The sequence below is a fragment of the Capricornis sumatraensis genome, chromosome 4 (assembly GCF_032405125.1).
Source record: "Capricornis sumatraensis isolate serow.1 chromosome 4, serow.2, whole genome shotgun sequence".
NCBI classification, from domain to species: domain Eukaryota; kingdom Metazoa; phylum Chordata; class Mammalia; order Artiodactyla; family Bovidae; genus Capricornis; species Capricornis sumatraensis.
The window spans coordinates 19,036,090-19,106,511 of NC_091072.1; the positions used below are offsets into that span (position 1 = coordinate 19,036,090).

At 43.8% G+C, this 70,422-nt stretch overlaps 2 protein-coding genes across 2 annotated transcripts; one reads left to right on the plus strand and one right to left on the minus strand.

The window, feature by feature from the left end:
* Positions 1-22,303: 22,303 nt before the first annotated feature.
* Positions 22,304-44,316, minus strand: DCTN6 (dynactin subunit 6). The gene is made up of 7 exons (XM_068971136.1): positions 44,244-44,316; positions 39,309-39,373; positions 29,263-29,368; positions 27,833-27,921; positions 26,491-26,538; positions 24,826-24,968; positions 22,304-23,266 (listed from the first exon to the last, which is right to left on the minus strand). The coding sequence occupies exons 1-7, from the start codon at positions 44,264-44,266 to the stop codon at positions 23,168-23,170; spliced, it is 573 nt and encodes a 190-aa protein (XP_068827237.1). The 5' UTR covers positions 44,267-44,316; the 3' UTR covers positions 22,304-23,167.
* A 4,949-nt stretch (positions 44,317-49,265) lies between these two features.
* MBOAT4 (membrane bound O-acyltransferase domain containing 4) lies at positions 49,266-57,957 on the plus strand. The gene is made up of 3 exons (XM_068972222.1): positions 49,266-49,384; positions 53,006-53,230; positions 56,994-57,957. The coding sequence occupies exons 1-3, from the start codon at positions 49,266-49,268 to the stop codon at positions 57,955-57,957; spliced, it is 1,308 nt and encodes a 435-aa protein (XP_068828323.1).
* The last annotated feature ends 12,465 nt before the right edge of the window (positions 57,958-70,422 follow it).

Sequence of the window (70,422 nt, forward strand, 5' to 3'; positions counted from 1 at the left end):
TAATTTGTTGTTTGGCTCTAGAGATATTCATGTGTGATCTCTCCCAATACGCGCTCCAAATCGCCAAACTTCCACCAGTAATTGAATAGTGTCCTGCTCTAATTCAGAATGTCTGCTCTCATTTCAGATATACTGAGGACCTACATAATAATAACAATCACATAGTGACTGTTTCATTTCTATATTCAAAATGGATAACCAACAAGGACCTATTGGATAACACAGGGAACTCTACTCAACTATGTGTGCAGCCTGGATGGGAGAGGGGTCTGGGGACGAAGGGACACATGTCTATGTATGGCTGAGTCCCTTTGCTGTTCACTGGAAACTGCCACAACATTGTTAGTTGGTTATACTCCAATACAAAATGCAAAATCAAAAGTTTGAAGTTTGAAAGACAAATACTGGCTGTTGAAGAGCACATCCCACTGGTGACAGCGCCCCCTCCCTGTGAGGCGTGTCATCTTCTCTTTACAGGTGAGGACACTGAGCCCAGGAGGCTACCCCGGGGCGCACAGCTGGTGGGCGACAGAGTTGGGATGCCACCCAGAGCCGTCTGGTCCCAAAGCGCTGGTGGTGGCTGTGATGTGACCCAGATGAGCAGCTGATGCAGGTGTATAAACTGCCATGGGACAGACACAAACACAGCTGAGTTCCTGTGATGGACACAGGGGGTGACACGTACTTTTGAAGCGTGTGTTACATTTCCATGTTACGTGTTATTTTTCTCCTCTGGAAAACCCATGTCCACAGGTCCAAAGGGCCCATGTCCATCCTCTCCTGTCTTCTCTAGCAACACTTTGCCTTTTGTATCGAAAGCATCCCGCGAGGAGCTGTGGGAAACTGAAAGAACAGTCAGATGCAGTTTCTGTCTTCAAAAGGTCTTAATAAATGAGATAAATGGGAAATTAAGTGAGTGCTGAATGAAACTTTAAGCTAGTCTCTTTTCTGTTTCCTTTTGGCTGCCTAGAAATGGCACTGACTCCATTTATTCTGCGGAATATCTCAAATTGGAGAAAGGCTTTGAATTCAACAGCCAATGGCTGGGTTTTAGGAGTACAATTTTTGTGTGTGATTTAAAGGGCAAGGATAAGACTTGAAGGGTGGGGGGAAGGGTGTGATACTGTCTGTTGCCGAAAGGTAGTTGCAGTCTGCCCGGGGACTCAGAGAGGGTAATCAGTTTTACATTTGGTCACCCTGGAAGCCATTCTATTTCCCAGTTCCTGCAGCCTGCCTTAGAATTATTGTTGGGTTCAGTTCAGTTCAGTTCAGTTGCTCAGTCGTATCCGACTCTTTGCGACCCCATGAATCACAGCACGCCAGGCCTCCCTGTCCATCATCATCTCCCGGAGTTCAATCAGACTCACGTCCATCGAGTCCGTGATGCCATCCAGCCATCTCATCCTCTGTCATCCCCTTCTCCTCCTGCCCCCAATCCCTCCCAGCATCAGAGTCTTTTCCAGTGAGTCAACTCTTCGCATGAGGTGGCCAAAGTACTGGAGTTTCAGCTTCAGCATCATTCCCTCCAAAGAAATCCCAGGGCTGATCTCCTTCAGAATGGACTGGTTGGATCTCCTTGCAGTCCAAGGGACTCTCAAGAGTCTTCTCCAACACCACAGTTCAAAAGCATCAATTCTTCGGCGCTCAACCTTCTTCACACTCCAACTCTCACATCCATACATGACCACAGGGAAAACCATAGCCTTGACTAGACAGACCTTAGTCGGCAAAGCAATGTCTCTGCTTTTGAATATACTATCTAGAGTAAGCGTCTTTTAATTTCATGGCTGCAATCACCATCTGCAGTGATTTTGGAGCAAAGCTTTATTGATGGCCCACTATGAAGCGGATAGAGTGTGGGGGAAAGCAGGGTGTTAAATTGAGAGGGGCACGGTCTCCGACCTAGAGGGGTTTATCACTGAGATTGGACAGATTTGTAGGTAAGAGCTGGTTGGTTCAGTGCAGAGGTCAGGATGAGGTGCTAGGAGAGTCCAGGGAAGCGATCTAGCCCAGTGTCGACGTGTGGTGTAGTATGCTGCGTGCACGTGTGTGTGTATGAACATATGTGTCTATCTCTGTGTTTGTCTATATGTATATCTATATGTGTTGTAAAAATTAAGTAGAAACCTCAATTTCTTTTCTTTTTTTTTTCCAACTTTTTTTTTGGCGTGCTACACAGCATGTGGGATTTTACTTCCCTGACCAGGGCAAACTAGTGCCCTCTGCAGCAAAAAGTGGAGTTATAACCGCTGGACTGTCAAGGACGTCCCCCTTGATTTATTTTAAATGGAGCTGGGAAAACAGAAGGGGGAGCTCTCAGGCCCTGTGATGAATGACCGCAGGGCCCACCAGGAAGCAGGAAGACTCCTTTCCTGGCAAGCACTCAGCCAATGGAAAGCCACAGACTCTGTTTACTACAGCTTTCCCCTTTCTCTGCCCCCACGCTCCCTTCCCACCCCCGCCACCAGGAAAGGGATCTTTTTCCCCTGACTTACCATGGCTCAGACCCCTAATTGGAATTGTAGGGGAGCAAGAATTTCTCGTCTACCCTGCCAGGTTCTTCTGGCTGGTCTAAGAATAAAATGCACATGAGACAGATTAACAAGAGACAATCAAACAAAATTTCAATAATATGTATTCATGGGAGAGACCCAGGAAAACTCAGCAAGTCATGAAAATGGGGCCAAGCCCTCACCTTGAACAGCCAAAGGCAAAAGAGGCTGTTGGGGGGTGTGGTTTAGGACTTCAAAGAGGAGGACGGCAATTCACGAGGAGATGGAAATGCAAATATCTGGTAAATAAACGTCTGTCTGATGGGCCTGCAGAGACAATGGGTCCCAGATTGGACCCTGATCTCTAGGGGTTTTCTCTACCACCCTGGTCCATACTTTCTGCTGAAGTCTCGGGGGCAGCTCTATTCCGGGAACAGACATCTCTGCGAAAATTCTTTTAGGCAGTTAGTGGGAAGGTCAAAGTTTCTGAGTTTTTGAGGCCTTGATTGTTCGAGCTTGAAATAATCCCCAAGACTGAGAGGCATGTTGTCTTTGATAGTCGCTCGCTCATGTCCAATTCTTTGAGACCCCGTGGACTGTAGCCCACCAGGCTCCTCTGTCCATGGAATTCTCCAGACAAGGATACTAGAGTGGGTAGCCATCCCCTTCTTCAGGGGATCTTCCCAACCCAGGGATTGAACCCGGGTCTCCTGCATTGCAGGTGGATTCTTTGCCATCTGAGCCACCAGGGAAGCCCTAGGGTGGCAAGTTTTGCTCCCCTCCACAATTCTCTGCTGATCCATCTTTGTTGGAGAAATGACTGGCACTCGGTTTGTTTCAGGTCAACAAGGTATACACCTTCCTGAAGACAAGACACCTGACCTAAATCTTGAAAGGAGATTCCAAGCAAAGAGAAGGGCAGAGCCAGTACAGAGGTGATGGACGACAAGTTGAGACCCCATCAACTGGAATGGGAGGTGAGAGGGGACAGGGGTTAGGACTGGGGGGCCCATAGTTGTTGGCTGAAGTAGACGGGTGAATCCTGTAATACAGTGGGCCCCGGGAAGCAGAGGAAAGACAAGGTTAGATTAGCCCCTTGGAGCATTGCTCTGGTGGCCGCCTGGGGACCAGAGAAATGAGGGAGGAGGTGGGACACAGAGCTTAGTCATCAAAGGAAACTGTCCAGGAGAGAGGCGACCAGCGCCCGAATTCCAGCAGGGGACAAAGCAGTGGACAGAAGGTCCCACACTACCCTGCTGTCCCACAACCCAAGTGACACTCCTGTCTCCTCCTCACCACCCTCCGTCCTCCATGCCCCGTGCCAGCCTTTCCCCAGCAGCTCCCCAACCTTCTGATGAGTCAGCCTCTGCAAGGCTCCCCTTAAACAGCAGGGAAGCCAGAAGTAGGAGAGAGGAAGAGACGGGTCAGAGATGGAGCAGTGCCCCCCAGGCCTTCCTACTCCGAGTTCACATCTGATCACCACGTAATGTCATTTGCTCTTTGCAGTTGATTAAGACCATTACTTCGCTATTGGCTGAATTGAATTGCTCATCTAGACACATATGAGGGGTTGTTGTACTGTTAGCGGTTCTAGTTTTTCTTCTCCCTCCTTTCCTTGCCCTCCTCTTGCCAGGCTCCGAGTTTTCCAGGTAAAGACTGACCACTCCCCGGGGCGAGGGGGTGGGGGGTGTCCGATGGCTCCCAAACTGGCTTCCACTGTGAGAGTTTCCGCATTAAGAGCTTCTTCTTTGCTTCTAGAAATCACTTCAGTAAGTACCCACCAGAGTAGATTCTTATGTAGACAGTATCTTTTGGGGGGATGGAAGAGAATACAAACATAACAAGACTGTTTGGAAACGGATCTGTGGCTTTCCAGCTTTCTTACTCTTGTGGAATCAAAAGCACAGGCACAGTTGAGCACCTGGCCTGTTGAAAGCACCGCCCTTGGGAGTGGGGTTGGTGGTGGGTGAGGGGACAGCCCAGCCATGAGTCCCGGGAGGTTAGGTCCGCAGGCCCATGGAGCACGGGGAGCTGCGGTGGACGCTGCCCAAGGGACCGGGGCTTCTCGCGTCTGAACTGAGTTTTTAAATGGTGAATGGGTGTTTGGCAGGCAGAGCCAAGCTCATTTTGAGCCGAGGAGACAGCGTGACCAGTGGGGATGGGGGGATTGGGAAGTGACCAGAATGCAGCTGGTATAGTCGCCTGCAGAGGCGCTGGCGCACCACACACTGAGGTTGGGATTTACTAAAGTACAGGCAACTGGAACTCATTGAATGTGTGCAGAAGTGGTGGGTTGTGTGTTTTCGGAACGATAACTAGAGGAACATGAAGAGAGGGGAGTGATGAAAAGCAATCTGGAAGCTTTTAGAGGAGGCAGGTGATGAAGCCTGCTTCAGGAGGTGGGATGGAGAGAAAGGGACAGTATCTTGAAATATTTAGGATGTAGAATTGAGCTCTGTTGGCTGCTGACGGTGTAAGAAGGAGTAAGGCATGACAGAAAGTTTGCTGGTTTGGGGGAATAGGTCCCTACCATGCATTTGGATACCTGAGGAGAGGTTGAGGCTTTTATAAACTGGTCATGTCAGGTGAATCGAAGGATACTTCTCTGGTGACTTCGAGAGTAAAGAATCTGCCTGCAATGGGGACACCAGGGTCCAATCCCTGGATTGGGAAGGTCCCCTGGAGAAGGAAATGGCAACCCACTCCAGTATTCTCGCCTGGAGAATCCCATGGATGGAGGAGCCTGGGGGGCTACAGTCTGTGAGGTCGCAAAGAGTCGGACACAGCTGAGCGAATAACGCTTTGTTGTGTCGGGTGAATCTCAGGATGGAATTGCCTACGGATTTGGCAGAAGGGAAAAGGAAGAGCTCAAGGAGGACGTGCGGAGAGAGGCTTGTTCTTCGCGCCAGGTGGACTCTGCTGGGTCTCCTGACACCTGCAGTGCTGCCACAGGTGCCAACCACTGTATGAACTGGCACTGAGTCAAGTGGGACTCGCTCCAGACCCCTACACGTGAGGCACTTCTGGGAGGCTGGTCGGATGAGAGCACATGTTGAAGGCGGTTCTGGCGGGCCATTCAGTGGAACCTGCTAGAAGGCAGCTGGAGCTTAGACATCAGGAGAGGCCCAGGTTGGAAATCCAGGCTGCAAACAATTACCAAATGAGGCAGCTGAGGCCAGGGGTGTGGGTGAAATCACTCAAGTAGAACTCCCAGACAGAAACCCAAGGAACAGCAGCGTTTAGGGAGCGGCTGAGGAGGTGGTGGCCGTGGAAACTGGGGTGTGAAGAGGACAAGGGGAGAGCAGAGGCTGGGAATCAGCCGCAGGGTGGACCAGGCTGGTTAAAGGGCAGGTTTCACCGGTGATGCCAGTGAGGGGAGACCGGCAGAGTGGGAGCAAGCAGAACTGGGCAGGGCGGGGCGGAGAGGAGGGTGAGCGGTGGTGGTTAGCCCAAGTGACCAGGGCTCTTGTGCCCCTGCCTGTGTACTAATTTCTCTGAATCCAGGCCCAGCTTAGTTTGCTCTGGGCCCATCTTTCACAGCTCTTGAGCCTTGGGGCTCAAGCCTCTGGGATCAGAGGTAAAGCAAGGAGGGTCGTATAGCCTCCCTTCACTTGTCTCTGGAATAAGAGCTTCTGGACCACTGAGCCAATTCCACTCTTTCTTGTTTTGCACTGGAAAAAAAAAAAAAATCAGTGTAGATGCCACGCAGTGGTATTTCCAAGCATGGCTTTGATCTTGAGGTGGAAACATTCCAGGAGAAAAACAAGAAAAAAGCTTCTTAAGAATCTGCTGCTTGTTGGCTGAGAGACTGGGTGTTGGGCTGATTGGTGGAGGTCTCAACGCTCAGCAGTCAGGGAAAAAGGCTCTCCCGTGGCCATCAGAGGACCTGGGTGGCGCGTTCTGAACCCAGCCGCCTGCTACTGCCTTCTCTGCTAAGCACCTCTAACAACTACCATATGTTAGCTGGAAATTCTACTGAAACAACAATCCTGACAATGCCATAAAAGGCTTGTGTACCTAGGTTCACATCACAAGCAGAAACAGGTTTTGTTTCTTTTTTTAAAAGATTTCCTTCTTTGATGTGAACCATTTTTAAAAGTCTTTATGGAATTTTACAATACTGTTTCTGTCTTATGTTTTGTGGTTTTTTTTTGGCCCCGAGGCATGTGGGATCTTACCTCCCCGACTAGGGATCAAACCTGCACCCCCTGCATTGGAAGGAGAAGTCTTAGCCACTGGACCACCAGGGAAGACCCTTAAATCATGTTCTATATGTGCAAACAAATTTAAAATACATTTGTATGAAGTTTGAAATTCACTTCTGAAGATTTTGATGTGGGGTTGCAGTGGGGCAGGGTTAGAGAATTTAACAATGACGGAAAGACTCCACAAGCCCAATTACTCTCTTACATTTTCTGCTTTGCATAATCAATGTAAACAATGTATATGTTAGTATTAATGCTCATTTCTTTGGTTAAATAAAAATTCCAGTGGACAGGAGGTAGCTTTTTATAGGTTCTTAACTATGAATGAAGTGAGATAGGGTAGTTTTTAGCCTGAGATAAATCCAGGAAAATTACATTCATTTTGGTGCATTGGAAGCAAATACAGGTTTTTTTTGAGAAAAAGTAGAAAGGTATTGGGGTTTCTCTAGTGGCTCAGTGGTAAAGAATCCTCTGCCAATGCAGGAGACGTGGGTTGGATCTCTGGATGGGGAAGATTCGCTGGGGAAGGAAATGACAACCTATTCCAGTAGTCTTGCCTGGGAAATCCTGTGGACAGAGAAGCCTGGCAGTCCATGGGTTCTCAAAAGAGTCAGACACAACTTAGTGACTAAAACAACAAAGAAGCATTGAACCCACACACCTTCTTTTCAGGGAATGAGTATTTTCTAATTGATCAAACTGTCTGTGTCCACATTCCCTTCTTCATCTTATCAATTCAGAATATATTCCATCTGCTGTTCCTCCTTTCACCTCCAGTCTTGTTAATCTCATTAAGATAGAACTCCTAAATGATAATAGCCGATGATGGTTTCTGATCAGGTGAGGAGGCTCGAATGAACAGAGATGAAGGGACATCCAACCAGTGTGACTGAAGGAGGAGGACTCATATGGGAAAATCTAGAGGATCTCATTTTGACAGCATTATTTTGACAACTCATTCTCCCCTTTCAATGTCTTTTTTCCCTTCTGGACTGAACTTGAATCATTGGGGTCATTTTTTGTTCGGATGCGGTTCAGTTCTCGTTTACTTACTGAGCACGTATGTGTCATGCACTGTGCGAGACGCCTGGGGAGAGGGCAGGCTTTTATAAACCACCTTCTGGTATCATCTCAGGTGAATCTCAGGATGGATTCACCTAAGGATCTGGCAGAAGGCAAACGGAAGAGCTAAAAGAGGGCATATGAAGGGAGACTTGGCCTTCATGCCCAGGTGGAATCTGCTAGTTTTCCCATGGTGCTGGCGACACAGTCTGCTGTACAAAGTGGGACGCTCTCTCCAGGCCTCAGCACGAGACATTTCTGGGAGACCTGCAGGGACTGTGCTGGGGCCATCGGCTCTACAAGCTGGTGCTTGAGGGCAGCGTCTCAGATCCAGATGAAGGATAACAGAAAAATTCCGTTTGGTTCAATTCTGTGTCTCTCTGACCTGCACTGGAAATACTGTTTGAGAGTCTCCCAGTTGAAACCTCCCATTATATGTGATGGGGAAAATGGAAATTACTCTTTCCCCCCCGCCCCTTTTTTAAGGGCTTCCCAGGTCGTGCTAATGGTGAAGAACCTGCCTGCCAATGCAGGAGACACAAAAGATGAGGTTCGATCCCTGGGTCGGGAAGATCCCCTGGAATAGGAAAAGGCAGCCTGCTCCAGTATTTGTGCCTGGAAAGTCCCATGGACAGAGGAGCCTGGCGGACTACAGTCCATGGGGTCACAAAGAGTTGGACACGACTGAGCGCATGCATTTATCTGGTTGCTCTGGTCTCCGTTGCGGCACACAGGATCTTCGTTGCAGCTTGGGCATCTTTAGCTGTGGTGTGTGGGAACTAGTTCCCTGACTGCATGGAACATAGGCCCCTTGCCTTGGGAGCTCAGAGTCTTAGCCACTGGCTTACCAGGAAGTTCTTTTTTCTTATTTGTCATGGCTACCAAGAATCACGGAAATACTTTTCAAACCAAAATACTGGGGACCTTATTGCCTCCAAACTTTCTAGTCAGAGATGGAAGAGCTAAATGTATGGGAAAAGCACATTGCTAGTTTAATCATTCCTTTTTATTTGCTGAAATGCAAAATTCAGATGATCCCGATTCAGAAGAGGGAGCTTGGTGTGGGGCTGTACCAGAAGATTCCAACCCAGTGACATTTTCTTCCAGAATTATTTTAAAGCCTTAAAAATGAATGTAGCTGCAATTTCATGGGGTGAAACAAAATGGGTATTTGAGGGAATTCCCTGGAGATCCAGCGGTTAGGATCTGCACTTTCACTGCCAATGGTGCAGGTTCAATCCCTGGTCGGGGAACTGAGATTCTGCAAGCTGCACAACACAGCCAAAAGGAAAAAGAGGAAAATCTAAATTAAAAAAATAAACAAAATGGGAATTTGAGAACAGAAATGTAACATTGGTTATGAATTATGATAACACTGGCCACCATTTACTACCCCTTACCATGTTTCAGGTTTCCTAATAGCTGCTTTATAAACTTGCTCTCGAACCCCAGTCTGATCGTCACAGAGGTTAGCTAGTTCTTGAGGTCAGGTTTTCTGCTTCTCCTCATTTTCCCGCTTGTCCTGTTCACGTCTGCTTTGTTAATCTTAACGTGTACACATCTTTATCTTAACCCACTTCAAATTTCTTTCGGAAAAAGGCAACATCCTGACGAATGAAATACAGTTTTGGAATGATTTTTTTAGAGTGATCGATTGTTAAGGTTTCAGTTTGACTCAAATGCTAAAGAATTTATGGCTTTACCGAAAGACAACAGCCGTTTTTGTTCAATTATTCTGCTCATTTCTACTTTGTAAACAGTGCTCTTTTATGCAAACAAAGTTGGAAAGCCTTGATCTGGGCCCTGCAGGGGCAAAGGCCTTTCCTCTGTTACTAAATGTACACTAGGGTCCTTGGCTTAGTTCTACTTACAATCTTTTGACTTTAGGATGGTGTGAGAGTGATATTCAGCGAGTAGAAACCATACTTCGAATTCTGAATTTTCATTTTTTCCTGGACTAGCGGCATAGCCCCTGGTGATGCTGGGTCGGGGCAGCGAGCCTCTGCTCCTGGTCAGCCCTGCGATCGCATGGGTGAACAATTAGTACACTGACAGTCATTCTAGACCCACACGACCGCCCTGTTTTCCTCTTTCGGTACAGTGTTCAGTGAATGACATGAGAAGCTTTGTGTTACAGGATTTTGCCCAACTGTAAGCAAATGTAAGTGTTCTGAGCGTGTTTAATGTTTGGTTCTTTGAAACCCCATGGACTGTAGCCCGCCAGGCTCCTCTATCAATGGGAATTCTCCAGGCAAGAATACTGGAGTGGGTTGCCATGCCCTCCTCCAGGGGCTCTTCCCAACCCAGGGATGGAGCCCAGGACTCCCTCATTGCAGGCAGATTCTTGACCAACTGAGTCACCAGCGAAGCTCAACTAAGCACACAAGTTAAAGTATTCTGAGCATGTTTAAGGTGGGCTAGGCTAACATATGATGTTCTGTAGGTTACATGCATTTTCAACTTATGATGGGAGTATCAGGAAGTAACCCCACTGCAAGTTGAGGAAGACCTGTATTGTCTGGTGGGGCTTCAGAGGGAGGCTCTGGCATTTCCACACCTGCCTTGTGCATCATAAGCGACAGGTGGGGTGGATTGTGGCCTAGAATGAAGCTCACTCTCCTTTATAATATAAATAATGTGTCTTCACATATACATAATCTTTACACTTGTACTTTATGGACAATCTATATGTGTGTGCCTGTAAGTACAGTTATGTAGCTGATCACTTCTCTAAGCTGTTTCATTTCTCCCCGAGTCGCCCTCCATAATTATGCAAAATACTTGTGCACAGTAACCTAACTGAAATAGAAACTATTCAAAGAGAATTCAGATTTCCAGAGAGGGCAGCTGCCCAGTGACAAGGACTCTTAACGAGGACTCCAGGAGGATCGGCCACACCTTCACTCGAGGGCAGGAGGAGCCTTCTCTGGCTGGCAGCTCCCTCCCGTGACTCAGGCGGTGGTGAAGCGGGGACGGATGCTCCCTCTGGGGCTGGGGTCCCGTTGTCTGCCCCACGCATGCTGCCTTTGGGAGAGGCAGGGAAGGGACATCAGGTCAGATCATGGCTCAAAAATCCGTGCTGTTGAATTACAGACCCTCTCAGGAACTTCCAGGAACCTTAAAGGGGGCTGCACATCAAAGCAAGGGGCTCTTAGACTCTGAAGGGGAAGGCAGCTCAGTATCCCTAAATGGAGCTCTGTTATCAAAAGGGCCCTTACGGGGTGAGGTGCTGAGGTAAAACCAGTACGTTCTGGCTTGCTGTTGGCGTGTTTGTGTTTTAACATTGTACACTTTGGTGAATTCTTGTTTTGACCTGCTGAGGCTAGGAGTAGATAGGGGGATGGACCTTAAAGTGATGGAAGGATTTTCATTCATTTTCTGATAATCATACTGCCTGTCTTGCCTGGAAAAATGCTTCTTTGTAGTGTCTAGTAGTATAAAATAAAACCAAATAGTCTTTGTGTATTTATACTGGGGCCTCAGTTATTTAAAAATATGGATAGGAAAAAAATTAGTAGAAAATATAATTAAATAGTACCAGTGATTTCCTCATGTTGAAGTGGGTGTCTTTTTTTTCCAAGTTTCGTACTAAATGGGACATATTTATAATGAAACTGAAATATGGGGTGGGGGAGCTACCCTGTTTTGCAATTTATGCTACACATTTTGTCTGAAAATTCCATCAAATGTAGTATTTTCAAACTTGGGGGAAGTGTGTCACCTGGAAAGCTTTTAATTTTCAGAGACTGCGAGGTCTAGAATGGGGGTGCTGATGTACAGCCCAGATAGAAGACCCTTGAGCTTAAAACAGGTAGTTTAGGGGGTCCCTGGAGAAGGAGAACCAGGAATGGCTTTCTCAACATAGGAGAAGTCATTTTGGGCTCTAAGCCTAGCCACAATGTTTGCCTTAACGTGGCTCAGTAATTAATGATGCCAAGGGAACAAAGGAATCCAGGAACTGAGAAAAGGCAGTCAAACAATAGTGAAATGATGAAGCAGAGTCCTAGCTCTTTCTCAAGGGATATACATAATATTGATATATCTTTGAGTTCTGCAGGAACTAAGGCTCCTTTCCATGTGGAAGATAGAAAGTGCTGACTCGACCCTCCTGACTGCAATCAACTAAAGCTTGGCCTCTGTCGATCTTTGCCCCAATTCAATACTGAATTTTCTATTCTACGCTGAATTTCCCTCTTCTCAAAGACCTCCATGAGTATGTATGACCTTTAGCTTAAGACCTCCCCAGTTTTGCTCTTCAGAGAGACACTACTTTGGGAAAGATCCCTAGTGTTCTTACTTGCTGCATGTAATAATAAATCCCTCCTTCTACTGATCAATCTGAAAGAGGTGAATCCCAACTTGTAGAACGACATATATATTTTATTTCACAAATCCTCTCCCATTTCCAAGAATGCTATGAGTTCTGTGTGTATGAGTTCTGTGCTTGGTTTTGTCTTCTGGCCCGATGCCTGTCAAGAGAAAAACCCAGTTTTCAGGTAACAAGCTAATGGTTTCCAGAATTCCTCATTAATCTGGGTATGACCCTCCTGTGTAGGCCATGACAGCAAGACTGGCTGGAATCAGAAGCTGAAGGGTGTCAGCAGCCACCCACTACTGTGAATGGATAACAGGGCGTGGGTCCCCTGGGTGCCTTGGATTGAATAGATTCCCCATGGTGATTTTCACATCCTTTATTAACCTACCAGATACTGGAAAATAGTTAATTTTCAAAGCAATATTCATTTAAAAAAATACTCATACACACAGAACTCACAGCACTCTTGGAAATGGGAGAGGATTTGTGAAATAAAATATATATGTGATTCTACAGGTTGGGATTCACCTCTTTCAGATTGATAAAAATAAACAGGCCAACCATAACAACTTTTAAGCTAAATATTCAAGGAGGCAGTGGTAAAGAAGCCGCTTGCAATGCAGGAGACGTGAGTTTGATCCCTGGGTCAGTAAGATCCCCTGGAGAAAGAAATGGCAACTCACTCCAGCATTCTGGGAAATCCCATGGACAGAGGAGCCTGGTGGCTACAGTTCATGGGGTTGCAAAGAGTTGGCCACGAGCAAGTTCTGGGAGATGGTGAAGGACAGGGAAGTCTGGTGTGCTGTAGTCCATGAGGTCGCAAAGAGTCAGACACTGAGCAACTGAACAGAAACACTAGTGAGTAAACAACGTCTTTTCAGCCAGTGGGTGTGAGGTGGGTGTAGCAGTGATGGTGATGGTGCCCAGGATCTGAAACTATAATATGAGAAGTGACATAAATCACTCAAGGCTGGGTTTGCAATAAAGATAACATAAAGGAGATTTTGATCTAAAAGTAAAATCAGTGTTTTCTCTCTTAATTATCTTCTCCACAGGACATGAGGGTGTTTCATTTCAGATTCCAGAGGCTCGGATAAATGAAAAGTTCCTGAAAGTCAGGTAGACAGACAAGCAAATTGACTTTCAGTTGACTGGAGTATTAGACCAGATGTCCCGTGGCCTCTGCTCCCCTTTCCTGAGAGTTGTCTCTGCTCAGACCCAGGGGCAGAGACACTTGGTCCACAGGACCCGGCTAGAGTCGGATGGGACTAGCAGTGGGACTGAGTCTCAGTCCTGAGAGTTTTACACTGGGGCTGTGAGATGCTATTTAGTCATCTCTGCAGGGCAGTGAACGGAGGACCGGAAACTCTGGAGCGAGGGCAGGCACGCAGTCAGGGGCCCGCATCCGCAGTGGTGGTTGCTTCGCTCAGGGACCAGCCAAGCGGACAATTAGAGAGAGAACGCAAGCGAGAGGCGCCGGCTGCCGGCTTTCTGGACCAGTCCTCTGTGGGTCCCAAGGCAGGCTGGATGCCCTCGGATTCCATCAGCCACCTCGAGAGACTTCCATAAAGGCCTTGTTGCTTAAACTAGTTTGAAGTGATGTCTTTACTTTGTGACCCAAAAAGTCTTGACTAGAGAAAAAGGTAACCAAAGCAAAATGCGTAACTTAATCAGGAACTAACAGTGAGAAAGAAATGTAAACAGAGGCAGACATTAAGAACACATTAGTCATTCTTCCCTGATGAAAACTTAAGAGCACTCATTTTTTAGCTTTGGGGGGTGTTAATGGTTAGAATTCTTTAAGAAACTCATGGAAGTTACAGACTCTCTCTTCAGAAAAAACCCCCACATTTTGCATATAATCCGTGGACCACAGATTAAATAGTTAGGTAATTAGTGTTTTGATTTGAGTCTTAATAAATGGGCTTACATACGTGTTATTTTCATTATACCTCCCAATTATATTATAAGCTTTTTTGTAAAGGATAAAAGACTTGTTCCTCTGTAAATTAGTTTATTACCAGATGGCTCAAATGGTACTGTTCAATGAAGTTATTATTATCTGTTAAACTACTGGATATATATTTTATCAAAATATTTTATAATGGGACTTCCTTGGAGGTCCAATGGTTAAGACTGTGCTTCCAAGGCAGGGGCTGCAGGTTTGATCCCTCGTCGGCAAACTAAGATCCCACATGACACGGGACACAGCCAAAAAAACACCAAAAAAAACCCCAAACCTTTGCAATATTGAAAAATACTTTTTTCAATTACTGAAATCCTTTTTGCATACAAACCATGATTTGTGCCCCAAACATCATTAGTCATCAAAGAAATACAAACCAACACCATAAGACACCACTAACTTCACATCCACTAGAATGGTTAAAATAAAACAGACAAATATTACCAGGTGTTAGTGAGGATGTAGAAAAACTGGAGTCCTTGTTTGTTGCTGGTAGGAATGTAAATTGTGCAGCCACCGTGGAAAACATTTTGGCAGTTCCTCAAAAAGCACGGGACTTCTCTGGTGGCACAGTGGGTAAGAATTCTCCAGCCAATGCAGGGGACACGGGTTCGATCCCTGGTCTGGGAAGATTCTACATGCTGCAGAGCAACTAAGCCCTCCAGCCACAACTAATGAGCCCCTGTGCTGCAGCTACTGAAGCCCAGGTGTCCAGAGCCCGTGCTCTGCAACTGGAGAAAACTCAAGAGCAGCAACGAAGACCCAGCACAGCCAAAAATAAATAAAGCAGTGTGTATATGTCAATCAAGAAATAAATAGAGCAGCGTGCACATGCTGATCTCAGGCAAAATTTTTAAAAAGAACCTATAAGATCAGGGAGGCCTGGTGTGCTGCAATTCATGGGGTTGCCAAGAGTCAGACATGACTGAATGACTGAACTGAACTGAACTGAATAAGATCTCTAAAAAAAATAAAGCTAAACATAGTTACCACATGACCCAACAATTCCACTTCCACTCCCAGGTATGAGTAAGAGAAATTAAAACTTGTCACACAAAAAACATATGCATAATACTCATACCAGCATTATTTATAATAGCAAAAAAAAAGTACCAACAACTCAAATGTCTATCAACAGATAAATGGATAAACAAAATGAGGTGTTATCTACATGCTGGAATATTATTCAGCCATAAAAAGGAATGAAGTATCAATACACGATATAACTTACATGACCCTTGAAAACATTATGCTAAATGAAAGAAGCCACTCACTGAAGATCACACATTATATGATTTCATTTATGTAAAATGTCTAGACCCAGCAAATCCATAGAGACTGAGAATAGGTCAGTGGTGGCCATAGTTAAGGAGGAAGCACTGCTGATGAGTATGCGGTTTTCTTTTTGTAGGATAAATTATGCCTCAAACTGCTCTAGAAAAATCTTCATTGGGATCTCAAAAGCAGCTCAAACTGAGGCGTCCAAAGCTAAATTCTTGCTTTTCCCCATCAACCTTGTCCTCCTTCTGTGCTTTGTAGAGCTCAGAATGGAGCACAGTGCATCTACTTATGCAAAATGGAAACCCTGGGTCATGCTTGGCATCTTGTCTCTGCCCTGCCTGCCTCCCCCCAGCAAGGTTTAGTTCATCCCTGAATCTTTTCATTTTTATCTCATAAATCTCTCCTTTAGTTTTTCCTCTTATCCATACCTTTACTGTTACATACCAAGCCTACATACAAACATCTCTTGCTAACAAAATTTCTTTCTGGTCTCTCTACTCTTAGCCCTCTTCAACCTACCACCCACGCAGTAGCTGACAGGACTGGGTTGCTCAATAGATGGACCAGGCTCATGCTGGTCCCACAAAGCAGGCCACCAAAAAACTGAGGCAGGAAGCCTGCCATGTCCTGCCTGCTGTCTGTGGTACACAGTGGGTATTGATCCAGGACCTTGCTTAAGCCATAAACTAAGAGCCCCACCAGGTGGAGGCTTCCCAGGTGGTGCAGTGGTAAAAGAAACTACCTGCCGGGGCAGGAGACGCAGGAGACACGGGTTTGATCCCTGGTCGGGAAGATCCCTTGGAGTAGGCAATAGCAACCCACTCCAGTATTCTTGCTTGGAGAATTCCATGGAAGGTGGAGTCTGGTGGGCTACTGTCCATGGGATCACAAACAGTCAGACTACATACTGACCACAAGCATGCAGACCCCAGACTGGTTGGAACCAGAAGACTGATGATTAAGAGTCCCAAAACATCATCCTGTTATCTCACCACCAACCAATCAGAAGAATGTCTATGAGTTGATCACAAACCTGTGATCCTCACTCCTAATGCTGCCTTAAAAAAAAACCTTTGCCTCCAAAGCATCGAGGAGTTCAGGTCTTTTGAGCATGAGTTGTCCATTCTCATGGATTTGTGTCCTGCAAATAAATGCTATACTTACCTTCAACATACACACACACACAAATATTGAGACAAGCTTTCTTGAAAAATTTTGTATTTTAGGATACGAAATTCCTGCAGGTAATAGAAACCCCAGCTAAGACAGTGAGAAAATGTATTATCTCTCCTAACAAGTTCAAGGTTAGGTAGGCCCTAAGGTTAGGCTCAGCCATGTCTCGAAGTGTCCATGTTCTTCCTGTCTTTCCATTCTGCTGCCTCCGCTCGTGGTGGTAAGGTGGCCGTCAGCAGCAAATATGCAGCCTATCCCCCTAAACACATCCTGTGGTAGAAGGAAAATCTCCTTCCCAACTATAAGTTCTTCCCTGAGCTTGAATTGAGCAAATCTAAGCTACATGTGCACTTGTGGGCCAAGGAAAGGCCGAAAACCTGTTGGCCTGGACTGACTGAGGCTCACTTGTAGATTAGGTGGACAGCTGAACCAAATGTGAGAATCTGCGGAGAAGGAGGAAGAGGAGACAGATGCTGCCCCTGATCTAATGTGGCTCTTCTTCTATACAAAGCTTGAAATATAGGGAAGGGGCCTTTATATACTGGGTAATTTAAGCAAAACAGTCATACTACAGTATGACTTTCCCCCCTTCTTATTTCAATATTCAAAACCCGAACGCATTTGATTTTCTGCCATCTGGCACAAACTTTAATAATTTGTCTATAATAAAGAGCTTTCTAATTTTTCTTATTACATTATGATAAAGTTAAAATGTAAAAGCTGGTATATGGGATCAGGTGTGGGTCATTCTTTTCCCAATTAAAAAATATACAAAACATGATGGCAGAGTTTCACTGACTACAGGAGTAAATAAAAAGTCACAGTCTGTCCTTCTGGGCTGTAAGCACTTAACAATATATTGATATATCACACACCTACAATTATGCCACCCTTAAGTAAAACGGAAACATACTTTAGGCACAGTTACAGGATAAGTTGAAAGATCTGAAACCATCTCTTCAGATAACGGGCTTAGGTACATTATATGTAATTAAGTTATAAAATCTACTGTATTAAAAATTAAGCACGTCTAACCCAGAAATAAGGGCTTTTGTGTAATCTTTATAAAAATGAGGCTACTGATTTAAAAACAGTACTTATGTCGCTAGCAAGCACTGAGGTCTAGGTAATTCATGTTCCTGTACTTGTGTGTGGTTGGCAGCTGCTCGTTACATCATACTATGGAACCTCCCTGCTTCTCTGTGGTCAGGATCTGTTGATGGCCAGTTAAAGAGAAAAGTAAGTTGAAGAGAAAAGCAAGTTAAAATGGGAAATCACAAAATTATAATAAATGTCCTTATAACTTTATTTTTAACTTAAAACACATACAAGTTCATTCACCCATCATTCCTTTGGTATCAGGCTAAGACCTCTTCTCTGAATGGGGTCTCCTGATTGGGGCGCATGTAAGATATCCATTGGCACAGCGGGTAGCCTTGTCAATTTTAGTCTCAGTGTAGTGAGGACTCAAGACACTTGCGGAGCAAACCAAGGGCAGAATTCTAGATTCTGCCAACCCTTTCCTCCCACCCAAACTTTCACATTTGTTCTGTCCACATTTAATTCCACAGCATCTTTTTCCTGATACCAGGTCTTTCTCAAGCATTCAACGTAATTTCAGAGCGATTACGACCCTCTTCACACTCATATTTGTTTGAGTTTGGTAATACTGCATTAAATTATGTAATTACTGAGTACAACTTGCATAAACAAGTTTGGGAACAAGTGATTAACTTTGAAAAGCATACAACTCCGGGAGAAACATGACTAGCCCATAAGGAACTGGCCTACTTACCAGCTATAAAAAGTTTGTGGGCCTTCCTCACCGTTTTTCATAAAGAACAGAGACTGGTTCAAATGTCTGAACCGTAGGAAAGCAGAATCGGTTTAAGAAACAGAACATCTAAATTCAGAGACTTAGCCCTCACGCTCACGTGAAGTTAGTGCAGACACTCTTTCGGAAGGGATGTTAACAAAGATCTGGCCAACCTTCTTTGCTATTAATAGGTCCCCAGTGGGACCAGCAACACTTCTCTGAGGGATGGTGCCGTGCCTGAGCCCCCATCTGGATGTGTGCAGTGGTACTAGTTCTACCCCTGGTAAAAACTCTAAAATATAAAATATACCTTTCTTCCTTTGAAGGAGGCAGGCGAGGAACTGTTCCTAGTTTACATTTAATAAAACACTTAAGTCTACAGTAGCCTTAATATAGGTTGGATTACTAAGGATAATAAAATTCTCTAGGAGAACCCATCTGGCTAGCCAAAAGGGGGGAAAAATGATCCTGTTTCCTGGTGTCCTCTTGCAATAAAACAGCAGGTCTACAGTGGGATTATAAACCTTTAAGATTAAATTATCTTCATTCACCTTCATTAGGAGTTGAACACTAAGAATTAGACAGCAAAATGATAAAAGAGGCGGTGCTTGAGGATAAGCCATGGAATTAGAAGTATTTCCTCTTTACCCTCTTAATGTCTGAAATGAAATTATATTACTTTTAGAAGTAAAAACAACGAAAATACCACAATTTACCACCACACTTAATTAGTAATAATAAGCAGAAGCAGTTTAAAGTTCTAGATAGAATGACTTGTAGTCTTAACCTTAATCCCTCTTTGAGTAATTCTTATTGAATTCAGTGGGAAGACCAAATCTTTTATGTTCCTATTGTTTTGTCTCAGGCTGTTTAAAAACTTTGAGAGGCAAAAACCAAGCAAGACAAACTCACAGCTGTTTTCCCACTAGCATTTAGGAAGCTCAGCAAGTTATAGAATCTCTATCTTAAAAGGTTTAACTAGCCTTCCTAATGGCAGCATTGAGTAGTGTAAAGGTTATGAACTCTGGAGCTGAAATGCCACTGACTAGCTGAGTGACTTTGGATGGTTACTAAACCTCTCTGCACCTCAATTTCCTCATCTGTAAAATAGTTGTAATAACATTACCTACCTGATGATTAAGAATATCAAGAAGTTAATGTGTAGTTAGTAAGTTATATGTAAACTGCTTTAAACAGTGCCTAACATGTAATAGGTTCTATACAAGTTTAACAAACACAGGCAAATTTTTAAAATGTCAGTGAGTTTACTAAGTATATGTTTTAGCATTATGAACAGTTTTCGTATTATTTTCAACATGCTGTTATTCAGCACCCTTATCCTTCAAGATTTTTTATTAATACTTTCTATTAAGCCTAGACAAGTTACGTTAGTATTAGTCACTCAGTCATGTCTGACTCTTTGTGACCCCGTGGGGTGTGCCCGCCAGGCCGCTCTGTCCATGGAATTCTCCAGGCAAGAATCCTGGAGTGGGTGGCCATGCCCTTTTCCAGGGGATGTTCCCCACCCAGGAATTAACTGGGTCTTCTGCATTACAGGCGGTTTCTTCACTGTCTGAGCCACCAGGGCAGCCGAGACGGTTAAACAGAGGCTTAATGAAATGCATGCTAAACTTAGGACAAGTAATCTAAATGTCTAAGAAGACAAGGTTTATACAAGGTAAGGAGATGAAGATCTCGAATAGGGAATTCCCAGCTGGTCCAGTGGTTGGGACTCCATGCTTTCACTGCAGAGAGCCTGAGTTCAACCCCTGGTCGGGAAACTGGGATCCCGCAGGACGTATGGCCAAAAACAAACAGAAAAGAAATCTTGAACGATGTCATGTGCCCATCTTAAGCAGCAGTCCTTCCTAAAGCTTCCCCACAGGCTGGGGCCCCTGAGATGCTGACGGCGCACTAGGAGGACCCCAGGTGGAAATGATGTGTGTTTGTGTATGCTGGCAGTTTTAGAAGATGAATATCGATTCTTGGATGTTCCAAGAACATCAGTTCTTGGCTCCTTCAAAAGGTGGAGCCTAATGACCCCCCTTGAGTGTGAGATGGACTTAGTGACCTGCTTCTAACAGATAAAATGAGGCATGAGTGGTGGTGTGTAATATTGGAGACCAGGTCTTTCCTTGCTTGCATCTGGAGGAAGCTGAAGAAAGCCAGCTGCCCCATCCTGAGGACAACTCAGCTGCCGTGTGAGAGACTCACGTGTGCGGCACTGAGGGCCCCTGCCACCCGCCACGGGAGACGGCTTTCTTGGAGGTGGACGCCCCTTTCCCCGCCCCCAGCCCGTTGAGCTTTCATTTGACTGCAGTTTCTGGCTTGAGGGAAATCTCATGAGGGGCACTGAGCCAGGACCACCAGCAGAGCCACTCCTAGGTTTGATCTGAAGAAACCGCATGTTCATTGTTCTAAGCTGCTGTATTTTAGGGTAACTCTACACTGTATAGATAACCACTACGGCGTGTGTTAAAGGATGAAGTGGAGAAGACAGCAGGGTACGATACCCTTTTTGGACCTGACGCTTCACCTGGTAAAAACCCATCATCTTGGCCCTAGAGCTGTTACAAATTGCCGTGATAAAATGGCTTCTTTCTCCTCCCTGCTTAGGCGCTTCTTTTTCAGTCACCAGTATGTCAGGGTCTGTCCTACTACTTAGCATAATCACCTAGAACATTCGTGCTGAGGTTTGAGTGCTGACTGCAATCTCAGTGAGGCAGAGACTGTTTACTAGAAGAAGGCTGGGAGCCTGGCTGTGGAGAAGCCCCAAAGAGCAAGAACTGCAAAAAAACTGTCTTCGATTCTTTGTCCTGAAGGGGGATCAACTATTTCATTAAAATATTCAAAACTCATCGGCTAAACTGACAGACATGGAGGCTGAACTACACAAACGGAGTTCACATGACACTGATGTATAAATCAAAAAGTTTCTCTAAATTCTGTGTGCAGAACGGTATTCTGATGCTCGCAGACAGAGGCCCCCCTTTGCCCAGCACAACGCCTTAGAGGCCGCATCAGCAATCAGATTACGCTTGCAATTGGAGGCCAAAGTGACGAGTCCCGAGGTATGTTCTTCCCAAGCTGTGTGACCTGAGCCAGAGAACACTCTGGTTACTGAACAGCTCACATCTCTTGGATTCAGCGCCTCCCCTCCATGGGTTAACGCTGTGTTCATGCTGTCACACTTTCTCTGTATTCCTGGTAAACTGACATTTTCTGTTAACATTTTCTTTCCTCAAATGAGTTAATGGCAATTAAAAGCCACAGTGTACCTGATAAACGTTGAGGCTCTTCTCACGTGATGATTCAATAGTTTGACTCTCTGGGGCTATCTTATTACCAAGTCCTCGGGAGGGATGCCACTGCTGTCTTCACGTACTCCTTGCATAGTCTGGAGCACAGGGCAGTTATGAGCACATCAGAGCTTATCCAGATATAATATTCAGAACTGGCACAGCATTTCAAGGGTAGTTTTGTAATTTCTGCTCTTTTATGTAGAAACTTTTGTGATCAACAATATCCTAAGGTGATCACTAGGGGTTGAAAAATGAACACACAGAAGTTATCAAAAACAGGACATTTATGGGATGTTCTTCTCTTCTCAAACCACTACGTGTAGCAGTATACTTTTCTAACTTGAGTCATGAATATTCTTATCAAAATAAAGTCATTCACATTTGGAACAAAGGCTAATTTGTACCACTCAGTTTTGGAAATTCAAAAGTAGTTTTTTACTATCCACTATTAAAAATTAATCTTGTGATAACTTATAATGGATAAGAATATGAAAAAGAATACACATATGTGTATAACTGAATCATTCTGCTGTGCATGGGAAACTAATACAACATACTCAACTGTATTTCAATTTTAAAAAATGTTCCAAGAGAAAATATTTTAGCATTTAATGTCTTAGTATTAATCAACATCTACTAATTCAAAAGTTACTATGTTCCATTAATGGGCACACTTGAATTATTTAAAAAAAACTTGGAATTACAATAAAATGCTCAATATTTTGCCTATTATATAATCAGGTAAACAGAATCATGCCACGGTTGATAATTATTGATTAGTAATATGCCAAGATAATTTCATATATTTATAGATATATCAAAATCTCTTCTAGTTTCATTGTCCTCAGAAACTTAAGAATACCACTTAATGGTCATTTACTTGTCATTTTCATTAGACATCATTCTTTATTACTTCATATTCTACTGAATACATCTTTCCCTGATTACTTTTGTTTTACTAAAGAGAAAAAAAAATATTTTTCTTGGGAACATAATGAAATCTAAATTAATGCAACAGCTGCTGAAATTTCACCTGAAATTTTAGACAGCCACAAATTCAAAAAAGGAAAAGGTAAACACATTAGCTTTTATATTTAACTAGTATACAGTAAAAATTAAAAGAGCTATTTTGGGAAAGTTGATGCAAGTAGAAAAACTGATTAAAGTCCTGTCATCAACATTTTTATTTAGTTTAGTATTTGTTAGAATATAAATACATAACAATATGTTCTTTCTTATCATGGGTAGTCTTTTACATAACAAAAATTCATGGCCAACATGTTACATAACACACAACACAGAGCAAAAAATCTGTAAATTATCAGAATGGGACAAGGACATCAGAAAATCATACATTTTATATAAATTATAGAGGACAGTTACAATGAAAATCCATTACTTTCTTCTCTAATTCAATTTTACAAGATAAAGTCAACAGGTGTTTTGTGGCCTGTTACGAATGCACAAACATGTGGCTCTTTCAAAAGACACCAGTCAAAGGAAAAAAAAAGACATTGGTCAAACGCAAATATTATCTTGATGTCATCTACTGGTCTTAGTTCTTAACTGGAGTTGAGCTTCCTTTCATGGTCTTCTTTAGGTGATGGTAGTTCGGCAAGATTTTCATCAGGAAATCCAGCTGTAGTGTCTGGGGCTAAAAAGATAAGAGAATTAAGACCTGGCTAGCAGAAAGCAAAGTTAAGAGCATCAAGTAGAAATGATTATCACTACGTCATGGAATTACAGGTGATTTTCACTGATCTCTTTTTTTTGGACTGAGGCATGCCGAATCTTAGTTCCCCGACTAGGGATTTGAGCCTGTGCCCCCTGCACTGGATCCCATTCACTGACTTAATTTGGCTCCCCTGCTTTTTCAATTTACAATGAACATACATTGAGTTTGGTAATAAGAAAAAGCCAAAAACTTTTGCATGTAAAAATGTATGTTTATCAGTTTTCAGCCTTGCTTTTTGTAGATTTCATCTTGGCCTCTAAGAAGCGAAAGAGTTTCCATTATAGTAGACAATATGAGTACACCGCTTTGTGCATGACAGAGCGCACAGGTATGATACGCATCTGATCTTCACTCTTCATATCACAGCCTTGCTCACACTTGGCCTCACTGTAAAATTCACCTGGGGTACTTTGCCCTGACCACTTTGTTTCAAAATGTCTGGGGATCATTTGTAATAAGGACCTCTATATGATCCTTATAATTGGTAAAACATGGAAAACAGTGTTGCATACATACCATTACGTATTAAACTTCAGATATTCTTGCTCACTTAATTCTAATCTCCCTTAACCCAACTCCAGCTTCATCTTTCCCTCTTCAATCATTTTGCTGTTATGCAGAAAGATAGTAAAAAAATACTAGATTTGTTCTTATCTCTTTTTTGGTCCAAAGAATAGTAATATTTGCTTATAATAATAAAAGCCAAAGATGACAGAATTAGAATAACCCAGAAAGAACTGGCATTTTAATTTCTGATAAAATATGGCTAAGAATCAAAAGTGCTAAATGTCTTGCAAACATTTTCTTTGGGAGAGGGGAAGGAGGCTGCGTAACTAAGGAAGTATACTGAGTGTGCCAAGCAGTAAGGTTAAAACGTCAATCAGAATGCCTTCTATCCAAAGGAAGCCCCAAATGCTCTATCAATATTTATCTCCTATTCTAACATGAAACTCCAAATGCATACTTGCCATTATTCTTGGTTATTAGGAGGGGACAATTCCTCATAAGCCAGGAAAATATCTAAATATACTTGCATATTCACAAGCTGCATTTATTTTCAGGCCAATTATGTCAGTAAAGTGATCGGCGGCCCCAAGTTGGGTGTATAGTAATGTGGCAGGTTCATTTCTTACCCTTGAAGGTTGGTATTGTAGGAGCAAATCAGTATAGTTCGTAAGGCTTGGAGATGCACCTTCAGTGAAAATATGTAAGACTAGGAGAAACATCCCTGGATGTTCTCTTCCCACAGCCAACATGTCACTGTCATCTTTGGATGTATTTCTGATATTAACTTAAGGACTCAAATATCTGTTGAGTCAACGAATGAATTGCAGTTTTAGGAATGTTCCTCTGATGCTTTATTTTAATCACTTGCTTTTAAAATAACAGACTCGCTGCCCCGTTAATACATTTATGTGGTATTTTGGGAAAACTAGCAGCCCTAGAAAGGATGCTACCGACTTGAGAGGTTCTAGTACCTGTGGCCGTTCAGTCTGCACCCGACGAAGGCAGTCTCCGCCATAGATCACCGTGTTCTCAGGGATGACTTCAAACGTGTTCAGGTTGCAACAGGCCCCGACGATACAACCACTTGTCAGTATTACGTTCCTGCCTACATATGCTGCAGGAAAGACACACAGAGAGCGACTACATAAGACAGTCAGCGACTAGAACACTGTTTCCTTCCTAAGACGATGCAAGCATAAAAATACAAACTGTCCTTAAGAAACATAGTAAAAGTGCTTCAGTCCAGAGTCTGTACAGCAGAGAGGCATGAACCAGGCTAGCATTAAGTGGATCCAAAACAGAGCTCTGCTGTGATCTGTGTGACCTGTAAACACTCTCAGCGAGTTTCTCTCTCAAATGGAGCCCATCCTACTTCACAATGTGCTATAAGGAATAAATGAGATAATCACAGCACAGGTCTGACACACGGCAAGTATAGAATAAACAGAAAATGACAGTGATACTCATCATCATCATCATAACTGGTAATCCAAATTAAATAAAAACTATTAAGTAGGTTACCAAAAAGTCTAATTAGTTTTAAAAAGCTCTTCTTTCATGCCATCCAAGACTAAGAAAAGAAAGGCACTATTCTAAAGAGGTCTTGGCCAGTGCAAGTTCATTGTATGAAGCAGGGCACTCAAAGCCGGTAGGGAGAGAGGTGGGTGGGGGGTTCACAATGGGGGGACACATGGGCACCCATGGCTGATTCATGGCGATGTATGGCAAAAAGCACCACAATGTTGTAAAGTAATTATCTTCCAATCAAAACAAATTAATTAAAAAAAAATAAAGAGGTCTTGGGCTTCCCTGGTGGCTCAGTGGTAAAGAATCCACCTGCCAATGTAGGAGACATGAGTTCCATCCCTAATCTGGGAAGATCCCACACGCTGCAAAACAGCTAAGCCCACGCTCCACAACTATCGAGCCTGAGCTCTAGAGCCCAGGGGCGGCAACTGCTGAGCCCACGCGCCCCAGAGCCTGTGCCCCAACAAGAGAAGTCACTGCAATGAGAAGCCCTCGAAGCAACAAAGACCCAGCACAGCCAAAAATAAATAAAAATTTTAAAAATGAATAAAATGACTGTATTTGTCCTCTTAAATAGATAACATTATTTAGAAAAATAGACAAGTCTTATCATTCCAGCTCTTTCCGGACAAGCTCTTGGAGTCACTTCCCAGCAGTGGTGGCAACTCAGGAGACCCCTTGCCTAGCCCCTCCTATGAAAAGTAGCTTACATTTGTTTCTAATGGGCTAGGGGAAAGCAGTCCTGAAATTAAAGAAAGCAAACTAGTAGAGAAACTGGGGTTTTTTTCCTTTATTTCAACAACATGAATCAACTAAATTACCATTGACACTAGTTTTTAGTAGAAATCTTTTTCAAATCTTTCACCTGAAAGTTTAACTCAATCCTGATTTAAACATACACAGCTAGAATTTAATTTAGTGGATGATTAGATTAGGTTCCTTAAAGGCGAAGAATTTGTCTCTTGGCTATGCTAGCCCGCTTCCAACCATGCCTGCAGTCCTTCCAAGCACGTGGCTTCGTCGAGGTTTGCACTTAGGCTGTTTTCCAGAACACCACAGACAGAAAGAAGGTGATCACTTCTCACGATACAGTTTCAAATGTAGCTTACCTTTTGACTCGATAACATTATTATCACCTATTTTCATGGCTTGGCAATCTGTAAGCCAGAGTTAAGTACAAATTGTGACCATGTTCATCTTTTTCTTTCTGATTCACTCTCCTTGTCCTGCAGTGGGGCAGACAGAGGTCTGAGAGGGCCCCGCAGGCCGGGCTGAGCAGAACTCCCTGCCCAGGGTAGTAGGCAAGTAAAGTTTAATTCTTTAAACAGAAATATCTCAAAGTACAAATGAACGCCTTCTGTATTTTTAAAGAAATGAGCACCTTATACCCCAATTTTATGAGTATTTTCATAATTGTTTTAAGAAACATATTTTCATAATTGTTTAAGAAAATTAAAACTGTCTAACATCCAATCACGTAAGGGTAGCACTGTTAACAGCTTGACATTATCTTTATGTGGATATATCATTCCCTGTATATAACTGGAAATCAAACTGTATAAAATAAAACTCTATAACCTTTTGTAGCTTACTTTATTCAGTTCACCTACCTTTGCAAGCCTTATTCCATACCATCAGAATCTTTAAAAACATAATTTTAAGTGACTCCTTAATGGTTCTAATGGTCTATCTTATAACTGACGCTTAATTCACTTAAATATTTTGCTATTGTTAAACCTTTAGCTTTTTCCTTGAAGTATTAATAGTTTCTCCTATAAAGTAATGTTTTATTCACACTATGAAAAGATTTTACTCACATTATGAAAAGATTTTACTTTTTTTAGAGCATGAAATCAGCAAAGGCACTGGTAACACTCAGGAGAAAAACATCAAAGAATGAAATATTTCCAGCCCATCCACCATTTCCTTGTATCAGACAGGAACACACTGTCAACCTTTTAAAACTATACAGAAATCACAAATGGGCAGAGCTGTGGTTCTTAAATCAGGAGTGAAGCCAAGATTACTCTGCTCCACGTCCACTGCCGCTCAGCCACCACCTGCTGACAAGACGCGTAACACGAGCAGACAGATCCTACAGGCAGTGCATGAGCACGTGTGCACACTGAAAACAGCGGACTTCCTTCACTCTCTGAAGGTACTCAGTCAAAGAGAGGGGAGAATTTGTTTTGATATACTACAAATAAGTCTTTTCAAGAGATAGATGGCCTAGTCCTAAAAATATAATTCATACATTTATTTATATATATACATAATACATGTCACATATACAATTAAATGATCTATTATATATAAAGTATGTGTGTGTGTGTATATACACATACATACATATAAAGTATTTGATAGATAAATTATGACAATTTCTACAGGGGAGATTGGGTACTGAAAGACAGTTGGGAATGATTTCTCTTAAATTATTGCAAAGGATACAACAGCCAACTTCAAACACATTATTGGTGCCAATGATCATAGGTTTGGGTTCTGGATCTTCTGCATCAGGAGTGATATTATCAGGGTGACTATAAAAAGAAGAGAGAAATTATCAAAAAGTCAACAATGCAATAAGCAATTCTCCTGTTAAAGAATTTGGGTCCATTCTCTCAACTGTACCTCTATCAAGCTTGATATATGTAATGACGTGAAATAATTTCTTAATCCAAGTGAATTATTTATCCTCTATGCCGGAGAAGACTTGATTCTGAATTGAAACAGAACTACTGAAATGTAAAGAAATCACAGGTGTGTATAGAAAGTCAGTCTCCCTTTGTTTATTTTTCAAACTCAAAGCCCAGGGGACCTTTCCCAGGACAAGGCAGAAAAGAAGCTGGCTGGGACTTTCAGCTTGTTAAATTGGAATCAAAATCATGCCTAACTTGAAAATTTTCCATTCCTAATAACCATTCAAGATTGTGAAATGTAAACAGATATTCACGTAAAATAATCATTTTATGCTGTTACGTGGTTAGCTGAAACATTTGTAACAAAAAAATGTTTGCCGTCTAAGAGAAGGAAGCCATTTAAAAATGGTGCTTTATCTCTGACAGCTGAGTTACTGCAGAATATAGCTGTTGGTAACTGACTTACAGTAAAGGTGCCAAAATGCATTTTAAAAAGAAACTGCTTAACATAGTAAGAAACTTCCAAAGCCTAAGTAAGCATTAAGACAAATCAATCTCTTTATCACAGTTAAATATTTTCCCAAGGTCTTTACTACACATTCCATACACTGTTGCTATAAATTAGGTATAAGCTTGAATTTCCTGCCAAAATTTTATCTAGCTTTACAGATGCTTGTAAAAATTTCATAGGTATTACAGTCTAGTTCACTAAGATTATACATGTTCTAATAGCTTATAATTTTTTTTTAATCTTTAAAGTTGAAAAATTGCCTCTAGGACCTCCGGTTTTTCAAATATAATTCTGAGTGTTATCCCCATAAGGCACACGAAAATATACATCAGACTGAAGTTCACGTGTCCTGGTATGAGTAATAACGCAGTCAGAATCAAGCCATCCCGTCAGAAGATCATTCGAGGCTGGGAGCACAGCACAGGGCCACTGGGGGTGTCCTCAGGAGACGCCTCCTTAAGGGACAGAAGAGGCTGGCACATGGAAGGGACCCAGAGGCAGAGATTCTAGTCATCCACCTATGAGCTGCTTCACCCTGGACACTCTCTACCCCTCTGGTCTGTAGCATCCTCACTTACTACCTGTGTTGAAAAAGATCCTTAGTGTCCTCCTGGTTCTCAGACAGTGGGCCTTCCAGATGTCAGCTGCAGAAGGTCCCTAGAGATGGCTGACATGAACGGAGACTCTCTCTGCGGCAGCTCGCTCAGGGCAGGTGTGAGGGTGCTACTCACGCATTTATGATGAGCGCCTGTTCCTCTATTAGGTTGCCTTCGCCGATCACTATTGGACCGGCTTCTGCGATGATTCGTGCTTTAGGGTGGATCACTGTCCTGGGTCCTGTTAAACGGATGGAAAAGAAATTACTTGTGGAGGCCGAGCTTCCAAGGAGGCTCTTGGGAGGAACGTTTCCTAAAGCAGGTACCGGGTACCCCACGGGGCACGTTACAAAGGTTATCACTGTAATTTGGGCCAAATCTCCAGCCCAGCAGAGGGAAGACAGCACAGGGCTTTGGAGCTGGACAGTCCAGGCTCACCCTCTGTTGTGAAGTCTCTGTAATCTCAGCGGTGAAATGGGGGTGATGATAATACCAGTCCTGCAGGGTTGTTGTAAGAATTAGATGAAACACTGTTTGTAGGCAATGATTTTTTGGCACAGAGTTGGCAATAAAAATTAATTCCTTTTCTTCTCTTCCCTCCTAAAGGTGAGGCTCTCGTTGCTTACAACACTGGTACTTGCTTATGCTGGAACCACATAACACTTTCTCATGCTGGTGTATTACAGGATTAGTCCTCTCATTGAGGGAACATGATGAAATACAGGTGGAATGAGAGTTAGAAAGCATGGAGACTCACCTGACCTTTGTTACTCTGTTACTATCCTTATTATAAGCCTACTCAGTGGAAGAAGGCAGAGCCCTTGATGTCTGGTCGAGGATATGATTTTAACCAGTTGAAAAGGATAAGGGAGGCAGAGGAAGGAGCCAAGCGTGGTTACTGGACTCTGGCAGTAGGAGAGCTGAGGCAGTGACTCCAGCCTCACGGCTGAGGGGCAGGAAGGCCCCTCATCGCATCCCTTCACCACGGGGTGAAGGAGGCCCTGCACGGCCTAAACAAGGCCGTCGGTTCCGGACTGTACCATTCCCTTCCTCCACTCGACTGACCCAAAGGCCTAGCGTTTGGCTGACAGTGAAGCCACTGATGAGAAAACATCACCTCACTGCAGGCACTCCCTCCCAACCTGCCCCACCAACCCAGATCAAGGCCATCCTTATCTGTAGACAACGGGACAGAAGTTTTTGCTTTGCACAGGACGCAGCTGACTCCGACAGCAGGAGTGGGCGGCAGTGACACGAGGTAGGGAGGGAGGCAGGAAGACGACGCTGCCCGTCAAACTCAGCGCTCAACTGCTTCAGTCAACCGTACTAATCAACTCAATTTACTCAACAATCACCATCTGCTAGTGACATGCAAGACGCAGGGCTGCATGTTACAGGGAAACAAAAAGGAATGGGTGCTATTTTTGCCCTCTGGAGCTTTGTCTGTCTTGAAAATCGGGAAGACTTAACAGGCTCACTCAAAAATGTATTAAAATAAATAAGGAGGTGTTCCTGGTGCCCAGAGAATTGGAAAGAATCTCAGGACAGCTTATTTTTTTCCCTAACAATGAAGAGCTGGGGACTGATACAGAAGGTGGGGCCCAACATCGGGTGCGGGGTCAGGGGACACACAGAGGGTGGCTTTGTTATTCGTGTCACTTCTGGCTCCCTAAAGTAAAACTTTTCCTGGCAAATGCTCCTGCTTAGGATAGGAGATTTCAGAACAGAAGATGGGGTCACTCAGATCCCTGGGAAACTTCTCAAGGTGGCCATGACTGTGACCACGGGTGCCTTTTTCCTTTGGTTAAAAAATATACACACAAATTATAAACATACACACACACATAATTAATAATATACACATACATATAATCATAAACACACACACATACACATAATTATAAACACACACACATAATTATAAATATACACACATACACATAATTATAAACACACACATACACATCATTATAAATATATACACAAACACATAATTATAAACATACACACATACACATAATTATAAACATACACACATACATACACATAATTATAAACACACATACACATAATTATAAATATATATACAAACACATACACATAATTATAAACATACACACATAATTATAAACATACACACACATACACATAATTATAAATATACACACACATACACATAATTATAAACACACACACATAATTACAAATATATACACAAACACATACACATAATTATAAACATACACACATACACATAATTATAAATATACACACACATACACATACTTATAAACACACACACATAACTATAAATATATACACAAACACATACACATAATTATAAACACATGCATACACATAATTATAAACATACACACACATACACATAATTATAAATATACACACATACACATAATTATAAACACACACATAATTATAAACATACACACACATACACATAATTATAAACATACACACATACATATAATTATAAACATACACATAATTATAAATATACACACACATAATTATAAATATACACACTTACACATAAACATACACATATACATACACATAAAAGGAATACCTGCTCACCCCCCAAAAATCAAAGTCAAAAGTGAAAGATCCTCTCTCCTCCTGCTGATCTCATTCCCTGGAGGTAACTATTCTTAAAAGTTTGGAGTATTACTCCAGATTTAAGTACTAGTGTATATTTAAAATCTGTAAACATGACTGTATATAAAATATATTTCACTAGAAAGTTAGAAGATAAGCTCAACTTGAAGGAGAAAAAATCTGAATTTTACATACTAAAATATGAATTTCAAAAACTAAGGGATGGTACTCATTCTGCAACTTGCTTTTTCACCTAAAAAGTGATGGTGATTTTTTTCCACATAAATTGTTGAATATTATTTCACATTAATATACCATGACTTATGTAACCAACCCCTTAATAACAGGCATTTAGAAGAATTACCTCTTCTGGGGAGAGGTGCTAAAACAATGCTGAAACAAGCACTGGATTCCTCTGAAATGAGAAATTTCTTATAGGTCCTTCCAGCTGTGTGAAGCAATGTAAAGCTGTGGTTTGCACAATACCAGATCTATATTTTATGTCAAGATATTCTATGATAAAGGGACACGATCTTTCTATTTTTGGTTCTTTATAATTAAAGCCCCAGCCAGCAACCACACCCCTTGTCTAGAAAGGCCAGGCTCTGGCCTTTATCACTTAAAGGCTGTGTGCTTAGCCTCTCAAATGCCTCCGTTTTCTCATCTATAAAAAGATGAAGTCTATGATAGCCTATTTCACCAGGTTGAAGTGTGGATTATATTTGGAAAGGAGAGCATGGGGTCTGGCCCACAGTTCTTCAAAATGGGAGGTTCATCACTATCTGACACTAAGAGCCAAGAACTTTGTCACAGTAAACAAAACAGCTCTTTCTGGTCTGAGAAACAGAAGAAAAGGGACTGCTTTATTCCCCTGATACTCAGGTAACAAGGTGAAACCTCCTTTTAAACAGGGAAGAAATTCTTCACCTTACTGTAAGACAGTGAAACAGATTAATAAAAATGTTCCATACTGGCATTAAAAATCTGACAGGAGGGAGAGGTCGTCCTGGCTGTAATGACCGAAAGCAGATCCTTTACCGCAGCTAGATTCGTACCCAGGGGCACGAGATATTCTGCTGGTCCTCAGGCTGCAGCTTTTGACAACAAGCAGTCTTGCAAAAAGCTACTTGAGAAAGGCTGATAAGACAAAGGTTACACTGGGACCTATGCTTCTTTAAAAGTTCCTCTAAAGTACAGGTTTGAAAACAACTGATATTTTCATTTTTTCCCTTTTAAAAATAATGTTGGCGCTGTGTTAGCCAGGTATTTTATTATTATTATTTCTTATCATTCTTAACAAGAGTGTTAGTAAATAACTGGAAAACTGGTTCTAAGTCTCAGGCCCCTCCCGGGGATAGAAAGCATTACAGGAACCAGTGAGCAGATTCCATGAGACCTGTTTAAGACAACACCTCCACCTGGTGGTCACACTGCCAAACTACAAGTCCTGGAGTTCTGAAGTGACTTGAAAGGTGAAACTGTTGTTCAGTCCCTAAGGCGTGTCCAACTCTTAGTGACCCCATGCACTGCAGGATGCCACATTCCTCTGTCCTTCGCTATCTTCTGGAGTTTGCTCAAACTCATATCCATTGAGTCGGTGGTGCCACCTAACCATCACATCCTCTGCCACTCCCTTATCCTTTTGCCTTCAATCTTTCCCAGCATCACCGTCTTTTCCAACGAGTCAGCTTTTCTCATCAGGTGGTCAAAGTATTAGAGCTTCAGCCTCAGCATCAGTCCTCCAACGAATATTCAGGGTTGATTTCCTTTAGGATTGACAGGTTTGATCTCCTTGCTGTCCAAGGGATTCTCAAGAGTCTTCTCTAGCACCACAGTTCAAAAGCATCAAATCTTCAGCACTCAGCCTTATGGTCCAACTCACATCTGTATGCCTACTGGAAAAACCATAGCTTTGACTCTATGGACCTTTGTCAGCAAAGTGATGTCTCTGATTCTTAATACACTGTCTAGGTTTATCACAGCTTTTCTTCCAAGGAGCAAGCGTCTTTTAATTTCACGGCTGCAGTCACCGTCTGCACTGATTTTGGAGCCCAAAGAAATAAAATCTGTTATGGCTTCCACTTTCTCCCCTTCTATTTACCATGAAGTGATGGTACCAGATGCCGTGATCTTAGTTTTTCTAATGTTAAGTTTCAAGCCAGCTTTTTCACTCTCCTCTTCCACTCTCAACAACAGGCTCTCTCCTCCTACTTTCTGCCAATAGAGTGGTATCGTCTACATCTCTGAGGTTGCTGATATTTCTCCCAGCAAACCTGATTCCAGCTTGTGCTTTATGCAGCCCGGCATTTTGCATGATGTACTCCGCATAGAAGCTAAATAAGCAGGGTGACAATATACAGCCTTGACGTACTCCTTTCCCAATGTGGAGCCAGTCTGTTGTTCCATGACCGGTTCTAGCTGTTGCTTCCTGACCCACATACAGGTTTCTCAGGAGACACATAAGGTGATTTGGTCTCCTGTCTCTTTAGAATTTTCCAGTTTGTTGTGATCCACATGGTCCAAGGCTTTAGCATAGTCAATGAAGCAGAAGTAGATATTCTTCTGGAACTCCCTTGCTTTCTCCATGAGCCAACGAATGTTGGCAATGTGATCTACTCTGAGTTGTGAAGAAACAGCAAGGTCATGGGTGACAAACTAAATACCTCCCCTTAAGCTCTTGAAGGGCTTTTTGGGGCAGAGACTAGACAGGTGAGTTTTTAAACATGAACTGTAGTATACGTGACTGCTAAGACTTAAGTTTGGTGAACTTCTTAAAGGAAACGTCTGACCAGGTGCTTTGTCTCTGCACAGCGCTGGAGACTGGTCCCAGAAAGCCTGACAGCCCAGCACTAGTGCAAGACGCGGGCAGCAACCGCACGCTGAAATGTGAGCACAGTCTGCTCCACACTGTTCTGCGTGCAAGTGGCACTTTCACCTAGGATGGGTCTGAATTCAAACCAAGTTGAAGGGTCTTGGGGTTAAAATGCTTTAAAAATAAAAATCTGTCACCATGGAAAGTTTTTGTTAAAAGGCTGTCGTGAACTTTCTTGGAGCTCTTTCTGGCAGGGTAGTTTGTGTATTTTCTTACCAAATGTGCTGAAACCCTATTTGGCTTATCTCCTTGTTTGGATAAATGTGTCTAGAGTTGGAGCTGCCTTACTGGCTGATGAATTATTTTTCTAAATGGTTGGCTGGGCTTGACGCAACCTAGCCAGAAAGACATTCCTTGCATCATATTTCCATTCCCTTCAGTTAGTAAAGGGTATTTTTCCTGTCTATCTTTGCCACAGAAAGCAATCTTTGTGGACATTTTCATATGTCAATAAATAGTTCCAAAAGCCACAAGGTCTCTTGAAAATGAAAACAATTCCTTTGACCTATAAGATGAAGTACTTTTAACAACTGTTTTATATTCGATGCATTTCTCAAGTCAAAGCCACTGTTTTGCCTTATTGAAAAAGATTTCCATATAATGTTGTACATACGAAACTTACATAATATTATAAACCAATGTGATCTCAATTTAAAAAAATTTCCACAATAAAGGGAAGCTTTTGATCTGTATTAAAAAACTCTAATGGAAAGAACAACAACGTGGGACAAAGTGCTTCCATCACAAAGCTGTGTCACTGTAGGCGCTCTGCCTTCACACCAGGAGTCCCCAAGTGTTGCCCTAACCCCAGGAGTCTGCTTCCAAGCAGTAACAGGACTGCAGGACTGTGCACAGATGGACCTTTCTAAGATGGGTTCCAGCTTTTAAAACAATTTTCAGAAAATAATGCAAAACCCATGCATCAAGGCAGTCTAATTAAAAGCAGACTTAAAAAAGGAAAAGCAGGCTTTATAGTAAATAAGACGAAAGCTTATTTACCCAAATTATAATTAACAGGAGAACTGTTATTTTTCCCAAGGTTTGTTTCCTAACAGACTCTAATGAAAGGGATCAGGTTCTATGAGCGCCACAGACATAGGGTTTCTGGTCAAGGACTACACTTCAAAGCTTCAGACTAGTTTCTTTGATAAACCAAATACTTGATTTTCTAGGAAACAGAAAACTTAATGTTCTACTAACTGAAACATAGCAAGGCAAAACTGATGAGGGGGTGGTCAAGGACTACACTTCAAAGCTTCAGACTAGTTTCTTTGATAAACCAAATACTTGATTTTCTAGGAAAACAGAAAACTTAATGTTCTACTAACTGAAACATAGCAAGGCAAAACTGATGAGGGGATGGAAAGTTATGTAAAACATCGCGAAATCTCCATATCTATACTGTAACAGGAGAAGAATTACATTAGTTATTCTGATAAATTAAGCAAAAACAAAACCAGCCATAAGCTGAAAAACAATAGCCCATCGACAAAGGAATGGATAAAGAGGATGGGATACATATACACAATGGAATATTACTCAGCCATCATAACGAATGAAATAACACCATCTGCAGCAACAGGGATGGACCCAGAGATGATCGTACTATGTGAAGGAAGTCAGAGAGAGAGACAAATATCACATAATGTGATACGTGGAATCTAAAAAAATGAACTTATTTACGAAACAGAAATGGAGTCACAGATATAGAAAACAAACGGGTCACCAGGGAGGAAGGGAGGGAGGGATACATTGGGAGATTAGGACTGACATATACACACAACTATATATAAAATAGGTAACTAGTAAGGACCTACCGTATAGCTCAGGAAACTACTCAATACTATGTAACGACCTATATGGGAGAAGACTTTAAAAAACGGTGGGTATATGTACATGTGTGACTGATTCACTTTGCTGTACAGCAGAAACTAACAACACACACTATAAATCAACTGTACATCAGTAAAATTTTTTAAAAAATAAAAAAATAAAAGTTTCCCTAAGAAAATTCCACACCCCTCCCCCAAAAAAAAGAAGGAAAAAGAAAACACGGTAGGGAGAGTGAGTTTTAATCAGGTAACTTATCTCTGCTCTCTGCTTTAACTGTATTATCTACCAAGAGCTTTTTTAATCTGAGATATTACATCAGAAAAAGGAATTAACAGTACAAAAAAATTAGAGATTATTTTACACCAAATACAAAAGTGATAGAAATGACTAAGTATCAGTTCTGGAAAATTTCCATATTTATATATACAATTAAGAATCAGAAACAGGCACAATGAAAATGAGATAAGAAATATGGAGCATGGAACACTGGGTAACTGTATCACTCTGAATCTTTTCCTTAGTTTTGAAAAATTGAGGTGTTTCTGTAAAGCGAGAACATTTTCTGGTTTTAAAAACCTGGGTCAAAAATAAACCCAACACAATATTAACTTAGATCCATTCAATGATGAAATTACAATCACTAGTTTAAAAAAAAAATATTATCATTTCTTATGCTACAATCCATCACTGAAAATCTGTGTTGAACAATCATTTTATGTTTTAACCACCAGAGCGGTGCATGATCAGCCGGTGATCAGCTTATATGGAAAGCAGATTTAAATACCACATTTCTTCACATAATTTCAACGTTCAAGGAAGGCAGGAGGATAAGAGGGATGAAGAAGAGGGAAGAGCACCAAGACATGAAAGACAGGGAGAGCAGGAGAGTGAGTGCCGATTCCTGAAACCCCCAGGCCCCAGTCCTGTGCAGCGGCCCAGCCCTCCTTGGCACAGGATAAAGACTTTACTGCTCTTCTAGGGAAGCTTCTGCAAGGACAGGACCTGTTATTTCAAATCTGAAACACACACACAAACATATATGTATACTTGTGTGTACACTTATGCCTGTAGAGATATCCGTACCATCTATGTATCTACTTCACAGTAGATACTGAACACATTGTTTAAAGTAGGGAAGAAGTAGAGATGAGAGGGAAATATCATTATTTTAGTCTTACTTTCCTTCTAATTATAGAATACCCTGAGAATTAACATTAGGTGTTATCCCTTCAATCATGATGAAAACCATAAAAATACTAGAATAAAAATGCAGAGGAAATGTGCCTAATTTCTCCTCATAAAAAGTTTGCAAGTGGTTTAAAAGTTAACAAAGTTAATACAGGACTGAAAAGAAACACAGTTACCTTCTAAACTTTGAAATTCTGTCAATTTAAAATAATTCATTAGATCCAACCTGGGCAAAGCCCTAATTGTGCTCCATAATACTGGCACAACTGTAACTAGTTTTTTAAGACATGATCCTGAAGTGGCTGGAGGCTTAGACTTACTAAAATTACAGAAATTCTTTTTTTTTTCTTTTGCAGTTACTGTTAGTGTAAGGGAACAAGGCACATTTTCTCTCTGAAAGTGTACTTAAGTTTCCTGAAAGCTCTACTCTGGTAACACCCAGTGGCTAGTAAACATGTGCTCACGTTAATAAAGATATCGGGGCACCATGTCCAGTGAAAACGTATGGAAAAGATCTAGTGGCTAGAATGTGCATTTGGGGGAATTCAATCATGTTCATATAAGCAAGTTGTTGTTTAGTCACTAAGTCGTGTCCAACTCTTTTGCGACCCTACAGACTGCAGCCCACCAGGCTCCTCTGAGCCTGGATTTCCCAGGCAAGAATAAAAAAGGGTTGCCATTTCCTTCTCCAGGGGATCTTCCCCACCCAGGGGTTGAACCCACATCTCCTGCATTGCAGGCAGATTCTTTACCACTGAGCCACCAGCGAAGCCCATGGTCCACAGATTAAATTTTTCATTTCATTTAAACACTGGACTTAACCTCTAAAGCAAGGCTACACTGATTTCACAGTGCAGCTAGCCAACATTTATTGAGTGCTTACTACATGTCAGGTATTGGGCCATGACTTTCATAAATATTCTCTTATTTAATCCTTCAAAAAGCTTTGAGGAAGGCACTCTTATTTTGCATGTGACAAAAGCTGCTGCCGCTGAATGTCCATTCTTCCCTTTTCCTATGTAAGAGAATCCAATACGGGGGCTACAGTGTGTCCAGTTCACAATACATCTCCCTGCATTCTCCGTAGCTAGATGTGTCCTTGAGACCAGGCCCAAGGCAAAGAGTGCTGTGGAAGCTTCAGGAAGACCACTTAAGGGGAGCAGACTCCACTGGGAGTGCGCGCTTTCGTCTCCATGCCTCTCCTGTCTTACCCAGGACACTCCTGGTGCTCCAGCCACCACGTCCTGGCCTGCGGTATGTGATATGCCTGCGGTGACCCAGCAGATAAAGAGCAAGGATGCTAACCCCGAGTCCATCAGACTCTGTGCTTTACACTCTTAGAAGAATGTGAGCTCTGCTATATTCACTGCTGGGCCCACAGTGCAAGCACAGGTGTGAGCATAGGGCCAGGCACACAGGAGGTGCACAGCAGATGTCTCTCAAATAAATCACCTTATTATACTGCCTTGTTAGTTTATCAGATGGGAGTTTAAACATAGACTCCATCACACTAAGTTATTTGAGAAACATTAAACACTTAGAGAAATACATTGCTTTGTCAATAAAATTAGGAGTCAAACATAGAAAATAATACCTAACGAACTGTAAAGCATTGAAATAAACTAAATAAGACCAATTCTTCAGAGACAACACTAATAGGATATTCTCTTACCTATGGTGACATCACCTCTGATTTCACTCTCTACACACACAACTGCTCCAGGTGCGATCTTCACACTGCAGGGAGAAAAAAGTGACATGCGTCACGGGTAAGGTTTAAAAATATTGTTAGAGGAGCTATCCTGGCACTGCAATGATAGAAAGGTTAAAACAAACTTATGGAAAAATGAAAAGTGAACTGTTAGATGTAATATATTATAAACTTCTCAGGTGATACACCATCCATCAGGCTAAAACCATTTATCATGTGTTCTTAAAATGCTTGAGAGGAAAAAAAGGCATTGGACTCTTTTAATACCAACATTGTTTTTAAATAGTAAAAAGCTCAAAACAACCTAGGCATTCATTAGTAGGGACCTGGTCAGTACATCATGGTATAGTATGAAGTAATATACAGCATGAAAAAGAAGGAATAATCCCGTGTATAAAGCGTCGGGGTGATCTCCAAGCTACACTGTTAAGTCAAAACAATCAAAACCAGGGACTAGAATCAGAGGCTCTAGCATACAAGGACAGAGGGGAACATTAGGGTAATTGCTGTGCATCGGTCTTAGAGAGCAAAGACAGAGGACTTCAAAGGGAAGATTTCTAGAAAAAAAAGAAAAAAAAACCTGAAAGATTATGTGATGAGCACTTGGGGAAAAAGTTAGGAGGCATCTGACATTATCTGTTGGAAGATTTGAAAAACATCAGTACATAGAGAAGCAAGAAAATGAAAAATGGAAGTTATTTGGTTAAGATTTAGATGAAGTCAGTTTGAGGCACCCATGGAGAAGACCCTGTATATCTAGATCTGGGCCCATGAGAGAGCGCGAGACCAGAAACACAGCTGAGAGTCGTCAGAGCAAACTCTTTAACATGTTTCTGCATCATTCATATTCCAGAATCCACCCAAATGTCCCCTAATATAAATGCAGAGTAACACCAAAAATAAATATTAAAAAAAAAATCACCACTTTCATACTGATGTGGAAAACTTAAGAAAGACATGTACAGATTTTTCTTCTATAAATTTAAGGTAACAAATCTTCCTATCACAAAGTATTTTTAAAGCTCTAAGTAAAAAGAATATCCATCAGAACTTCCCTGGTGGTTCAGTGGCTAAGAATCTGGCTGCCAATGCAAGGGACATGGGTTCAATTCCTGGTCCAGGAAGATTCCACATAGTTATTGTTCAGTCATTAAGTTGTGTCCAATTCTTTGACCCCATAGACTGCAGCATGCCAGGCTTCCCTGTCCTTCACTATCTCCCATAGTTTGCTCAAACACATATCCACTGAGTCAGTGACGCTATCCAACCATCTCATCCTCTGCTGCCCCCTTCTCTTCTTGTCCTCTTTGCCAATGAGTCAGTTCTTTGCCTCAGGTGGCCAAAGTACTGGAGCTTCAGCTTCAGCATCAGTCCTCCAATGAATATTCAGGGTTCCTTTAGGATTGACTGGTTTTTGATCTCCTTGGGGTCCAAGGGACTCTGAAGAGTCTTCTCCAGCACCACAGTTTGAAAACATCAATTCTTTGGTGCTCAGCCTTCCTTATGGTCCAACTCCCACATCCATACATGACTATTGGAAAAAACCGTAGCCTTGGCTATACAGACATTTGTTGACAAAGTGGTATCTCTGCTTTTTAATATGCTGTCTAGGTTTGTCATAGTTTTCCTTCCAAGGAGCAAGCATCTCTGAAATTAAAAGGTTCCACGTGCCATGGGGCAGTTAAGCCTGTGCACCACAACCACCCAGCCTAGAGCCGATGCCCTGCAAGAGAAGCCGCCGCAATGAGAAGCCCGCACATCGCAGCTAGAGAGCAGTCCCCACTCATTGCTACTAGAGAAAGTCCCCACACAGCAGTGAAGACCCAGAATAGCTAAAAATAAGTAAGTTTAAAAAAATACACTGATAAAATAAGAGACTTATAATCCTTAGGTCTATCTTTAAGAAATGTCCAGAGGAGACACAGCTACGTCTGTCTCCATCATTCTGACTGACTCTCTACTAGGCACAAATTAATACAATTTAAAAATGATCCATCTGGATTACTACATGTCACTTGTCTGCTGAAATCACAGAAAATATATAACCTTTCTATTGAATCGGAGATGGAAAAACTTTAGTGACATGGAGTAGAAAACAGAAAATGCTCCAAACCTCTCATTTTCTAGATGAGGAAATTGAAGCCCAGGGCCTTGAAATTTCTTGAACCAAAGTTCATTCCTGGGACATCGCTGTCCTAATATTATCGAAACACAAGTCCATGTGACTCACAGTGAGGCCAAACAATACTAGTTTGGAGCAGAGAAAGGTTTACTCCAGAGCCAGGCAAGGAGGTGGGTGGCTTATGCCTTAAAACCCTCAAACTCCCTGAAAGCCTTTAGCAAAGCCCTTTTCTAGGAATTGGGGTGGGGGCATGGTTAGCTGTTGCAAACATCCTGGTGTCAGATCCTTTGTTCTTGAGGTTAGTTCATGGTCAGGTAACGATGTTCTGTAAATCTCTACCAAACAAATGCTATTCTCTGTTCTGACAAGAAAGGCCCAGGTCCCAAGGCACAATTGTCACCCTCCAAAGTCCAGGTCCTGGCTAAGAGGAGGCAGATATCCATCCGTCCCCAGACCCTGCCTAGCCGTCATCGCTGAGGGAGACAGGCGCCCAGGACCCCAGTGACTCTCAGGCTCCTCAACCCTCCCTTAGGGCAGGGGCTGGGTCCTGCACACTGCATCCTATGCTGACGCCACTACCATTACGCTGCAGACACAGGGATGGGGGAGAGGTTCACAGCCGCTCAAGACCTGAGCCTGGCCAGTGGGAGGCCTTGGCCAGGGCTCTGAAGCCCTGCAGGACACAGCCCTCAACTGTTCCCAGGGTCTGCCTCTTACCCGACTCTCTGCCTGAGGCCTAAAGACCACCACTCTGCTGACTGAGGACCACTAACTGTCTCTCACTGACAGCTGGCGGCTTGTGGGAGGGGCTCACTGCAGCACCCTTGGATGGCTGAGCAGGACCACTAACGGCGCTCACCGACAGCTGATTGCTTATGGCAGGAGCCCAGTAACTGCTACCTGGCTTCCCAGATGGTTTGCTGGTAAACAATCTGCCTGCCAACGCAGGAGATGCAAAAGAAGCAGGTTCAAACACCACTGGCGACCTGGGTTGAGAAGACCGCCCCCCCCTCCAAAAAATGGCATGGCAACCCACTCCAGTATTCTTGCCTGAAAAATTTCATAGAGGAGCCTGGCGGGCTACAGTCCATGGGGTCACAAAGAGTTGGGCAACTGTTACCTGGTAAAGGGGCGGGGCTTAAAGGTGTACAGCAACAGTCCATGCTAAGGTTTCTGCTCAGCCACACTCGAAAACATGAACATCAATCATCCCTTTTTGTTAGCTGGAAGTTTCCCGGAAACAGCCTGTCACTTTGGACAGTTTTCCTGTGTCAGCTGAATGATTTTGCCCTTGAAAATGGTGATAAATCACCATTTATAAACACTTTTTCTCCAATCCTTTTAGCTTCAGGTGGGTTTGTGTGTGTAAAAAAAGCAATCTTATTAAGCTGTGGACAAATAAATAAACCCCTATAAAACAGCTCATTTTACACATGATTTCCGATCCTAATTTTCCATTCCCTCAGCCTCCCTCTTGCTATGATTTCTTTTTTTAACGAAAAAAGCATTATCTAATATTTAACTTACACTGGGCAAGTGAGAACAGGAGAGACTCAAAAGTGCCCTGTCTTCAGTTTTATGCCCAAGGAAGACGGCCCAGGTTGTGTGCGTCAGTCAGCATATTTCTTTGTGAGACAGGAATAATAAAACTCAGGAGTGAAGGGGCGGAGCCGGGAGCAGGCAGCCGAGGTAAGACTTAGCCGAAGTCCTAGTACCCCCATCTCCACAGCACACTCCTATATACTGCGCATAATATTCCTAGCATATCTGTTCCTCTTTAGCTTATGCAAAAGATTACAATTACCTGCCTGCTGCTGCTGCTGCTAAGTCGCTTCAGTCGTGTCCGACTCTGTGCGACCCTACAGACAGCAGCCCACCAGGCTCCTCTGTCCCTGGGATTCTCCAGGCAAGAACACTGGAGTGGGTTGCCATTTCCTTCTCCAATGCATGAAAGTGAAAAGCGAAAGTGAAGTCGCTCAGTCGTGCCCGACTCTGTGCGACCCCATGGACTGCAGCCTACCAGGCTCCTCCGTCCATGGGACTTTCCAGGCAAGAGTACTGGAGTGGGGTGCCATTGCCTTCTCCAATTACCTGCCTAAATGGATGAAAAACCTAAATGTTAATTTACCGCCGCCCCCAAAACAAGGCTTGTCGGTGTTCATTTTCTAAAAGAGTCAGCAGAGGGTGCTCAACTTTGCTGCTTTGGGAAAGGTTTAACTGAAGCTTGTCTTGCATCCCAGCTGTCCCTTTCCACCGACAGCGCCCAGCAGCCCCGAGGCCCGTCCCCACGCGTTTACCACGCAGCTAGCTTTGGCCCAGGCGCGGGCCCCACTTTGAGTCCGTTTACACATACACGGGGCGCCCCCGACGGACAGCGAGGGTTTGGGGGACCGCGGGTGATGGGGACACAGGACAGCTACAGGGGTTCCGAGTGCCGCGGGAAAGGGGAGGGTCCCTCCGTGTCCCAGGCGACGGGGACGCCCTGCATCCCCAGCAGGCCCGCCCGAGACAGCGCGGGCGCGCGCGCGGCGGGGGGCCAGCGAGGCCACGGAGGGACCACGAACCAGGACCTTCCCCCACCCCATTCCGCATCCTTTCCCGTCCCTCGCTACCCCCAGCCCGTCGCCTCCTCCCTCCGCGAACGCGGAGGGCCTTAGGAACTATCTGGGCGGGGCGCCTGGAATAAGACACCACCCAAGTCCCCACCACTGGCGACCAGGAACAGATTCCACCCCTGCGGGGAGGACAGGATAGGTTCTCAGACAGCGACCCACCTCTTTTGAGTCTTCTCCGCCATGGTTTCAGCTCCTGTCTAGCTGGGTCGACACAACCGCCTGGGCACAGCGATGATCTCTGTAGGTGATTGTGGAGCCTGGTAGGACGGGGAAGGGGCGGAGCCTTGGCGCTGCTGCCGTGGGCGGGGGCGAGGCCGGCTTGCATTGGAGGTTTCAGTTCTGCGTGAGCCGGCTCCAGCCAGGCGGCGGTGTTTGGCCGCGAACTGATTGTTAGTGCAGTAAAAGGATCGGTGGACTCGGGTTTAAAACGGCCATTAAGTCAGATCCAACGCAAGTCATTGTGACCTCATTAAGTCCCACTGTTCATTCTCAGTTAAGTTCCTTAAGGATCCTCCTGCTAAACCTGGGCCCCTTTCCCTTTCAATGTGAGCTGGTTCTCCACCCCCCGACCCCCACCCCGTAAGTTAAGTACCCTCTACCTGATGTCTTTCTCAGGTTAATCTCTAATTCTGTCCTTCTTGCCAAGCTTCACACCTGATTATTCGAATGCCTGCTTGACCTGGATGCTGCGAGGTCTTATGAAAACTAAAATGTCCAGAGCAGAGCTTTGGTGGCACAGTGGTAAAGAATCTGCCTGCCAGTGCCGGAGTGGGTGAGTGAAAGTCGCTCAGTCCTGTCTGAATCTTTGTGACCCCATGGACTGTAGCCTGCCAGCCTCCTCTGTCCATGGAATTCTCCAGGCCAGAATACTGGAGTAGGTAACCATTCCCTTCTTGCAGGAGGCTCCGGTTCAATCCCTGGGATAACTCACTCCAGGACTCTTGCCTGAAAAATTCCATGGACAGAGAAGCCCTCAAGCTGCAGGTCGATGGGGTCCCAAAGAGTTGGACATGTCTGGAGCACCTGAACTCGCAGGCACTTGTCTCTAAAGAATGTAAGTTGGTCCTTTGATCTCTCTCTCAGTAAAGGAGTCCACCATTCACCCAGTTGCTCAAGACAGAAACTCAAGTCATCCTAGGTTGTCTTCACTTGTCCGTATATAATTGACAAACAACTTCTGCTGGTCCTGGGCTTCGCTTGTGGTTCAGCTGGTAAAGAATCCACCTGCAATTCGAGAGACCTGGGTTCGATCCCTGGGTTGGGAAGATCCCCTAGAGAACGGAAAGGCTAGCCACTCCAGTATCCTGGCCTGGAGAATTCCATGGACTGTATAGTCATGGGGTCACAAACAGTCGGACACGACTGAGCGACTTTCACCTCTGCTGGTCCGACGTCTCTTAGAGTTTGCATCATTTACTATCTCTAAATCTCCCTCTGTAGTCTGCGCCTTCTACCTTTGACCTCTAAAATCACATTTCCATCCAAGCTATTCTTCTGTAGCTAAAATCATCCTTTTAAAAATCAAATTTAGTTATTTTTTACTTCTTTTTCCTTTTAAAATCCAAACTCATTTCCATTACCTATCTCTGGGCTTCATCCAGCCCCTGCCCGCTTCTCTCTTCTTTAATTTCATGTTCCTCTTCCTCTTCTTTGAAACAGAGCAGGACCCGATGAGCCTTCCCCCCGTGCCCTCTGCCTGCCTTTTGTCTGTTGAAATCTGTCAAAACTTATTAATCAGAGAAATGAGAAAATGTGGAAACAAAGGGTAGCAGTCAAAGGAGACCAAATCCTAGTGATGTACTCATTAAGCATAGTCAGGGAACTTTAGTTCCTTCTCAAGGGCTATGGATAATATTCTGAGCCATATGCTGTGAGCTGTCTTATAGACACTGAAATCCCCACCAGGTGGAAGACGCTAACTACATGATAACCAGACAGTAGCCGTGACATAAGCTGCCACAGTTCCAAGAACTGGCCTCAGAGAAATGGAAACAACTGACCCTGGAACTGAAGATTAACTGTATTTAAAACAATCAAGATGAAGCTGGTCAGACCACCAGTGACCGACTTGAAGATGATCGTAAGAGCTGACTGTGCTGTTTCTGCATGTAGCCCCCTCCCTCCGTCTATAAAAGCTCTTGTCCCCCTGGTTGTCAGTGGAGGGCGGAGTCCACCTTTGGACAGACATCTGTCCTCCCCCACCCCTGTTGCCAGCATCCGAAATAAAGCAAACTTTCCACCAACCTGGCCTGTTTATTGGCTTTTGAGTGGCGAGGACCTGGACCCCAACTTTCGGTAACATAGTCACACTTTGATTCTCCAAGAAGCAAGTTTGAATTCAAACCCAAACCGCTTCCACCTGCCCTCTACCCCGACCCCTCTTCTGACTGTTTAAGTCAATGTGTTAGTCAGGGTTCAGCCACAGAAACAAAAGCATTAGGAGATAATATAAGAAGAGGCTTATTGCAGGGAATGGTTAACGTGATCGTGGGGGCTGGTTAGGCAGGTAAGAAATCTGCAAGGCGCACTGCAGCACTCATACATGGAGGGCAGCCACTGTCTACAGGTAGAATTTCTTCAGGGAAGCTCCAGCTCTGCCCCTAAGGCCTTTTAACTGATGCGGGATCTTAGTTCCCTGACCTGGAATCGAACCCATGCCCCCTGCAGTTGAAGCGCAGAATCCTAACCCTTGGACCACCAGGGAATTCCCACTTTGGCCCTACTCTTTACTCAACACTGGCCACAATACCTACACATAGTTGATACTTTAAAGAAAAAAAAAAAACTTGAATAAATATATGGATGAATTTAGAATATCCTGTTGTCTCCAAGCAGGTAAACACCTACTCACTTTTAAGCAATGTCTGAATTAATTTAAAAGACTTCCATGGCATGAGTAATAGCCAGGGAAACAGGAGTGGTAGAAGATAATATCTACATACATACACATTTATTTTAAGGTATTGGCTTACTTGGTCATGTAAGAAGCAGACCCCCCAGGCTGGAAACTCAGGGAAAAGTTGATATTGCAATCTCATACCCAAAACCTAGATGTGGGAAATTCAAGCAGGGTTTCTTTGAGGCAGGATTTCTTTCTGAGGGGAGAACCTCAGTCATTGCTCTTCAGACCTTCAACTGATTGGATGAGGCCCACACACATTTTGGACGGTGATTTGTTTTATTCAAAGTCTATTGACTGAAATGTAAATATCACCTTAAAAATACCTTTGCTTCAATATTTAAACTAGTGTTTGACCAAAGAGCTGGGCAGTGAAGCCTGAGTTGATGCAAAATTAATTGCAAGAGCATGTTTGTAAGAAGGACCGTTTTATCAATATTAGGTACAGTGTCTAGGGCCTATAAGCTTTTTGAGAAATCTATAAATTGTTTGAGACCTGAAAGTAAAATGTGCTGATTCCAAAATTCAAGAAGAAAAGTATAAGTAGGTATTAATAAATTTTTAATTCAATGACAAAAAGCATAACTTTTCCCTATTAAAATAAGTGCAGCTCAATTCTTCTGAACCTAGCAACTATATTCAATGGGGGTTGTGGTTGCATTTTAATATGTTTAATATGATGTGAGCTTATTCATTGCTTAGGGAGCCCTTTTCTCCCATTAATTGCTCTACTGTTTGTCTAGGGTTTTGTGCCATCTGTGGCCTGGAAAAAACTACCCATCTGTTTGGGAACATCCTTCCAGGGCCAATTTAAGCATTCCCCCTTCTCTACTTCCCTTACATTTGAAAAATTCCTTATCTCTGTAGATGATTGCTTCTTTATTTATTCACTGCAGTATGCCAGTGATATACTGCATCAATAGTTCTTTAATGAAAGTATTTGTTGCCTTTTCCTTCTTCCTAGTCAATTCAGAGCTACTGGAGGGCAGGAGCCGTATCGTATTCATCGTTCTATCCCAAGAGCTTAGCATAGGTCTCTCATAAATTGGCAGCCCAGTGGTGCTCATCATTTTTATTAATCAGTTGGTTTACCTTCAACTACATCTAACCAACCAGTTTATCCTCCATGCTTTTACATACGGTATCTAATCTTCATAACAATTCTCTTGAAGACAACAGAACAATTTTGCTGAATAACTGGCATTATTGTATCTACTTTTAAGATGAAGGCTTTCAGTCTCAGAGAGTTAAAGTGATTTGCTCAGAGTTCCCCAGCTAACAGGAGGCTTCCTTTCATGCTTTCTCTTCTGTGAAGAGCTGTATCTCACTAACAGTGGTCCTTGCCTTTAAGATTTTTTTTCCTTAAGATGATATTATATCAGGCTATACTTTCCTTTCTCTTATTTAAGGCTGCTTGCTCTTGCATGTACCTTCAGAGATGAAAAATGGCTGGTCAGGGACAGCACAGTAATGCTCTGGGCTCAGCAGATGGACCTCAGCTCGCCATGAGGCTTCTTGTTCTTACTTCTAGGTAGTGTCTCTTGAATTGCCTGTCCACACCCTAAAGAAAAGTTTCTCTTTAAATATTCCTCTCCACATGTTTTCTTCCTTAAAACCTTTTGAACTTTAGCAAGCACTTATGAGCAGATCATACACACCCAGCTCTGTTCTGTGTGCAGGGAATACAGCAATACACAAAATAAAGTTCCTCCCCTGAAGAGCTCACAGGGAGACGGGCAGTAAACTAACCCAGAAACAGATATACAAGGGCTGTGACCAGTAGTATAAAAAAGAATAGAGCATAAGGAAATAGTCTAAGGAGCCCAGGGAGGAAATGGTTGGGAGAGTCTCCCTAGTCTTTGAAAACCTGCCTCCCTTTCTCACAGCTCACGTTCTTGCTCTCCCTTCCTAATCTAGTGAGTTAACTGTCCTCAATGGGAAAATGGGATTTTTCATTTACTTAGTGAAAAGAATATGACAGTCAGATGACTGGAAAGGCAAATACTGCAGTATATAAACAAAACCAGAACTTCTGAAAGCAATGCTTTTGTACACGTCCTTGTTAAGTGATAGAACACCAAATACGTTTTGGTTTCTATAGTGAGTTCCCTTTATCAGAAAGCCGACTTTTTATACTGCTTATCTCCAGTGCTTTTGTTTGCCTTTTGCTCACCCTTCCTAAACCATATAAATGATCAAAGAGAACCTGGCTGAGACTTCTCTTTCAGGAAAGCATCAGTTAAGGATTCTAGGAAGGACAGCATCTTTTGTTCCAGTTCATGATGGATTGGCTCCAGCTGTTCTTCCTTGATCCTGTATCACTTTATCAAGGAGCTGCTTTTCCTTTTGCACTTCTGTTTAATTATCTCTGCTTTATGGATTCATTTTCCACTCAGGCCAGGTAGGTTTGGTGGCTAATTTTGCTCTTATGTTTAGGTTGGAGTGCACATGTGAATATTAAATATTAATTACTCTGGTCATTTTTAAGTTATCATCACTGCCACTGATTATTGATTGCTTGAATATGCATATGTCTAATAGAGTGAATCAGAATTGGAAATTGACATCATGTCTGCACTGACTCAGCTAAGTTTGATAAGTTCCCATTTAAAGGGTGAAAATAAACCAGGGAGAGATAAATGTTGGGGTGATATAGATTTCCCCCAGTGGATGCATGTATAAGTCAGCCATGCACTCCAGATGTTCTTGAACAGTCTTAGTTTCATGGAATTCTATCATTTTCAATAAAATTAAAATTCATTAAATATGATTTTTTAAGTGCCTTTCTATGATTTCCCAGAGAAATGAGATAAGTCAAAACTAATTTTCTTAGATGAGTTTTATCTCAACCTGGGATCTAGTAATTATTGTCACTAGAGATTTGATGGGCTTCTCTGATAGCTCAGTTGGTAAAGAATCTACTTGCAACACAGGAGACCCTGGTTCGACTCGTGGGTTGGGAAGATCCACTGGAGAAGGGATAGGCTACCCACTCCACTGTTCTTTGGCTTCCCTCATGGCTCAGCTGGTAAAGAATCCAACTGCAATGAGGGAGACCTGGGTTCGATCTCTGGGTTGGGAAGATCCCCTGGAGAAGGGACAGGCTACCGATTCTATTATTCTGGCCTGGAGAATTCCATGGACTGTATAGTCCATGAGGTTGCAAAGAGTCGGACATGACTGAGTCACTTTCACTTCACATCAGAGATCTGATAATGATTACAATGATTTTTTATAAACAATCAACTCTACATCAGAGACAGTCCCTATTTTGTAAAAAAGTTTTATGAAAAAAAAAGGTTTTATGGTATATCCTTTTGCAAAGTTAAAATCCATTGCCAAAGTTCTACCTCCTAATAATTCACTTATTTCTGAAATTTGGATTTTTACATATTGGGGGTTCTTATGTAAAATCTGGCTATATCTAACAATCAGGCTGGCTGAGTTTGATTAAACTACGGTAGACTATTACATGTACACAGCTAGTTGGTGGCTCTTTACCTTTGTTTCAGAGATGAAGGAAGCAGTTGTAAAAAAAAAGTTTCTTATTAAGGAAGAATCACAAACAATAAAGCAAAATGAATGCAAGAATAATGGTTAATTCCCACAGGTTAAGATTTCTGGCTTTGGAGTCAGCTTGACGAGTCCTGGGCCCTCTCTTCCTGAGTGTTCTTGTATAGGTGAATAAACTTGGCCTTTCTCTGTAAAATGGAAATAACAACAATAATAATATAACCCTCATGGGATTATTTTAAGGATTAAATAAAGAAATTTCATAGAAAGGGATTATTGGCCCAATGCCCAGAATAAAATAAGCACTTCAAAAAATCACGCATCTTGCATTGTACACGTGTAGACAATTTTTTTCTTTTTTTAAATTATTTTTTAATTGGAGTGTAACTGCTTTACAGTGCTGACTTTGTTTCTGCTGTACCACAGCATGAATCAACTCTAAGTATACATACATCCCCTCCCTTTCGGGCCTCCCTCCCTCTCCCACATGCCCACCATCCCATCCCCTCTCTGTCCGTCACAGAGCACTGAGCTGAGTGCCCTGTGCTAATCAGCAGTTTCCCACCAGCCTCCTGTTTTACACACGGTGGTGTGAATATGTCAGGGCTACCCTCTCAGTTCGTCCCACCCGCCCCACCCCGCTCTGTGTCTGCAAGTCCATTCTCTATGCCTGAGTCTCTATTCCTACCCTGCGCATGGGTCCATCAGTACTGTTTTTCTAGATTCCATGTGCATGTGTTAATAAACAACATCTGTTGTTCTTTTCCTGACTTAACAGTGCTTACAAATCCCCAGGGCAGTTGTTTCAGGTTTCAGTTGTGCTGTGTAAGGAATAAGTGTTTTCCCTTATTTTTCGATGGCAAGGTGGCGAAGGCTTAAACCACAGTGTTCAAAGCCCTACACATAGGCTCCACAAGTGGTTCAGGAAAGGCCAGGGCCTGTGGAACGGAGCCTCTCACACTGAGGAACCTACATCTCCCTCAAGAAAGGAAGATATCTTTGCAAAGGCGTGTCTGTCACAAGCACACGAGCCAAGAAGCCTCGATCCACACCCTGGGGGGCATATTCATTCATTTTTCCTGTCCCTGACTCCTCGGTCCCTGTTTCGGATGGTTTCTTCTGGACTTTTTGTTCGGATTTATTAACTTGGCACCAGTTAAAAGGAAAAACCAAACAAACCTCCATATACTGTGGAAAGAAGAGCTGAGTCTTCATTATGTGGAATCTCCAGGGCCTCTGCTGGTCCTCGAGTCATCCACTGGCTTCCGAGGAAGGCAAGCTCCCAAACCATCGATGTTGATGTGGGTATTTACAACATTATAAAAAGTGCTAAGTCATGAGACCTTGAAGTGCAGCCGGGTGGATTAAGGGCAGACATAATGACAAAATCACATGATATCACATGGAATCTAAAAGAATGACACAAAGGGAGTTATTTACAAACCAGAAAGCTCACAGGCACAGAAAACAAACTTAGGATTACCAAAGGGGATAGCTGAGGGTGGGGGAGAAGAGATAAGTTAGAAGTTTGGAAGTGACATATACACTCTACCATATATAAAATAGATACACAACAAGGGCCTACTGTATAGCGCAGGGAACTGTATTCAATATCTTGTAACAACCTATAATGGAAACAATCTGAAAAAGGATATATGTGTGTGTTTAACTGAATCACTTTGCTGTACACCTGAAACATTGAAAGTCAACTATACTTCAATAAATTAAAAAACAAAACAAAATATTATACGGATGGTAGCAGCTTTACTCAAATAAGGATGTACTGTAAGATTTTATTCGTATGAATTTGGAGACTAGGCTAAATTATGTACACAGGTGACAAAAATTATTAAATGATACACAAAGACTTTGTCACTGAATTTCCAAACACTTACTATAGAGAGGCATTGGACTTCCTGGGCAGTCCAATGGTTAATGCTCCCAATACAGGCTGCATGGGTTCAACCCCTGATTGGGGAACTAAGATCTCACATGTCAGGTAGCAATAATGATAATACCAATACATTTTAAAAGGGAGCCACTGAGCCTACCCCTCCCCTCAACCTTCCCTCTGAAGGCCAGGGCGGTGTGACTATGTCAAAGGGAAGAGACCCATCTGGCTGAGATGACGTTTGGAGCCCTCCTAGATCCTCGGACTTAGATTCCCAGAGCTTTTAGGTCACGCAGCAGGCACAGAGCCATGTGTGGCCCTACCAGGAAACATTACAGACCTGTCCCCACAGGACTGTTGGGGACACGTGTTCTCACTGCTATGGTGGACATCCGAGAGAGGTGCCCAGGCAGGAATCCTGGTTTGCCTCCTGAGGAAGTAGTTCACAAATCCACTCGGACCCTGCCTCCCGCATTTCTCTCCTACACCACTGTGACTTCTTTAGGGGTGAAGTGGGGTCCACCTCCGTCGGGCTTCCCAGGTGGTTGCCATGGGGACTGACTCCTCTGTGCACTGCTTGAAGGCGGGCTCAAGGCCAGGCTGTCGTCTGTGTTCCAGGTACCTGTTCCTCCTGGCGGGAGGCGGTGCCCTGGCCGTGGCTGCTATGGGTGCCTTCGCTGCGCTGGTCTTCATCCCCGCCCTGTGCACGGTGGTCCTCATCCACTCGCTTGGCCCCCAGGATGTCCACAGGCCGACTTTCCTCTTTCAGATGACCTGGCAGACGCTGTGCCACCTGGGCCTGCACTATACGGAGTATTATCTGCAAGAAGCTCCTTCTACAAGGTAAAGCAGCCCATTCCTGCACTGGTACTGAGCCCACCAGGGTTTGCTTCCATGCAGATGGTGGAGAGGACCTGGGCATTGAGTTTGAATCCGAATTCTTCCACATCTCAGCAGTGTGATCTTGAGTGAATCAGTCGACCTCCCTCAGCCTTCATGTGTTTTTCTGAAATAAAGGGTGTGTGTGTGTGTGTGTGTGTGTGTGTATTTGGGGGATAACAACACCTATCTCGCAAGCTTCTTAGGTTAGAGGTAATGAATATACAGTAAGTCTGCTACCCATGAACGAATTCTACTCCAAGAGCGTGTTCGTGAAGTCCAATTGGTTCATAAGTCCAACAAAGTTAGACTAGGTACCCAACTAATACAATTGGCTATATATACTGAAATAGGTTTATAATACTTCTCACACAAACAATACATTTAAAAACAATTAAGAAAACATTTTAAATATTATGGTATAGTACCTTGAAAAGTACAGTCCAACAGCTGGCACACAGGGGCTGGCCCTGAGCAAGCAGGCAAGTAGAGTTACTGCCAGGAGGAGGGAGAGGAGGTGGGAGATGGTAGAGCTGAAGGATCATCGGCAACAGGAGACGGAGGGCGAGCTGCAATTTCACTCACACCTGATGTTAATGGAACGTATGTCCGCATCTGAAAGTTCGCAACGTAAAGGTTCATATGTAGGGGATTTACTGTATAAACCTATCCTAGTAAGGGGCTTCCCTTGTAGCTCAGTCAGTTAAAGAACATGCCTGCAGTGCAGGAGACCGGGGTCTGATTGCTGGGTCGGGAAGATCCTTTGGAGAAGGACATGGCAACCCACTCCAGTATTCTTGCCTGGGAAATCCCATGGACTGTAGCCTGGGGTCGAAAGAGTCGGACACGACTTATCGACTAAACCACCACCATTCTAGTACAGTACTATATAGCTGATTCTGTTAGTTGAGTACCTAGGCTAACTCTGTTGGACTTAACGAACAAACTGGAGTCACAAATGCTCTCTCTGAACAGAACTTGTTCGTATGTAGAAGACTTACTGTAAGTGGAAATGTATAACTGATATCCTAGTAACTACCATGAGCTTCCTACGTAGCACAGAGGCTGGCACCAGCTGTAATTATCATTGTGCCCGGGAAAGAGGGTGAACCAGGAGTCCCAGTCCCCCGCCTGCAGGTGACTAAGCAGAGGACACACACCTCAGTGTAGGTGGTTCAGACACTCAGCTGGCAGCCTTTCTGCTGTTTTTCGGTAAGACAGGGAAGGTCCAAACTGACTGTCAGCCTCTGCTGAATTTCCACACACCTGCTCGGCAAGAGTTTTACTTTCACTGATACCCAACTCTTCCACCCCCTAGAAAAGAAGTCACCCAATCCAGGAAAGACAATCAGGTGCCAAGTGAAGTCTAGGGACGTGTTTTCCCGATCCAGTGAGATCAGCAGGGTTAGAGGGAAGCAGGCGCCTCTGCCATCCTGAGGGCTGTTGCCCCTGGCTCCATGGTCTCGTGTGAACTGGAGTGGTGGCCTATCAAGGGGAGGGTCACCTCTCTGATTCTAGCTGCCGTTGGTTCCTGCACTCTGCCATCCCTCTGCACCCAGGATCCTTTTCTTTATTCTATTTTCACCAAGGGCTCCAGGGCTTGCTTCTCTGAGGAGAAGGCACGATGGCAGGTGGGTAGGGAGTGGGGGGGTCCTGACTGGGATGTGGTGACTTAGGGCTACCTGGGGGGGCTGGAGGAGCAGGTCGAACAGGATCCGGCTGGATGGGAAGGAGGCCGGAAGATGCATTTGTTTGCTCTGGCCCTCATGCAGAGGTCTGCGGACAGGTGGCTTCAACAACAGACATTTATTTCCGCTGGAGGCTGAAGCCCAAGGTCAAGGTGTTGGCAGGCTCGGCTTCTCCTGAGGCCTCCCTCCTTAGCTTGTAGATGTTTCTCCCTATGCTTTCCCATGGTCTTCCCTCTTGGCATGTCTGTGTCCTGATCTCTTCTTCTAAGGAGACCAGTCACCTCAGTCTAGGGCCCACCCTCACGATCTCATCTTACCTTAATTACCTCCTTGAAGACCCTAGCTCCAAACACACACATCCTAGGGACCTCCAGTGGTCCAGTGGTTAAGACTCCGTGCTCCCAATGCAGGGGACGCAGGTTCCATCCCTGGTTGGGGAACTAAGATCCCACGTGCCACGCAGTGCAGCCAAAACCAAACCAAAACCAAAACGAATAAACAAATTGAAAAAAAAACCACACCCACATTCTGAGGTGTTGGAGGTTAAGACTCCAACACATGAATTGAGGGTGGGGTGGACATGTTCAGCCCTTAGCAGAAGGTGAGTGAACAGGGGTTGGTGGCCGGTTTGCTTACTGTTTGATAAGTCAAGTAAGGAGGTCAGTTGTCCTTCAGTTCTCAGACACAGAAACAGCATCGGGTGGGAAACAGAACCATTTTCTCCCCACAGGACAGCAATCCTGATTGTTCAGTGTGTCACTGTAATTGTCATTAATTTTCTCCATGATAGTCTTGCCAGCAGGACCTTCTCTACTACGAGGGCGAAGCAGGAGGAGCCCAGGTGGCTGGTTAGGAACACGCCTCGAATTGCTACTGACTCAGCACACACACTGAGCCTTTAGCATGACTCACTGTTCCTCAGCTCAGATCCCAAAGCCTGGAGAATCTTTCATTAAAAAAAAAATTTTAATTGGAGGATAATTGCTTTACAATGTTGTGTTGGGTTTTGCTGTACAACAACTCAAACCAGTCAGAACTATATATATGAAAAGTGAAAAGTATTAGTTGTTCAGCCATGTCTGACTCATTGCAACCTCATGGACTATAGTCCACCGGGCTCCTCTGTCCATGGGATTCTCCGTATACATCCTACCTCTTGAGACTCCCTCCCACCCACACCCCACTAACCTACTCGTCTAGGCCGTCCCAGAGCACCAGGCTGAGCTCCCTGTGTTACACAAAGCTTCCCACTAGCGATTTGTTTCACACGTGGTAGGGTATATAAGTCAATGCTATTCTCTCAATTGATCCCACCCTCTCCTTCCCCCACTGGGTCTACAAGACCATCCTCCACGTCTATGTCTCTATTCCTGCCCTGCAAAGAGGTTCATTGGTACCATTTTTCTATATTCCATATACAAGCATTAATATATAATATTCATTTTTCTCTTTCGGATTCACTTCACTCTGTATAACAAAGCCTGCAGAATCTTACAGTCCAGATCTTCAGCTTCCTAGAGTCTCTTCATTCCTAAGGTGCTGTTTCTTCTGTGGCAGATTTCTCCCAGGCCCCTGATCCCAGTCTTCATAAGCCACTCTCAGGGATAACATATTCAATGTTTCCCCCATAATATTCCTTGTTTTTCTTTTATTTGCCTCTCTGACTAAGGATTCATCTCTCCATTTACCCTTCCTTCCTGCTCAGAGGATCCTGTGACTCTGTTAAGCCAAGAGTCTTTGGGATAGCACTGCAGGGTATTAGATTGGTCTTACATGCTTTTTAAAAAAATTAAAAAAAAAAAAAGTTTGGTCACCCCTCCCCCCATGGCATGTGGGATCTTAGTTCCCTGAAGAGGGATTGAACCCATGTCCCCTGCATTGGAAAGTGGAGTCTTAACCTCTGGATCTCCAGGAGAGTCTCAGATGGATCTCTACTGTCTAGAGCCACTCATTTCTCCAGGGATCTTGTTTGAGTAATTGGAAGGGGCTAAAATAAACTATGGAATGTTTTACTTGAAAAAAAAAATGATCTCTTTCAGGTTCTGCATCACTCTCTCTTCCCTCATGCTCTTGACCCAGAAGGTCACATCCCTGTCTCTGGACATTCGTGAGGGGAAGGTGGTAGCACCATCAGGACGCATCCCTAACAAGAACTCTCTGTCTGAGCATCTGCGTGCGGCTCTTCCCTATCTCAGCTACTTGCTCTTCTTCCCTGCCCTCCTAGGAGGCCCGCTGTGTTCCTTCCAGAGGTTTCAGGCTCGAGTTGAAGGGCCCAGCAGCTTGTGGTCCAGGTATTCTTTCTGGTCCCTGACCTCGAGGGCGCTGCAGATCCTGGGACTGGAGAGTCTGAAGGTGATTGTCAGAGAGGTGGTGGGCACGGGGGCAGGACTCGCCGGCTGCGGGCAGCTGGAGTGCGTCTTCGTCCTGTGGTCCACGGCCGGGCTCTTCAAACTCGCCTACTACTCCCACTGGCTCCTGGATGACTCCCTGCTGCGCGCGGCCGGCTTTGGATCTGAGTTAGGTCGCAGCCCGGGTGAGGAGGGACTCCTCCCCGATGCAGACATTTGGACGCTGGAAACGACCCACAGGATAGCCCTGTTCGCCAGGAAGTGGAACCAGAGCACGGCTCGGTGGCTGCGACGCCTGGTTTTCCAGCAGCGCAGGACCTGGCCCTTGTTGCAGACGTTCGTCTTCTCGGCCTGGTGGCACGGTCTCCACCCGGGACAGGTGTTCGGTTTCCTCTGTTGGGCTGTCATGGTGGAAGCCGACTACCTGATTCACGCCTTCGCCAGCGTGTTCATCAGCTCCTGGCCTGTGCGGCTGCTCTATAGAGCCCTGGCCTGGGCCCACACCCAGCTCATCATCGCCTACATAATACTGGCGGTGGAGGCCCGGAGCCTCTCCTCTCTCCGGCTGCTGTGGAATTCTTACAGCAGTGTCTTTCCCACGGTGTACTGTACGTTGCTTCTCCTGTTAGCAAAGAGAAAGCATAAATGTAACTGACATCTTTCCCACCCTTCCTCTCATACACCCATGAAACAGACGTTTGAAAGTACCAGATGGCACCTGTGTGCATGTATTTGCTGTTTTCCATGATAAAAAATTGTTTTTTTAAAAGTAATATATGTATATATCTGATGTCTTGACATGGAAATCTGTGTATCTACTTTAATGATCTATTATTGATGCTGATACTGAGGATCCAGAAAGGAAAAAGACACAATTTCTTCCCTTAGGGGTTACAGTTTATGTGTGGAAGCAAAGTTTAGGTTTAATACGATACATAAAAATATAAGGTACTTTAATGTTTATACATGGAATCTAGAAAAATGGTACTGATGAACCTATTGCAGGGCAGGAATAGAGACGCAGACACAGAGAATGGACTTCTGGGCACAGAGAGGGAAGGAATGGGTGGGATGGATTGAGAGAGTAGCCTTGAAACATATACATTACCATATGCAAACCAGATAGTGTGGGAAGTTGCTGGATAACACAGGGAGCTCAATCCAGTGTTCTGTAACAACCTAGAGGGGTAGGGGGTGGGGTGGGAGGGAGGTTCAAGAGGAAGCAGTTCAGTTCAGTTCAGTCGCTCAGTCGCGTCTAACTTTGCCACTGCATGGACCACAGCACTCCAGGCTTCCCTGTCCATCACAAACTCCCGGACCTTGCTCAAACTCATGTCCATTGAATCAGTGATGCCATCCAACCATCTCATCCTCTGTTGTCGCCTTCTCCTCCCACGTTCTATCTTTCCCAGCATTGGGTCTTTTCCAGTGAGTCAATTCTTTGTATCAGGTGGCCGAAGTATTGGAGTTTCAGCTTCAGCATCAGTCCTTCCAATGATATACCAGACTGATTTCCTTTAGGATGGACTGGTTTGATCTCCTTGCCATCCAAAGGACTCTCAAGATTCTTGTCCAGCAACACAGTTAGAAGGCATCAATTCTTTGGCACTCAGCCTATTTTATTATTCAGCTATCACATCCATACATGACTACCGGAAAAACCATAGTTTGACTAGATGGACCTTTGTTGGCAAAGTAGTCTCTGCTTTTAAATATGCTGCCTAGGTTGGTTATAGCTTTTAGCAAGTGTCTTTTAATTTCATGGCTGCAGTCACCATCTGCAGTGATTTTGGAGCTCAAGAAAATAAAGTCTCTCACTGTTTTCATTGTTTCCTTGTCTATTTGCCATGAAGTGATGGGACCAGATGCCTGATCATCATTTTTTGAATGTTAAGTTTTAAGCCAGCTTTTTCATTCTCCTGTTTCACTTTCATCAAGAGGCTCTTTAGTTCCTTTATGCTTTCTGCCATAAGGGTGGTGTCATCTGCATATCTGAGGTTATTTATATTTCTCCCTGCAGTCTTGATTTCAGCTTGTGCTTTATCAAGTCCAGCATTTTGCATGATGTACTCTGCATATAAGTTAAATAAGCAAGGTGACAAGATACAGCCTTCACATACTCCTTTCTCAATTTGGAACCAGTCTATTGTTCCATGTCTTTCACTTTCATCAGGAGGCTCTTTAGTTATTCTTCACTTTCTGCCATAAGGGTGGATTCATCCGCATATCTGAGGTTATACAGCTATATGTATACATACAGCTGATTCAATTTGTTGTACAGCAGAAACTAACACAACATAGTAAAGTAATTATCTTCCAATTAAACCTAAATGTAAAAAAACACAAGGTGCTGTGAACAAAATGGAAACTGGCATCTACAGATGGTCTCCAACTTACAATGGTTCAGCTTATGACTTTTCAACTTTACAATAGTGCAAAAGCAATACATATTCAGTGGAAATCATCCTTGGAATTTTTATCTTTTCCTGGCTAGTAATTTATGATATAAGGCTCTCCTGGGGTGCTGGGCAGGGCAGCCGCAGCTCCCAGTCAGTCACAGGATCATAAGTAACTTGAAACTTCCCTGGTGGTCCAGCGGTTAAGACTTTGAACTTCTAATGCAGAGGCATGGTTCTGATCCTTGATCAGGGAACTAATATTCTATGTGCAGTGCGGCACAGCCAAAAAAACCAAAACCACCAAGAATTTGAAAAATTTGGTCTAAAAATGACAAGGCTGATATTATCTCAGAGAGATATGTTAATAAACTGAGAATCCAGCAGACTAGATAGATAATCACTTACATAATTAAATACTTAAAATTATTTATATTACTTAAATACAAAACTGATTCATGAAATATATCCCATGAAGAGACCGATAACAAGAAGTAAACACTGTTTTAGTACAACTTTGATGGTCTTGTCCTTTTTCTTGGCATATAACTTCCTCTGTTTCTTCTTCTGTTAGGATTTAAAATATACTGAGAGAAAGAGGTCAGGACCTCCAAGTTCCAGTGAAGCAATGTCATTTTAACTAGCATTTTCCTAGCACTACCACATCTGTGGGCCACCTGTATTATTATCTAATTTATTTTTTTCTTCAAATCAACTTTAACTTACTTACTTTCAAAAACTTTGTTTCCGAGTAGTAGCATTGGCAAAAATTGGCTTTGGTGTACTAATTTTATTCTCTTCTCAAGCTCACTAAAAGAAACACATCCTTGCTTGAGTGAGAAATGTTTGTGTACTGCTTAAAATCATCTGCTTATCCTGGGATTACGTTTGTCCCACCAAAGAAAGAATTATACAGGTATCTAAGCTTCCAAAACAGAACATTTTCATCCTCAAAATATAAAATTGCAAAAAGCTTTTAATGTCTAAAATTTAACAAAGGTAATACTAAGAAGTTATAATATATATACACGCATAGATCACTTAGAAAGTTATGTCACTATCACTTGCCATCATTAAGACAAACAAACAGCCTCTGATCTCAGCACACAGGACTTAGTGCAACAAGCGTCAAGTGCCTTAAACAGATGGGATGAATGTGTTGTGGTCTTGACTGGCGCGGTTCTATACTCTCTCTCACTACCCTCAATAGCCCAGAGGAGACAACGTGGACAAATGGGGTTTCCAGCGTGGGGCACAGTCAAGGAGGATACAGTAGATAGCCTAGGGGGTGTTATTAAGAAGGAAAGTAGGGACTTCCCCAGTGGCTGAGCGGTAAAGAATCCACTGGCCAAGGCAAGAGACACAGATTTGATCCCTGATGTGGGAAGATCCCACATGCTGTGGAACAACTAAGCCTGGGAGCCGCAACTAGCGAGCCCACGGGCTGCACCTATGGAAGCCCGAGAGGCCTAGAGCCTGTGCTCCGCAACAAGAGAAGCCACTGCAACGAGAAGCCTGGGCACCAAACACAACTAGAGAATAGCCCCCGCTCACGGCAAAAGCCCGTGCAGCAACGAAGACTTAGCACAGCCAAAAATAAATACATAAAATGATTTTAAAAAGGAAAATAAATACAGTATTGCTGTATAAATTTGATAGCCTATTACAACTTTTTAACATCATTTAACTTTTTGAATCATGTACATGTTGCATTTATCAAACCATACAGTAATAATATACAAAAATGCCACTGATAATACACAATAAAAATTATTCAAAGTGGTATAACAAATCTAAGACCATCACAAGCACTGAAATGGCAATCTTAAGGATTAATCCAGAGAAACAAGTGGGATGGTGGTGCTGGTGCACTCATAAACTCGGAGAAACGTTAATCATTGCAGCATTATTTATTATAGAGAAAAATATTTAGCATGAGGAAAATGGCTAAGCAAATTATGATGGCCTCTTTCAGAGCTATTAAACATAAATGGTTTTTCTAGAGGTACCTCTGGGGAGCTGGCTACTTGGATGTATGTGCTCCCCAGGTTATGAAAACCCTTCAGGCTATACACTTAATATCCATGCAACACACATATACACACATGCACACACCTCAAAGACACACCAAAAAAAGATCCATGCAAGTTTCTGTATATACGCTACACTTTAACAATTTTAAGCGAGTGCTTTTAATAATTAGGGAAATGTATATGAGAGAATGTTCAGCTTTAAAACGAGTTGGTTAATGAAGTAAAGTGCAACTTGGTCTCTCCAAATCTATCTCCCTTTCTCCCAGGGATCATTTCTGCTCCTCTGATTGGTTACAGCCAGGACATTTGCTTCCTTCTTTTTCTATTTCCATCTACCAGGAAAGGTTTCATTTAGCTGGAGAGTATAAAGAAAAAAAGAAAAAGAAAAAAAAGACATTTAAAAAAGAACAATGCAATTTGAGAGAATTACTCTAAGGAGACATAGACCCTGGAACTGTCTGTCTGCAGGGGAGATCCTTGGGATCCCCAGAAGGGCAGAGAAAAGAGACTGTGTCTTCTCTCCCTTCCTCGTTTCCTTTGTTAGGACTCAGCTCTTTCAGTACTGGATCCTTGGCAGCTTTAGTTTCTCTTTCCTTGAGTTGCTGATTGTCATTCCCAAGACCTGCTCACAGACTCCCAAATGCCCTTGACACTGATAGCACCTGCTCATTCTTCTCTCTTGTTATTGACCTCATGGCTCTGACCTTGCTGCCAGAACCAGATTTTTTTCCCCCTCTTGTTTGATCTAGAAGTGGTCCCCAGGCCACCCCTACTTTCTATCTCTTTCTGGCTTGTGTTGACAAATCATGCTTATCCTCTACAATGCAAGGAAATGGCCAGAAGCCTCTGCCCTGTGGGTAGTAGCCCTCGACAAGTGAATTAGATTCTGTGGGACAAATACTAGAGTCAGCCCCTGGAGGGCATACACTTCCTGACCGCTGGCCTCCCACCTTTTGTGTGTGTGTGTGTTAGTGGTTCAGTCATGTGTGACACTTTGTGACCCCATGGACTATAGCCGGATAGGTTCCTCTGTCCGTGGGATTCTCCAGGCAAGAATTCTGGAGTGGGTTGCCATTCCCTTCTCCAGGGGATGTTCTTGACCCAGGGATCAAACCCAGGTCTCTGCATTGGCAGGTGGATTCTTTACCGTCTGAGCTTTACCAGGGAAGCTTTGGCCTCCTACCTTGGTATCCGCCAAATTACTATAAAGGGTCTGGGAGGAGCCCTCACAGATCCTCCCCACAGCCCTCCACAGGGGACCTCGTCTTGTTTGAAATCCCTAAAAAGGGGATAAGCCATAACTGAAAAGCTCAGAATTCTCGTGTTGACACAATCAATAAACAATCTGTAACAATGAGTAGGAGAGGGTTTTATTTGAACCAGGCTGAGGACTAGCTCAGGAGGGCAGTCTCCAGTAAGGAAGAAAGTGGTCTGGAGAAGCATGGTTTTCCCTATAGTTTTTTTTTTTTCCCTATAGTTTTATATTGTGTCAAAATGTAGAGCCTATGTCAAACATGACCTTTCTTCAAGGTTTCAACAGATGGTTACAGATTAGCACGTACACAGTGAGTCAGCAGGACCCTGGCTCTGGGAAGGCAAGCTTATCTTCAAAGGAGTGGAACGCTGGCATCACAGGAAGGGGAGTTTATAATGGCAAAAACCACAAGGTTACAGTTAGATGAACTTTTTATTAAGAATTACAGTTGGAACTGGCAAAAATTAAGGATTCTTGTTGAGTAAGAACTGATTAGGGCCCTAGTTACAAGAGGAAGAACTTGAGACCACAATTTTACAGCCAGCAGGTTTTGTTCTGAAGACAGCTGGTGGTGTCCTTGGGTTGGAACAGTTTAAAGAAAGTTCATGTTCTCAGAGAGGCAGAGAGGTGTCCGAGATCAGATCCTCAGTGGCCACCATTTTTATACACCCAAGTTGTGATTACTCAATTATAATTTCAATTTGTCATCACAAAGAATATTTTTAAGAAATACTTTAAGAAAGTATTTAACAAAAATAAGCTACAAATTTTGTCTTCCTAAGAGGACCAAGGAACTATAGACGCCATTATTTGTCTGCTGAAATAACACTGCCTTAGTAAATATTCCATGAAAACTTGAGGCCACCTCTCACCCTATTGTTTTGGATACTCTAGGCTCACAGGGCAGTCCCATTCCCCTGATGCATGTGGGGCCATGCACTCGTGCTGGCATTCTTTTAATCTGTTGGCAGATGCCATGACCAAAAGGCAGCCAGTGGCTCTAAATGGGCAACCTGGTTTAGTGATCCACCTCAACTGTTCAATGCCTCCAAAGGTGATGATCCAATCATGCTTTTTTCTATCCATGTAGTTTTATAAAGCAAACTGTAGGATTCACACATACACATCCAGCCTGTTTATCTGTCATCTTTCACTCATCAATTCCTTGAGAATTATGGAAAAGGAGAATGGAAAGTGTTGAGGAATATGTCCTGGCAAGAATTTGGAGATCTTGAAAGTCGAGTTCTACTTCTACCCAAAGGATGCAACTCAGCCCATGTGACCGACATTTTGCAGGCAATGAGTTCTTCTGGTTACCTGAGAGACCCTGGCAGCCAACCTGCCAACCCTGGGTGAAGGGAAGGGGATCAAACAGTGAGGAACAGGTTGATGGTGAAGCAGGTTCAATCGCTGTGAAAGAACAGATTTGACAATCATATTCATGGGAGCATGGTAGAGACCAACAGATTATGGGCATGGGCATTGCAATGACCAATTGCTAGAAAAGAATAAATGGCAATCATGAGTAATTATCCTGAATAAAATGTCAACTATTAGCCTATCAGATTCAAGTCACTTCCAACAGATTCTTCTTTACATGTTTTTATAAATTAGCAGACGGTACAGAAAACTTGGTTTCCTCTAATCTCTGGGTTCAGCACTGATAGGTGAAGGGGCAGTGATTATTTTTGATATGAACTTTCTCAACTGTCCCTATTTCCAAAACAATAAAACTATGCAAAAAAATTGAACACGGGCTTCACCGAAGAACAGACACTTCATTTTTGGCTATTAGGTATCATGCTGTTATTCATAATAACACCAGATTCAGAGCACTTAAATCAAAAAAGAAATTAAAGTATAGGATAAGAGGGTTAGGGACAGAAGAGAAATAAGGGACGAGTGGTCAAAAGAAGGGTGCTGGTCTGTGTTTCTGAATTTTACTTCCCCACTCTTGAGATTGGGTTTCCCTGGTAGCTCAGATGGTAAAGAATCCATCTGCAATGTGGGAGACTGGGGTTCGATGCCTGGGTTGGGAAGATCCCCTGGAGGAGGGAATGGCTATTCACTCCATTCTGGTCTGGAACATTCCATGGACAGAGAAGCCTGACAGGCTACAGTCCACAGGGTCACAAACAGTCAGACACGACTGAGTGAATTTCACCCACGCTCTTGAGATCAGGCTTGGCCACCCACTCCAGGCTCTGGTCAGTGGGTGGGTGGAGCAAGTGCCCCCAGGAAGAAGTTCTAAGAACCCCCATGTGGGTCTCCACGTTTGGTCTCTTCTGCCAAGAGCTGTCAGCTCAGGCTCCCAAGAGAAGATGCCAGAGGAGAGCCAGCTGTGATGGACATGTGTGTGTGAAAGTCACTCAGACATATCCAACTCTTTGCAACCCCATGGACTGTAGCCCACCAGGCTCCTCTGTCCATGGATTCCTCCAGGCAAGAATACTGGAGTAGGTAGCTGTTCCCTTCTCCAGGGGATCTTCCCAACCGAGGGATCAAACCTGGGTCTCTTGAATTGTAGGCAGATTCTTTACCATCTGAGCCACCAGGGAAGCCTGAGAATACTAGAGTGGGTAGCTTATCCCTTCTCCAGGGGATCTTTCTGACCCAGGAATCAAAATGGGGTCTTCATGCATTGCAGGCAGGTTCTTTACCAGCTGAGTTACCGGGAAAGCCTGTTATGGACACACAGTGAGTAAGAAATAAATTTTTGTTGTGTTTCACCCTGAGATTTGGGCAGTTGTTTCTTCTTGGAGCAAGTTGAACCTACCCTGACTGGTACAGGAGGATTTCCCAACACCTCTGGTCCCAGTTTGAAGATCAACCATTAGTTTCCCTAGTGGCTCAGATGGTAAAGAATCTGCCTGCAATGCATGAGACCTGGGTTCAATCCCTGGCTTGGGAAGATCCCCTGGAGAAAGGAATGGCAACGCACTCCAGTATTCTTCCCTGGAGAATTCCATGGACAGAGGAGCCTGGTGGGCTACAGTCCATGGGGTCACAAAGAGTTGGACATGACTGAACAACTAATATGACCGCATAACATTAATGAATATGCCAATAGGCAAATCAAGGTTTTTCTGATGCAGAATGCATGATATTCTGATGATATCAAATCCTGACATTTTAGTACCTTCATGGACAGAAGTAGAGGAAACTGCTGTTTGACATTATCAATAAATTTAAAATTCATTTTAACAGCGCTTGTTCAGGGAGATGGAAGAAGCAACATTTTGATGAGCTTCTTGGCGACATGAAACAAAATCTTCCTTCTTGGATTAAAAGGGTTGAAAGGATCATGTGCTTAATTATGAGCAACCCTATCTTCTCTAGGGGCCAAGTTGCATTTGCACTGATTGTTGTGTTTTGGAGGTGGGGTCTGGACCCAGGCAAGGGGACCTTGTCCAAGAATCCCTCCCATCTAGGGGAGGTAAGATGGTGCTGGCAACTTGGGACAGGTCAGCGCCAGGGAGGTAGGACTCGGGGCAGCCTCCAAACAAGCCCATGGCCAATAGACTCTAGAAGCCAGAGTCCAATGCCCAGGTGTATGGTTGGTTTCTTTTTGTGGGGGGCAGGGGTGGGGGAGGGGAGGGTATATAGTAATCCTCTTCTCTCTTCCTCAGGCCTTCAGTAAAAAATTATGTAAAGTTACAGCCAGGCTTTTGATGTGCTTGCAGGATCCTATCCATGGTTGTGAAAGTGAAAGTGAGTGAAACTTATTCAGTTGTGTCTAACTCTTTCCAACTCCATGGACTACACAGTCCATGGAACTCTCCAGGCCAGAATACTGGAGTGGGCAGCCGTTCTCTTTTCCAGGGGATCTTCCCAACGCAGGGACAGAACCCAGGTCTTCTGCATTGCAGGCAGATTCTTCACCAGCTGAGCCACAAGAGACGGGGACAAAAATCTATGGTTGGGGTACAGGATTTCGGGAGAAATTTGCAGCTTGTAAAGCAATTAGAAGATGGTAAAAGGTGGCTGCAGAGAAGTGGAAGCCAGCCCAGGGCTAGAGATTGGCTGAGGTATGAGTGACAACCAAGACTAGTTTATGTAACACAGAAGAATTCTTAGAATTTCCAGGAATACTTTGGAAGAGGAAGAACATAAAAGTAAGAATGTTAACTGTCACATAGGCTGGAGGCTTGAATGGTTACTTAGGAGCTTGTTTAGGATTCTCTAGCCTGGAAAATCCCATGGATGGAGGAGGCTGGTAGGCTGCAGTCCAGGGGGTCCCTAGGAGTTGGACACGACTGAGTGACTTCACTTTCACTTTTCACTTTCATGCATTGGAGAAGGAAATGGCAACCCACTCCAGTGTTCTTGCCTGGAGAATCCCAGGGACGGAGGGGCCTGGTGGGCTGCCGTCTATGGGGCTGCACAGAGTCGGACATGACTGAAGCGACTTAGCAGCAGCAGCAGCGGCAGCCCCTCAGTTTCTGCCTACTTCCTCTATAATCACAGTCACTTTATAGATACAATGTAGTAGAGAACTTCAAGATATTTTCTTCTGTTTGTTGTCACTTCACCTTCCTTTTTTAACAGAGGATATACTTTTTAGGGCTCCCCTGGTTGCTCAGTGGTAAAGAACTCACCTGCCAATGCAGGAGACCTGCAATCAATCCCTGGGTCAGTAAGATCCACTGGAGAAAGAAATGGCAACCCACTCCAGCATTCTTGCCTGGGAAATCCCATGCACAGAGGAGCCTGGCAGGCTACAGTCCATGGGGTTGCAAAAGAGTGATTAACAATTTCTAAAAATTTATTTTTAAAAATTGATATATGGTTGATTTATGGTGCTGTATTAATTAGTTTCAGGTGTACTGCTATATATATACTTTTTCAGATTCTTTTCCCATATAGGTTATTAAAAAATACTGAATATTGTTCCCTGTGCTATACAGTAGGATCATGTTGTTTATTTTACATATAGTAGCATGTATATAGAAGGCAATGGCACCCCACTCCAGTACTCTTGCCTGGAAACTCCCACGGATGGAGGAGCCTGGTAGGCTGCAGTCCATGGGGTCGCTAAGAGTTGGACACGACTGAGCGACTTCACTTTCACTTTTCATTTCCATGCATTGGAGAAGGAAATGGCAACCCACTCCAGTGTTCTTGCCTGGAGAATCTCAGGAACGAGGAGCCTGGTGGGCTGCCGTCTGTGGGGTCGCACAGAGTCGGACACGACTGAAGCGACTTAGCAGCAGCAGCAGCAGCATGTATATGTTACTTCCAGTTTCCTATTCACCTTCCTTTTCATTTACTTTGTGGTTTTGATGTCTGGTTCCAAACATCTATGGAGTGCATAAGTGCTGATGGTGGCCATGTATTGTTCCAGGTGGGAATCTAAGCATCTCATGAGATGGGGTATGCTTCTCCCCTCCTTTCCACCCATGCAGACAGCAGATTCTAGGTTCAGTCTCAGAACAGGATGCCATAGGGAGAGAACACATTGCAGAAAAAGGTTTATCAATAATAAGCTTACTGTATTCATTGTTATCTTTGAGTCAAATCTATTGTTATAGGAAGAAGAGCCTTAACGAAAAATAGTGTTTTCTCCAGGGTTCAGTCCTGGGGAATCCTAATTGGGTTTCGGTGTGAGAAATGTTCTGTAATTTGACTTCATCAACCCAATTTTGTATGACGCTTGGCAAGACCTTCTGGGCCAATGGATGGGTCCAGTACTCGGAACTGTAAGCACAGAGGTCTTTTTGTTCTGTCAACTGTTCCCCTGGAGGTAAATTCTGTGAATCTGTTTTCTTCCATTGGGCTCTCCTCAACTGCTCTGTTATCCCTGCCTGGGAGCGTCCCTTTGAGACCCCTGCGTGGAGCGTCTGCCGCTCTGGAGTGAGCATTCTGCCTAAGGATAGGTGCAGTGTATTCGCTGCCAAAACAGACGTGCTGCCAAGCGGGGTCTCTTGGTGGCTGGCCTCCTGGACTTCCCATTCTCCCTACTGTAGGATATGGTTCTTCCCGCCCTGGAGGGTGTGAGACGGGGATGGGTGTGTGTCGGGTGCAGGTGGGCCTGCTGGCCCGGCTGCTTCTATTGCAGCACCCTGTGTGATTCCCTTGTGACTTTCCTCTCTGTGTGGCCCAAGCCTGTCCTGGCCCCAGGTTCCACCACTTGCGGTGGGTCCAGGCCTCCCCAGCAGGACCGCCACCTATTAGGGTAGTGCTCACCCATGCACCTGCCACCGGTATTTCAGGTCGCAGCTTCTCTCTTCAACTTAATCCCCGATAGTTTCATTTTCTCAAGGATTTCTTAGCTTCACATCCACCATGACTTCCCCTTCTTGCTTTAAAAACGTTTGGCAACGTATTTCTCTATTCTTTTTTTAAAAAATGTGTACCACATCTCAGTTCCAAGACAGGAGCAGAGGGGGCAGTAGGATCACGTCCTTATCCACCGGAAGCACGTGTCACAGCAGCTGGCAGGTCTATTAGAGTCAACAGATCTCCTGATTTCCCCGAGGTACTGTGACACTGACAGGGAACAAGGAGGTTAACAGGATTTCCAAGAGGTACTATGAGGCTGACAGTGATGTGTCTGCAAATATATTATCTAAAGAGACTGGATTTTCAGTTTGTCTCCTTGTGTGAGAAGAAGGAACCGCTTCCCAGTACAGAGAACTGCTATGAGCAACAGTAAGAACGGCTAACGTTGAACAAGCACGACTGCTGTGAGCCCTCTGCATGTCATCCTTGAACCCCACGAGCACCCTATGAAGTAACTACTATGATTACCCTCCTTTTACGGATGTGATGTGAGACCCAGAAAGGAGAAACACCACACTTGTGTGGCATATATCTAGTGTAAGGAAGAGCTTAGAGCCAGGCACTCTGACTCCAGAGCCCATAGTGTAACCTCGAGGACAAGACGTGTGCTACCTTGTCACCCCTCAAGGAACTGACAGAGCAGTTACAAGGTCAAAGGGTCAACAGTGCTGTCTTGCCTGGTAACGGTTTTAAACACGGCAGATGATGGTATCCCTAGGTTACACATGGATGTAATGGGCCAGTGGCTGGGACATGGTGTCCACCTTTGGCGTTTACTTTTCACACCCTCCCTCATTACCTCTCCTTGACCCCAACCCTGACATGCACAACTGACAATCGACTCTTCGCTCCCCCGCACAAATTCATCAGCGGATCTGCTTGATCATTTAAAATATACCCTGAATCTCACCACCTCTCACATCGCCACTGTATCTGGGACCCAGAGATCAGGGTCAGAATCAAGAAGCCCCTGCGATCATTGCTGCTACTGCGCCTGCCGCCTCCTGTACCCCAGGGAGCCGAGGAACCACAGCCAGGATGCTGCCCTGGAGACCCGCTCCACGCCCCTGCCTGCAGCAGCAGACTGGACTGCGCAGGACAGGAAACTCCCTGCACCTCAGCTTTGCTTCCCTAATTGTTTCTGCCGGTGAAGC

Excerpts from the sequence above, each read along its gene's own strand:
- MBOAT4 (XM_068972222.1), top strand. The coding sequence starts at position 49,266 with ATGGATTGGCTCCAGCTGTTCTTCCTTGATCCTGTATCACTTTATCAA. Across the intron at positions 49,385-53,005 it reads TCATTTTCCACTCAGGCCAG|GTACCTGTTCCTCCTGGCGG; the intron begins GTAGGTTTGGTG and ends TCTGTGTTCCAG. Across the intron at positions 53,231-56,993 it reads CAAGAAGCTCCTTCTACAAG|GTTCTGCATCACTCTCTCTT; the intron begins GTAAAGCAGCCC and ends GATCTCTTTCAG.
- DCTN6 (XM_068971136.1), bottom strand. The coding sequence starts at position 44,266 with ATGGCGGAGAAGACTCAAAAGAG. Across the intron at positions 29,369-39,308 it reads CAGAGGTGATGTCACCATAG|GACCCAGGACAGTGATCCAC; the intron begins GTAAGAGAATAT and ends TCCGTTTAACAG. Across the intron at positions 27,922-29,262 it reads CAGGCGCTCATCATAAATGC|TCACCCTGATAATATCACTC; the intron begins GTGAGTAGCACC and ends TTCTTTTTATAG.